Here is a 69,632-nt window from a genome sequence, read left to right on the forward strand (position 1 = left end):
TAAATTCCCATTTAGTGAAGCAACACGTTGCAAGAAAGAACTTGTCCTAGTGCTCTTCTCATCTAAGGCTTCTTGCTTTGTTATTCTATAACTTACTAGTTGTATTGATTTATCACTTCCGCATTATTTAGCAATACTCTTTTCAAGCAAGAACTTAGTTTCTATTCTACGATATTTGTATATCTTGTTCTAACCACTAATCAAGGGATCTAGTTGGGGGATAAAGTTTTAATTTTCAGGTTCCGCCTATTCACCCCCCCTCTAGGCGACTTTCAACTTCTATTAATGGAATGAAGTACTTTGTTATTTTTATTGACTGTTTTTCTCGGATGACATGGGTCTATGTGATGAAGCATAAAGATGAAGTGTTGAATTGCTTTCAAAATTTTTGTGCTTTGGTCAAGAATCAATTCAATACTCAAGTTAAAATGATCAGAACAGATAATGGAACTGAGTATGTAAATAAGGAATTTAATGCCTTTCTCTCGAGAAATGGTATCTTACATCAGACCTCATGTCCTGATACACCTCCACAAAATGGGGTGGCTGAAAGGAAGAATCCTCACATTTTGGAGGTTGCTCGTTCACTTATGTTTACAATGAATGTTCTGAAGTTTCTATGGAGTGAGGCTGTTTTGACTGCCACATATCTCATCAATCGCACTCCTTCAAAAATACTTGCAATGAAAACCCCATGTGAGGTTCTTCTCGGTGAAAATAAGTTTGTGGTTCCACCTAAAATTTTTGGATGTACATGCTTTGTAAGAGATCATAGACCTCAAGTGGGGAAGTTGGATCCTCGTGCTCTGAAATGCATTTTTGTTGGATATCCTACAGGTCAAAAAGGCTACAAGTGTTGGAATCCTAGTGAACGACGCCTATTTGTAGGCATGGATGTTACATTCAGAGAGACTATGCCTTTCTACGGTGAGAAGACATATTTAAATTTCTTTCTTGAATCTGCCTCTAATAGCATAGATGATGCTAGTCGAGAGGGGGATAATATAGAGGTTGATCCAAAGGAGCACCATTCAAATAAAATGGAAGTGGTGATCGGTGCTTCCCAACAAAAAATGCAAGTAGTAGGGCCAAATGAACCAGAGTCAAACTCCAGTCATGAGAATAATAGATCTTGTGGTGATAATTTACAATACAAGGGTGAAGTATATACAAGAAGAAAGTCTCACTTGCATTCTGAGCCTCATGAAACAAATCCATCATCTAGTACTGAGCAGTTTTCTCCTGACACATTAGAGACTACAGATGCACCATTGATCTCTCATAGAGAAATTGAAGATCCATCTTCTCATGATTTGCCCATTGCAATACGAAAAGGAGCACGTGCTAAGGCTGGAGTGCCTCCAACAAGGTATGGATATGAACATGACATTGGCAATTATGTTTCTTATGCGTCTTTGTCACCATCATATAGGGCATTTGTTGCGTCATTGCATTCTATAGCAATTCCAAGAGATTGGAAAGAAGCACAACATGATTCTAACTGGCGTGAGGCAATGTTGGAGGAGCTTAAGGCTCTTGAAAAGAATCAAACATGGGAGTTTGTGAAACTGCCTAAAGGAAAAAAAAGCAGTCAGTTGTAAGCGGGTATTCACTGTGAAGCAAAACCTAGAAGGAAAGGTAGAACGATATAAAGCAAGGTTGGTTGCAAGGGGGTACAGCCAAACATATGGAATTGATTATGATGAGACATTTGCCCCCGTGGCAAAAATGAGTACGGTAAGGACACTAATCTCTTGTGCTGCGAACTTTGGTTGGCCTTTGTATCAACTAGATGTTAAGAATGCATTCTTGCATGGTGATTTACAAGAGGAGGTCTATATGGAGATCCCACCTGGAGTGTCAGAGCCCGGGGCAGCCGAAAAGGTATGCCGATTGAAAAAATCATTATATGGTCTCAAGCAGTCACCATGAGCTTGGTTTGATAGATTTAGACGTGCACTATGTGGTATGGGATATAAACAATGCAATGGGGATCATACTGTATTTTATCGACACTTCGGGCGTCGAATTGCAATTCTAGCTGTGTATGTGGATGATATTATCATCACAGGTGACGACGAACATGAGATCGCTCATCTAAAAGAGAATCTGAGTAAGGAGTTTGAGGTTAAAGATCTTGGTCACCTTAAGTACTTTCTTGGTATTGAGGTTGACCGATCCCCACAAGGAATAGTTCTTTCTCAGAGGAAGTATGTTCTAGACTTACTTGATGAAACATGTATGCTTGGATGTCGACCTATAGCAACACCTATTGACTTGAATCACAAATTATGTGCTGAATCTGGTGATCCTGTGAACAAGGAAAGCTACCAAAGGCTTGTTGGTCGACTCATCTACTTGTGTCACACAAGGCCTGATATCACATATGCTGTCAGTGTGGTGAGCCGATACATGCATGACCCAAAAAGTGGACATCTTGATGCAGTTTATCGTATACTGCGATATTTAAAGTCTTGTCCTGGAAAGGGAATATTCTTTAAGAGTCATGGTCATCTAAAGGTGGAAGGATACTCTGATGCAGACTGGGCCAGCTGCCTTGATGATAGAAGATCGACTTCAGGTTATTGTGTGTTTGTTGGGGGAAATTTGATATTATGGAGAAGTAAGAAACAATCAGTTGTATCCCGTTCCACTGCTGAAGCAGAATATAGAGCTATGTCACTTGTGTTATGTGAGATGCTGTGGGTTAAGAATCTTCTATCAGAATTGAATGTATTGAGAAGAAGTCCCCTGAGGCTAGGGTGCGATAACAAATCAGCTATAAGTATAGCTAATAATCATGTTCAACATGACAGAACAAAACATGTGGAGATTGATCGGTTCTTCATCAAGGAGAAGTTAGATGATGGAACATTAGAGCTGAGTCATGTAAGTTCGAAGGATCAAATAGCTGATTGCTTAACTAAGGGTTTAGGAGTAAAAGAGTGTCATATATTATGTAACAAGATGGAAATGATTGATATCTATCGTCCATCTTGAGGGGGAGTGTTGGGCCGTGTCCGTCCGTGTATGTAGAGCCCAAGAGGCATGTATATTTATGTGTATTGTATCAGCTGCAATAGAGAGGGTTCTAGAGACTTCAAAACCCTACCTCAACAGAACTCGAGCATTGGAGCTCCAGCCTCTATGTGTACGGTACTGGTTGACAGGTTCTCTGTGACATGTGTCTCGAATTATTTATGCCTTGTTTATGTTTTTTCCTCTGGTGCATGTGCAGCATCCTAACAGGTCAATTCACACTCACGGTTACATTTTTATACAACTAAAGTGATAAGGAAAAACTTGCAGATTCCAATCAGGCAGCAGATGTGATAAGAAACCTAGGAAAAATAAATACTCGATCGCCCATGGCAACAGAACTCAAACTGACAATCAAAACATATATAGCTAGAAATCACAGTGCCCTACATAAAAAAACATATATCCAAAGTAATACGAATAACAAAAGAATTGGCAAGGTCAAAATTTGGTATCAGAAACCTTGCTAGGCTACGTTCGAAAATAGTGGGACAGCAAAACTGATGCAAGTAGTACTGGTAGCATGCATCTATATAACGTAGGTGGATACAGATTTGGGAGATTTCAATTTATATGCTACTGGAGTCCCTTCCAAAGATGAATCGCCTCCCCCAATCTGATACGACTAGCATCCTTGTGCGCCAACTGAATTGTTTGCTGTATTGAACAAGAGCAAACGGCAATCAAAACCAGCATTCAACTAGATATGTAAGGTAGAGCATACTGAGGGACCGGAACAAGATCATACCTTGCATAGACAGAATACCACAGCCATTGGGTGCTGTGTCCAACATGTACCCAGTCACCTGGCAATTGGTAAGCAGTTTGCTCTCCACCCAGTGGAGCGAATTGCCCAAGATGCTTGTACCTGTACATCACACGACAAAAGATTAGTAACTGCTAGGTTCAGGATGCTCAATCATAGTCATGCAAATGGAAGTATCATCCAGTTACACATATTGAGAACAGCGAAGTTACAGGTATGTTTTTTTTACAGAATTTTGTAATCTATATCAGTTACTCCCCCTACGGGCATGTTCGGTTCGGTCTGGATCGAAGGGGGTTGAGGGAGATTAAATCCTTTTATATTCAATTTTAACTAAAAATAGATTTAATCCCTTCCAACCCCCTTCGATCCAGATACAACCGAACAAGCCTTATGGAGATATACCATAGCATGGAAAACAGACCTGAAAGGTTTGAACCGATGGCGCCCTGCACCTCTGATCCTTATAGGCCCCTCAGGATATTCTTCACACATCTTCATTCTGTTGAAGCAATCCGCTAGGTAACTTCCCTCTTGTGCAGCAACCTGAACCAACAAGCAGTACAATGTTAGCACATAAATTACAGAAGTGATCTTGCCACTCTGAACTCAATGAGTCAGCTCGCCTCTAAAGCTACACGCCAATAACCTGAGCTGTTGCTGGGAGCATCTTGACTTGAGAGTCCACTTGAGCAAGGGCCCTTTTGAACTGTTCGATGTCCAGTTCTTTGAACTCCTTGGAGCTACCATCTGAGTCTTTAAGTAGATCATGGAAGCCCTTCATTTGGTTGGATTTAAGATACAATTCCACTTGTGGGTATCTCTCATAGATGTCTCCAAGAACATCTTTTATTTTCTTCACAGTTAAAGTGCCAGAGTTATCCTTGTCTGCTACTCGGAATATGGCAGCAACATCTTCCTGAAAACGTTAATATGACCCACTAAATATGTAAGCACATTTTAAACAAATGCTACTCCCTCCAGTCAGCTTCATATTACGTTTCAGACAACGATTTAGTATTGCCTACTAACGTAGTGTATTAGTCATTTAGTCCTATGTATTGTATATAATTAGAAGCTCAATACAATGCAATCTAATTTTGCGGCAAGACCTCTAAGGCCGTCTTCATCAGATCGTGCATATGGTTATACAAAACACTGTTTTACATTGTAGATTACACTTTTTACAGAATATAACTTGAAATAGAAGATGGTAGAAAGTGGAATAGTCTAATAAAAACTCAACACTAAAAGCAACAACACTTTTCTAATTGGTTCTTCCCTATGTGAATATAGCAGCTATGTTTGGTATTAGATCCAGATTCTTAAAAGAAAGTAAATACGATACACACAATTGCCACTATTAAAAACAAGCTAAATGCAGGTGTCAGTTTGAACTAAGAGAGACCATGAGTAGTAATTTTGATAAACAACTGTCATACCTATGGTGTGCTTTTTGGTATAACATGTTTTAAAATTTCAGTAGCATGAACGTACCATAACTTTTCTTTGAGCAATCGTTGCGCAATCACCAAGAGCATATACATCCTCACACCCTTGAACCCTAAGCCACTCATCAGTAGCTAGCACACGCCGGTTCTCCTGCAAAAGAAATGTGGATATTGGACTTGGTGTGTACATGGACATTTTTCACTCGTGAGTCGTGAACGGAGAACAAGGACATACAAAATATACCAAGAGCATATACAAGATATACCAAGGATATACAAGATATACCTGACCAACTTGCTTCATAAAATCCATAATGATGGGACGGGTTCCAATTCCAGTTGACCAAACTGCCATCCCATAAGGAACGGCGACCTCTCCTGTAGCAGGATTGGTCATGAGAATATCCTTATTAGACACCTTCACGACTTTAAAATTTGTCTTCAAATCTATGCCATCCCTCTTGAACTTCTCTTCAGCAAATTGGGTGATTCTTTTGTCAAACCTAAATAAACCATGAAATATTATTAAAATACTGCAACATATCGAAGACATCAGGAGGCAACAGGTGCATTAAATATATAAGATGATTCAGGAGATCTTTCACGAGCCTCTCGTATTAACTGCATAAACATAAGAAACACCACATAAAAGTAGCAAGTATGAGACAATAATTCTTCAGAAACACTTTTTGTTCCTTATGAAAAATAAAATAGAGCAAAGACACATCTAACCATTTTATTTGGTGTCTCCACAATATAGCTTTGGGTTAATTAGATTGACTGAAGTAAACATCAAAGGGGTTACAAAGCACAGAACGAACTTTACATTGTAAGGATATGACCTCCTGCTTCAATTACTGAAATGTTTACGTGCTTCTTAACATCAGGATACAACTTTGCCAAGTCTTCATTCACAAAGTCGTGCAACTCTGCAGCAAATTCTACCCCTGTTGGGCCACCACCAATAATAACAAAATGAAGGTTCTTCTTTCGTTCTTCCTCAGAAAGATTTGGAAGGGCAGCTCTTTCAAAACATTTCATGACACTCTTCCTGATCTTTTGAGCATCCTCTACTTCCTACAATAGTGACACTCTATCAAAAGGCACTCAATTTTGCACTAATTAAAAAAAACGTTAACAGCATTACATGTTACATCAAGAGCAGCAGAAAACAACAGGTCATGGAACATGCAACAAGTAAACCAAATAATAAAATTTAGCTTTGCTCTAAATCAACTTAACTAACTTTGACCAAGTTTGTAGAAAAAAGCACGGCCGTCAACAACACCAAATTAGTTTCATTAAGTTTTCCATAAATCATGTCTTGATAGTGTATTTATTTTAACTTGTAGATGTTAATGTATTTTTTTTCTAAAAACTTGATGAATATTAGAAGTTCGTAGAACAAAGCTAAAGTGACCTATAATTTAAAATGTAGGGAGTAGGACCCAATCACCCAAGGTAAACCTAACATCCATATAAAAAATAAATAAATAGCATGAAAAACCTTTGTTCATCAATTCAACTAGGGACTTCATTGCTTCACTAGGCCTTACAGTACACACCTTTAGGAAATGGCAATTCTCAGTAACACCAGGCGTGTTGAAAGTATTAGGTCTAGCCCCAACACTGACAATCAGGTAATCATAATCCACCACAAATTCACCGTTTCCATTAATGTTTGTCCCAACATCTGATCTGCAGTGGACTTTTTTGTTTGTTGGATCAATCTTGAAGCACTCCGCCTCCCAAAATCGGAATGCACCATTTCTCTACAGAAATATTAAGCGCAAATCAGTTGCAGCACTAGCACTTTATCATATATCAGTTGCACAGTCCATATAATATACAGGGTTTACAGTTTCGAAAAAGAAAAAATTTGGCCCCAGCGAAAAACAGGAAATTTCCGAAATTTCGGAAATTCTAGGTCAAAATCAAATAGATTTAATTTTTTAAAAACAAAAAAATGATATAATTTATATTAAAAAATGCCAATTTCGGAACCATATATTTTTCGGACCCCACCGAAATCAAGGAAATTTCTGAAATTTCAGTCGAAATTGTAAACCCTGATAATATATCATATATGTACTAACACAGAATCGTAGAAACAAAAATATGATCATCTCATGGCTATAAGTACTACAAATTTATAATGGATAATGCTCATTGCTTTTGAATGTTTGCATGCCATTCAACAGGATTTATATAGCCCTTTAGGGATTTACCTCTTTTTGATACAACGGGTAGATCTCATGCCGGCTCATTAAAAAAAGGATTTCTATAGAAGTAATTTCTGTGCATACAAGCTGGATCTATGTAAGGCGTATGACCGTGTCGACTGGGGTTATCTCCAAAGTGTGGGCAGTGGTTGATGGAGTGTGCAACTGTCACGACCCTTGGCCAGCGGTAGAGACCACCGCGACGTGAGACGCAAGACAAGCAGAGAAGAACAGAGATAAGTGGTTGGGTAGTTTCAACAGATTCGATTCCTTTCTGATTTTGCCTGTCTGGCTCAAAGCACCGAGTACAATATTTATACGCACACCAACAACTCCCTGGTCTATTATTTACGGCCCAAGATGGCACTAATACGGCTTAACAGCCCACAACTCCATTACAGACTCCATTAACAACGAAATAGAAATGCCTGGCTGACTGACCTCGGTCCACCAGTCTTCGCGCCACTCCATCTCCCGCAGATCCACTTCAGTCCGCGTCTTCAGTCATGACATCTCCCCGGGCCTCAGATAACGCTTGTCCCCAAGCGTTTGCCTCTGGAAACCGTGCCCTGGCCACTGCATAATCCTCCCATGTTGCAGCTTCCTTAGGTACCCCACTCCATTTCACCAGCACTTGAACAATAGCTCGATTGCCCTTTCTCACCATCCTTCGATCAAGGACCTGCTCTGGCTCTATACCCCCTTGAGACAAATCCACCGCAGGAGGTAGCTCTGAGAAAACTGGAGAATAACAGGGCAGGAATGGCTTCAGTTGTGACACATGAAAAACCGGATGTACTTGTGCATCCCCAGGTAATTCGAGCTTGTATGCCACCTCCCCAATCCTTGATATCACCTTGAAAGGACCAAAGTACTTAAATGCCAATTTAGGACAGGATCGGTTCACCACAGTCTTTTGTGCATAAGGTTGTAACTTCAGCAAAACCAGATCGCCCACTTGAAATTCCCTGGGAGTTCTGCCCTTGTCAGCATACTGCTTCATGCGAAGCTGAGCTCGTGCTAACTGCTCCTTTAGCATGACTGAAAATGCATTCCTTTCAGCAAACCAGTCAGCTATCTCCCTATCTTCCATGCCCAGCGTTTTTGGTGCAACAAGCAATGGTGCTTCATAGCCATACAACACCTTGAAGGGCGTACATCCCAGCACCGAATGATATGTAGTATTATACCAGTACTCAGCTAAAGCGAGCCAGCTCTTCCACTTGTTAGGTTGGTCATGTACAGCACACCTGAGATACATTTCCAAGCACTGATTCACTCGCTCACTCTGACCATCCGTTTGAGGGTGATATGCAGTGGACATCAGCAACTTCACTCCCATAAGTTGGAATAGATTTTTCCAAAAGGCACTGGTGAAAACCTTGTCTCTGTCAGACACTATAGATCTGGGAACCCCATGCAACTTCACCACATTCTCGAGAAATACTTGGGCAACTCCTTTAGCAGTAAAGGGGTGCTTTAGAGGAAGGAAATGACTGTATTTCGAGAATCTATCCACCACTACCAGAATGGTATCAAACCCCTCAGACTTTGGTAACCCTTCTATGAAATCCATAGTCACATCTTCCCAAATACCTTGCGGAACTGGTAAAGGCTGTAGCAGCCCTGCGGGGTGCACCCTCTCAGCCTTGGCCTTTTGACAGATTGCACATTGCTGCACATACTGTGTCACATCATTTTTTAAACCCTTCCACCAGAACACCTTCTTTACCCTCTGATATGTTGCTTGAATTCCAGAGTGCCCTCCAACTGCACTATCATGCAGTGCTGCAATTAGTTTAGTGCGCAGAGCTGAGTTGCACCCAATCCAGATCCGGTTTGCTTTTCTGATAATACCTTGCTGCAAAGAAAACCCCTGTTCATCCGGGCTCTGAATTAACAGTTGAGTGATCAATTGCTGTGCATCCTCATCTGTGGCATACGAGTTCACTACTTCTTGAATCCATATAGGCTGAATTTCAGAGAGAACAGACAACCCCATCATATGCTCCACCCTTGATAATGCATCCGCCACTACATTCTCTGTGCCCTTTTTATACACCACCTGAAACTGCAAGCCCATAAGCTTGGTCATGGCTTTCTTCTGCAGATCAGACTGTAACTGCTGATCTCCAAGATAAGTCAGAGATTTGTGATCTGTTTTAATCACAAAGGCACCCCTCTGCAAATATTGTCTCCACCTGTCCACTGCTAGGATCAGAGCCAAAAACTCCTTCTCATAAATTGAAAGGTGTTTGTTCTTCTCACCCAATGCCTTGCTGATGAAGGCTATGGGCCTGCCTTGTTGCATCAGAACAGCCCCCAATCCTATATCTGAAGCATCAGTTTCTACCGTAAATGGCAAGTCAAATCTTGGTAAAGCCAGAACTGGAGTAGAGGCCATAGCTTGTTTCAAGTTTTCAAAAGCTATCTGAGCTTCTTCTGACCATGCAAACCCTTGCTGTTTTTGCAACAGCCTTGTGAGAGGTTTAGCCAACAACCCATAGTTCTTCACAAATCTTCTATAGTAACCTGTAAGGCCAAGAAATCCCCTAAGCTCAGTGACATTCCTGGGCTGGGGCCAGTTCAACATTACTTCAGTTTTACTAGGGTCAGTTGATACCCCTTCTCTTGAAATCACATGCCCCAGATACTTCAATTCAGATTTCATAAATGTACATTTCTTCATTTTCAAATAAACTGATGTTCTCTCAACTTATCCAAAACCAGTCTAATATGTTGCAAGTGAGCCTCCAAACTGGAACTGTAAATGAGTATGTCATCTAGAAAAACCATCACAAATTTTCTGAGGAAACTCTGCAATATTGAATTCATGGCACACTGAAAGCTAGCTGGAGCATTGGTGAGCCCAAATGGCATCACCCTGAACTGATAATGACCATGGTGTGTCTTAAAAGCAGTTTTGAACTCATCCTCAGCCCCCATTCGGATCTGGTGATACCCTGAGGTCATGTCGAGACTTGTGAAAAATTTAGTTCCAGCTAATTCATCCAATATCTCCTCCACCAAAGGCATTGGAAATCTGTTCTTAATTGTCATGTCATTCAATTTTCTGTAATCCACACAAAACCTCCAACTTCCATCCTTCTTTTGCACCAATAACACAGGAGAGGCAAAAGGACTCACACTAGGAACTATCAATCCCGCAGCCAATAGTTCCGACACTTGCTTTTCAATCTCAGTTTTGTGATGTGGTGAATACCTGTAGGGTCTGGAATTCACTGGTATAGAACCTGGCAAGAGTGGGATATGATGGTCATATGGTCTAGTGGGAGGCAACTGGGTGGGCACCGCAAACACATCCGCAAACTCTTCCAGAATTCCTGTTAGTGTCTCATTTCCAGCCTCATCTTCCTCTCCTTTAACCTCCTCCAGCATCACAAACACCCATACTTCATCTCCCTTCACCCACTTTTCTAACTGCAAAACAGACACCTGTTGCACCTCTCTCTTTAGGTCTGCTTCCCCTTGAAGTTTAACCTCCACCCCTTGATCACAGAAGGTTAGCACCTTGTTGATCCAGTCACAATGCATTGGGCTATGCTGTTTCAACCAGTCATACCCTAATATCACATCATAAGCCTCCAACGCCAACACCCTCATGGCAGTTCTATAAACATGCCCCCCAGCCTTCCACTTCACCTCTCTGACATTTTTTTCACACACCATGATCTCTCCATTAGCTACCTTCACCTTCACAGGAGGACAATCTTCTGTGCTCAACCCCAGTTTAGTCACCATCCTCTGACTAATAAAAGTTGTGGAACTCCCGGAGTCAATCAGCATAACCAGCACCTGATCTTGAATCAGAGATAGCACCCTCATACAACCATCACACTCTGTCCCCTTTATGGCATTCCAGGACAGCTGATGTAATCCTTCCACTATATGCTCCTCCTCCTGTTCCAGCTTCAGCAACACTTCGTCAGTTAGAACTGTGCTCATATCCTCCACTGTCAACTGATGTATTTGAGTCACTACTCGCTTGGGACATTTGGCTTGATGCCCAGGTTCAAATTTGTCTCCACATATGTAACATAGCCCATTGGCCCTTCTATAATCTCTTAACTGCCTTTCCTTATTCAATTCAGGATTCAGAATTCCACTTCTACTCCCTATTGCTTGAGTCTTGATTCCCATAACTCCCTTCTGACTTCTCATCCTATTCTTCTCGGCAATTTCCTGATATAATTGGGCTAATCTCATGGCCTTATCCACTGTCTTGGGCGTCCGGGCCATCACTTGGGACTGAATCTCAGGCTTCAAACCCCTCACATAGTGGGTCACAAACAAAGTCTCATCCAACTCCGGATTATGCAAAGTAGCTGCATATCTGATATCATTGAAAGCCTGGGAATATTCTTCTACCCCATGCTGTTGTTTCACATTGACCAGCGCTCTCATGGCATGAGGGTACTCTTCCACCCCAAACTTCTCCCTCACCGCATGGGTGAACTGCTCCCAGTCTCCCAAACCATGTTTCAGTTTATACACCTGCAGCCACTTCGACGCATTTCCCTCCATGTGCGTCGAGGCAGTGCTTGCCCAGATCCATTCGGGCACCTGATAAACTGTGAAATATTCCACACACCTATCAAACCAGATTCCTGGATCATTCCCATGGAACTTAGGAAACGACCACTTCGGTAGAGAACTGGGCCTGAACTCCCTTCCTTCACCCCATTGCTCCCTCCGTTCTCTACCTCCTTCCCTGCCGAATCCTCCGCCCCTCTCATCCCCGCGATGGACACGGTGTTCTCGCTCAGAGTTGGATTCGTTACCTTCCAAATCCTTCGCCAGCAGCTCGAGTCGAAGACGCGAGACAGTCTGCTCGGTCTCCTGCAGTTGACGAGCCATGAGCGCCCGATCCTCCTCAGCCTTCCTCTGACCGACCTCCATCGCCTCCATCTTGCCCGTCAGGCGCTCCACCGCTGTCAACATGCGCTCCCATCGCTCTTCTCCTTTCTGCTCAGCTCCCGCCATGGCTTCCAGAATCAGCCGCGTTTGCACCGACGGCTTGGTGGATGGCGCCGTGGTGCTCTCCTCCGAAGATCGATGGCTCTGATACCACTTGTCACGACCCTTGGCCAGCGGTAGAGACCACCGCGACGTGAGACGCAAGACAAGCAGAGAAGAACAGAGATAAGTGGTTGGGTAGTTTCAACAGATTCGATTCCTTTCTGATTTTGCCTGTCTGGCTCAAAGCACCGAGTACAATATTTATACGCACACCAACAACTCCCTGGTCTATTATTTACGGCCCAAGATGGCACTAATACGGCTTAACAGCCCACAACTCCATTACAGACTCCATTAACAACGAAATAGAAATGCCTGGCTGACTGACCTCGGTCCACCAGTCTTCGCGCCACTCCATCTCCCGCAGATCCACTTCAGTCCGCGTCTTCAGTCATGACAGCAACCCCGTTTTGCTATACGTTTCAATTGTGTTCCTTCTGGACACCATCCATCCAGCCGACGCGGGGACTTCGCCAAGGTGATCCACTTTCACCTTACCTCTTTTTATCTGTTGCTGGTGCCTGGTGCCGTGGTCTTTTTAAATTGTTGCCTAAAGAGTCTGAGGAAGGTCAAAATTAAGGTCTGAGGGTATGCCGAAGAGCCCCAGCAGTATCTCACCATTTCTTTGTAGATGACATCTTATTTTTCTTTCAGGCTAATGAAACGCAGGTGCAGTCAGACAAATGTTGCAGCAGTATACTAAAGGTATTGAATGCAAACAAATGTTCTTTATTTTTCAACCAGAAATCAGAAGATGTATGAGGTATTGAAGACAGGTGCAAACCTGCCTAGAGGTGGGCACAGTTGCATTTGAAGCGAAATATCTGGGCCTCACCACACCTGAGGGACGGATGAAGGCGGAAAGGTTCCAGCTGCTGGTTGAAAGGCTAAGGAAACGATGCTCAGCCTGGGATATTGATCAGAAAGCCCAATTGCTACTCTTGTTATGGCGTACATGGTTCGTCCGCAACCAGATAGTTCACAACGAAGAGCGATCGACGATTGAGGGCTGCGTGGCATTCCTGCGGAAGTTCTGAACAGAGCTTTGACATTGAGACATGATACAGGCTTGTCTTCCATGAATGGCAAGCAGATGGCGAGGAAATCGCTGGTCTGTAGGCTGCTTTAAATTTAATGTTGATGGTGCATTAATGCTGTTTCAGGACGTGCAGGCATTGGAGTCATCATACGAGCATACAGTACGAGACTGGACCAGAAAAGTGGAGCTAGCAGTTTGGATGGCCATCTTCCATGCGCGGGATCGCATCGCATGCCGAGGAGGTCGAGGCTACGGTGTGCCATTCCAGCTGGGGACGGCGTGGTATAGGACAAGGGTCATACTTGATACTTGTTCCTTCAACAGCCGCTGAACCAGGTATCAAGTCTGGCACCAAATGATCAGAGAGGCGAAGGAAGCTGGGCTAGACTATAGATGGCCATTTGACACTAACATGATGGTCAGCCCAATCACGACACGAAAAAGCACGGTTCAGACACGACCTGGCCTGACTAGTAGTGCCGGCACGAACACGACACGATTACATTTTCTATTTTAAAAATAATAGTTTACATATATTTAGTATAAGAATTCAACATATAATACAATAAAATTGTAGTCGTAATGGCTAGATGAGTGCGTTTAAGTCTTTCATACACTAGATTGTGTGTTCAAACCCCCGCAGCTACACATTTTTTGCTGACGGGGTTGTGCCTGGGTCGCTACCGCGGCACGTGGGCTCAATTGGCACGGCACGGTTCGTTAGACGTGCTGGGTTGGACCGTGCCAGCCCGTTTAGCCATCTATCTGGGTCGCTACCGCGGCACGTGGGCTCAATTGGCACGGCACGGTTCGTTAGACGTGCCAGGTTGGACCGTGCCAGCCCGTTTAGCCATCTATAAGCGTGACTTACTGACTTTCCAAAACTTGCTGTGAAACATTCGACAAGAGAGCAGAATGGCGTGGCCCATAACCATGAGCTTGTGCAACTTGCGAAGCGAACTTCAAATGCTGCATTGTAGCATGATCGTTTCCCAGTGTGTGGAACAGTTAATCGCTCAGGAATATAATGGCTTTGCTGAGTAGTGAATAGAGCTCTCTTTTTTCTCGCAAAAAAACAAAACAAAAAAACAAGACTATATGGACATACCTTTCTCACGATATTGCGAATTGGCTCCACGATACTACGTGCTTCGACTGTGCCACATGTCACACTTGGCAACAAAGGAGTGAAGGTGAAGTAATTGCGAGGTGATACCACATGGACATCATACAAAGATGTGTCAATATTTCTCAAGAAACTTGCACCAGCCCATCCAGTTCCAAGGATAACCACCTTCTTCTTGTTTCCAGTAACATCACAAATTTGAAGAACACGATTATCTTGACAAGCATAAGTTAAGGTGCTAGCTCTACAAAAAAAAAAAAAATACTAGTGTCACTCCTGAAATATAGGTGAAGGCACTAAGTAAAAAAAAGTGAAGTATGCCTGTTGGATTGCCATAAAGTATAAAAATTAAGTTTCCTTGACACTATTTCCAGATATATTCATAAATTGCTAACCACTTCTGAGGTTCATAAGAATTCAAGATTCAAATAATAAAAGTGTTTTAATACAAGGGCTAAACACTGTTTGCCTTTCTGTATGTAACCAAGGAAACAATTCTAAACTGCTAAAAAACATTAGCTATTTTTTAGTGATCATCAAACGGCATATATAATGAACAACTACACGTTCTGCTGCGGAATTAGAAACACATTCCAGGCACAGCAACTAAAAAATTGGAAGAATTTCATCTGCTATCTCATCTCATTAACTAGATGACAAATAATAAAAAGCATACTATACACATATAGCATTGCCAATGCACATTCTCATGAGACATTGTATCAAACTTAAACACCTAGAGCACCTACGCCTGCTCCCTAAATCCCAGATTCAAAACCTACCGGGTCAACTCGCACAACAAGATGTCGCATAGCTACTGGCCATATAGAATCACATTCACAAGGCATTAGAATGAACCGAAGCATAGTTACTTATCATATAGAATCACATCTACAGGTATAGAGAGAAAATGAACAATTTCGGTTTCTATTCTATCATCTAATTTAATCTCAAACACATAGATATACAGCGTTGCAATACATGGACAATAGGACAATATAATCAATTCAAATACCTCGAGAACCCATTCTAAAATTGAGATGCGCCAAGCCGCCAAATACCAGGCCAATTCAACCACGAAACAGGATGAATCGTGAGCATGATATGATTCACATTTTTACATACATGGCTCATCTCCCAGAAAATTTGAAGTAAATTGCAAGATTTCTAATTTAAGACAACAAAATCCTTGTTGCTGACCCCATAAACAACCGCATATATCGGCTTGCCGCAGGAGAATGGTTAGATCCATTTACTAATTTATCAGACAGGTAGTTCAGCACACTTAACGAGGTTTCGAATTTTGGTAAGAACTGCACATCAACGCAGTGCTGTTTAAGAGCAACTCCAAAAGAATATGCAAAAAATTTCCCCAAAAACAAATTATAGAGGGCATACTAAAACTGATTAGGGGTGGAATAAAATGTTTACTCCAGCAGTTTCCCCAAAATAAAAAACTAAAACGAAATTTGACCAACTTTTAATGCATGTAGCTAGCCCACATACATGTCGTTGTTTTTTTTTAATTTGCATGCCACTGCCTTGTGTTCTCGCACACCAGCACAGGACACGCCCGTCGCGCCACTAGCTAGTGCGCGCACGTACACAGGCGATTGGAGAACTTTCTTGTCGCGCATATTTGAGAGACGCCGGTCCTTGTTTGTGGGTCGCGAAATAATGCGAGCAAGGAAAGGAATTCTGTTGGAGTATGGAAATCAGCGTTTCTTTTATAAAAATGGTTTTGGGAAGCTTTTACGTGTTTTCTTGGAGATGCTCTAACAAACGAAGCTGAAGGAAACGAAATAATGGACAGGGTGTTACAGGTCATCATATAGTGAAGAAATTATATTTGCAAAAGAAAAATATATCCAACCAATTTAAATTCAATTGATCGGCTGAATCACTCATGGAAAAAAACTCCTTAACGCCGTTGCTACGAGCCTGGAACTAAGAGGGAAAAGCTCACCAAAAGTCAGGAATTGAAGCTATAGTGGCAAATGTACCAAAGCACACAGGCCCAACGCAGCACGACGGCGGCGCGGTTGACGGAGATCAATCAACCAGCAACGGGGTAGAAAAAATCACATGGTCAAAAGAAAACAATGCATAGGGGTGGTGAAGCCGCTGAACGCACCCGACGGCGAAGAAGACAAGCCGCTTCTTCCAACGAGGCATGCGGCGCACCGCTGCGGCGGCTCGGCGCACCAGCGACGAGCCGTTGCTCGCCATCGCTCGCTGGCAACAGCCTGGACTCCCTCGACCGCGTCGACGTGGGATACGCGCGGCGCAATGGTAGAACAAGGATGGGGAGGAGCGGTTTGCTCGCTTCCCAAACACTCGGCGGCGGACGTACGGGGACGAGGGCGAGGAGTCTCCTTGCCTTTCGGGACGAGCCTACGCACATGCACGCCCGACTCCCCCGGCACGTACAGCATCTGACCTCGCAGGGCAGGGATTATCGGCCCGTGAACGTGGACGGCTGTGATGGTCGCGAGAGAGTAAGGGTAGGCCAGGCGTGCGCCGGGCGCTGGCGTCGTTGTCTTGTGAACCAAGAAAGAAAGAAGTAAACGCCCGTCAGAAAAGGGTCGATTTAGTTTTGATAAATAAAAATATATAAGAAAACAATAATATTTACGGTATATAATTAGTATTTATCCCGCTGAATACATTTTTACAGTAAATTTATTTATTAATATGTTGTATAAATCTAATTAAACTTAAAAAAATCTTGGCTGGTCCGAGTATATAGTCATATTTATTTTGGGACAGAGGAAAGGAAGTAGAAGGAATGGTGGAGATCTGGCTACTTCGAGATTACAGCGACATAGTTGTACGTTCGATAGGGTTTTCTTTTCCATATTACTAGACCCTATTTTGGTAGGGTTTTTCTCTTGCTCTAACTCTAGTCTTCACAAATCTCTATCAAACGGTTTAGTAGAAAGAGTCGTTTGAAAAAAACATAAGGATGTCTTGGGGAGTGAATAGACGGTTCTGAAAAATTATAATTAATATATATATATATATATATATCACTAAAAGAGACTTACCAATTTCTTAGAAATCTCAAAATTATAGTAAATCAACCCCTTTAGAAAGAAACATCAAGTATATAAAAGCTATTAAACAATACTAGAAGCCAAACACCTATAGTACAAATGATTACTGCGACAAACAACAAATACAACACGTGGGGTAAATGTCGAACAAGTCCGATATACCTACCGTATAGGTACGGTATACAGATAGAGTAGATCCTAAATAAAATTTGTTTATTTTCAATTCCAACTTTCATGCAATATGTAGTATGAGTCCAATGATGGTTATGATGCAGTAAAGATTGAGGCAACAACAAATCAAATTAATGAACAACTTAGACATAATATTTGTTCTACCTAGGTTTAGACTCCCTCTATTGGGGAGTGAAAGGATCTATATGGCTAGAATGACAATGAATAACATACAAAATTATTCTACTAATTCTCAAGGCTAGAGCAAAGTTTGATCAATACAAAAACAGTGTTAAAGCAACTACTTTGTGCTAGCACTTATTCACCATATGCAATCCTTTTAAAAACTAGTAACTTGGTATTTAGTTTATGTTGATCAAAGCAAGCATATCATACAAATGCAAGTATATCTAATTATAATCTACATAAGGCTACTTGAACAAGTAGCATACAATGAGTAAACGTAGGTGATTGCAAGAGTAAGTATAATGAGCAAACCACATAGGGCAAGAGATGACACGGAATATAACCATGAGGTAAGTTGCTTGCCAACATCTTATGTCCTCGTTGTGGCAAGTTCAAGCTAGATGGCTCTTACGCTAATTGGCATTACATGCTAAGACCATAACATAGAATGCCATAAAAACACATTAGAGAGACACTTCAACAAGCCACTATTTTCACTAGAGTTGCTCTTCGCGAATCTACCACGGGGAATGAGCAAAAGAGCCCTCACAATTGATGATCGAAACTAACAACAATCACCAAACAGGCCTATGAATACCCCCGTCTTGTAGCGGGACGGAACACGCAAAATGAGAAGCCACGGTTCCTATAATCTATCTCGTTGTGCAACTGAGCTCTCACCTGCTCCCCGAGTGTTTGGTCCACCTATCTACCCAACCGTGTGGCAGTGCCCCCAACATTTAGCGTCCATCGTTTATGCAAAGAAGACAACACCCACGATGCCTCCCAAGAAGAGCACCAGTTGTAGTATCTAGGACACCGGCAGGGGGTTAAATAGATGTTTTTAACTAAAATCAAAGACACTAAAGAAATTTGATCAATGCTACAAGAGATATAAATTATCTAGCTATGACAAGTAAGCAAACTATGATGAACAATTATGACCATGCTAGAAATGAGAGACAAAACATAAATTACTAACTACTTGCAAAGTAATAAGTAAGGAGTGAAGAGAATGACACCGAGTTTTATCCTGTGGTATCAGTGATTTTCCGCTCACCCCTAATCCATGTTGAGGTGGACTTCAAGCTCTCACTTGCTCCTCCATCAAGACACGGCTTGATCTTTGAGCCAAGTGGACAAGAAATCACTCAATACCTTGATTCCTAGTGTCGCCTTTGTCGCTCTGACAAGGTAGTCGCGAACCCCTCACAATCAATACTACGTGTCCTCCACAATCTTCACGGAAAGCTTGACGAAGACAACACCCAAGCCGTCTAGGAGGTGGAAACCTCCAAGAGTAGCAAGTAGGGATGTAAACAGTACGGATAATATCCGTCTGTATCCGAGTCCGAAGAGAGCAAATACTGATTTGGATATTTTTTCAGATATTCGAACGATTTTTCCAGATATCGGATATGGATTCAGATACTTGCTTCGGATATCGAATACAATATAGGCTATATCCATCGGATATCAGGTATTCGACAAAAATATCGAATATATCCGAATAGGTATCCGATTTAGCTCTGCAATTGGCAAACACCGAAGTACCAAACCACGGCCCACTACGGCCCACTTGGCCATTCCTACGGTCTGCATTACCCTCCCTAACCCTAACAGGCTAATACCGTGCGGTCATGCCACCTGGAGGCCGGAGCTCGCAGCCTCGCACCGCACGCCCTCGCTCGTCAAGACGCTGCTGGGTCGCGCATTCGCGCTAGCTGTTCCCGCTCGGTGGCGCCACCGCCGCCGCTTCGTGGCCCGCTCGCTGCTACGCGGCCCTGGCTCGGAGCTCGCTGCTACGCCCGCTCGCTGCTACGCCGCCGTCGCCATACGCATACGCCTATACTGAGGTAGGTCAGTAGGGTTTGGAGCGGCACGCCGATGAGCAGCGGGCGAGGGCGAGTTCCCATTCCCCAACTCCCCCAACCCGACGTAGTCTATTCCCCGGCTTCAGGGAATCAAGGTAATCCATAATCTTCTAATATTTATTTTTTCTAATGTTATGTGTACATTTCTTATCTGTAGATGTATTTTGTAAGCTTCATTATTTAAATTTATATGTATAGTTTAGGATCACGTTTGTTGCTTGCTGGACTGGTGCTCGTTCATTGTTTGCCTGTTTGGACTTTGGAGTAGTGTTTGTTCACTATTTGGTCCGAGATTGAGAGGCTGGCAAACTGACAATGGCTGCCAATCCATTAGTGCTAAGGTTTGGAAGTGGGAGTGTATGTGCAAGCACAAGAGCACCTCCTGCTTCTATATCACCCATTGGCACTAATCAGTCTGCACCTAGAACACAACAACTTGTCGGTGTTATGGTTCTAGTAGGTGGAAGTGCTGAAAATGTTGTTAATATTGAAGAAGCTCGAGATGAGTCCAATGGCACCGAGGAATTAGGACGTGGTGAAAAGAGGGAAAAAACAAACAAAAAGCCTACCTCCAAGGTTTGGGACCACTTCACCAAGTCCACAGTGATGCAAAAGGGAGATGATGGGAAGGTGGAGGAACAAGTTTGGGCGAAATGCAAGAAGTGCACGTTCAAAACTCGTTGTGAATCCTCGAGGGCCACAACCGCCTTCTGGAACCATTTGAAACTAAAGCACTACATAAAGAAAGGGCAACAAGAAAGGTGACAATGTTATTGTTCAAACTTTCAAGTATGATCCTGAAGTTAGCCTAAAAAGTTCTATAAGGCCATGATTATGCTTGAGTACCCATTTATGATGGTTGAACATGACTTCTTTGTTGATTTCATCAAGTCTCTGCGTCCACACTTTTCATTCAAGTGTCGTACAAGCACTAGGAATGAAATAATGTTAATACACTTGGATGAAAAGAAAAAATGTTTGAGCACCTTAAGTCTCTTTCTTGTCGATTTTCTGCAACTATGGATATATGTGGACATCAAACCAGAATAAAGGTTATATGTGCATCACCATTCATTGGGTTGATGATATGTGGCAAATGCAAAAACGTATAATTTGTCTCCCTCATGTTAAAGGACACCATAGAGGAGAATTACTGGCTACTGAATTTATCAAAGGTGTGATGTATTGGAATCTAGAAGAAAGTTATTTGCTCTCACCTTAGACAATGCTTCATCCAATAATAAATGTGTGATAGTAGTTGTGAAGGAGCTTAATAATCTTGCTAAGCTTCAGAAGTCTTCTCTGATCTGTGGGGGTGTTTTCTTTCATGTAAGATGTTTATGTCACATATTAAATCTAGTTGCTCAAGATGGTTTGTCAATTATTGGATCATCGGTTAAGAACATTAGAGCCATCATTGTCATTGTGAAGAACTCTACACTGCAATGGGAAGAATTTCATAAATGTGCAGAATTTTTTGATTTGAATAATAAATCTGGTCTTCCATTGGATGTTCCTACAAGATGGAATTCAACATATGAGATGTTGAGCCATGCTCTCTATTATAGAAGTGTTTTTGAAAGGCTATTATACTTACACAAGGATAGATATGGGCATTGTGCACCATTGAATGATGAATGGGACATGGCAGAATCATTTTGCAAATGCTTGAAGCAGCTCAATGATGCTACAATGTTGTTTTCAGGGTGTCAGTATCCAATAGCTAACTTGTTTTGGTGGAATTTCTGTGAAATAAAATTAACACTTGAAGAATGGTGTGAAAGTGCTGATATTACTATTGCTTCTATAGCCGAGGCTATGCAAAAGAAATATGACAAGTATTGGAGAAAGTCCAACATAGCTCTTGTTGTGGCATGCTTCCTTGATCCTAGATACAAGAAAAAGATAGTAGAATATTTTATGTTGAAGATTTACAAAGACATGGCTACTGTAGAGATTACTCGATTCATGGATGTTGTGAACCAACTGTTCCAAGAATATTTAAGTATTACAAATCAAGGCTCTTGTGCTCAGACAGACCTTGCTGCAGGTAAAGATAAAGATATTCCAATTGGTCTAAATACTGACATTGATGAGTTTTTATATGAAGATGAAGCTGCAACCAGTAGAGGTGAAGTAAGTGAATTGGATGTTTACATGAAACAGAAACCAATTAGGTGGGTTGATCCTAGTGGTAAAGGTCTGCAGTTTGACATATTATCATGGTGGAAGGCTAACCAAGTGACATATCCTGTTTTGTCATGCCTTGCTCGTGATGTATTGGCCATTCAAGTCTCTATTGTAGCCTCGGAATCTGCCTTCAGCTCTAGTGGGCGTATTGTTAGTAAAGTTCACAGTCGTCTAGAGCCTGATATTGTTGAGGCACTAGTTTGTACCAAGGACTGGTATATTGCATCTAATAGAGGTAAAATTGATATGTTATTTTCTCTACTGTAGCCTACTAATACTAATTTTCAATTCAAGTTATGTTAGTGTTACTAATTATTAAATTTGTGCACTTTTAGATTGCAAGATTAAGGTACCATCAATTATGGATGATCTCATTTTAGACAACAAGGAATGCAGCTCTGCAAATGAGGAGGTATCCCATATCGTTTTCAGTTTAAATCCTTTAGATCTCAGTTGGTTTGTACATATTTATTTTCTAAATCCATTTGATCTCCAATTCTCCACAATTTTTGTAGGCTCAAGCTGAAGGTCTGGCTAACGAGGAACTCTATGGTGATGACGATGAGGACAACGACATTGACGACATGGAGATCTAAAGCAATATGTGACTAAGGAGAAAGGTGTTAGTTTCTAACCATTTGTTTGGCTTTAATCAGTTAACAAATCTATTGGTTGTTTACAGATGATGATTTTTAGTGTTATTTGTCATCTCTGTAATAGCAACTCTCTCCATAGCATTAAGTTAACAGCATGTCTATCAACTTGTATCTTAATTGCATCTGCTAACATGATCCATCCTACAGTCTTTGGACGTAAAGGACTACTCCCTTTTGGTTGGTGTCAATAAGGAAAAAAGAGATGGTTGTACACCTGGTGGCTGGCCAGCTAGAACAAGTAGAGTAGCAGACTTCCTTTTGTTTATTTTGAATTTGGCTATTTGGGTTGGCTGGATGACCGTCTGGGACAAGCAGACTTGCTTTTGTTTCTTTTGTATTTGGCTATTTGTGACTGTCTCTGTGAGCTGTGACTATGACTATGACTATGAGATTGTGATAACTTTGAAGTTTAAACAATTATTATGATTTCAAAAATTCAAGTGCATGCATCAAGCTTCTTGAGTTGTTTAATTTATTTTAGTCTATCCGATTGCAAGTGCATGTGTCATGTGTGCAAGTGCTTGAGTGCGTATTAAATTACTTGAGTGCATGCATGCAACAAGATACTTGAGTAGTTGAGTGAGTACTTTAGTTTCTCAAACATTTACGATGTGTGTACCTGTTATCCGAATAAAATATTTGTTACCAACAGTATTCGTGTCCGACTTGTTCGTATTCGAAAGGTGAATATCTACATCCGTAACCAAGATAATCCGTATCTGTATCCAAAACTATCTGTATTTGTATTCGAATCCGACTATAATTATGAAAACGAATACAATAACATCAATATCTGTCCGTATTTGATCCGATTATATCCCTAGTAACAAGTCAACGACGCTTGCTCGGTGTACCACCTAGTGCCTCAAAGATCACCAATGAATGCAAATGCACTAGGAGCTCTTAATCTCTCACTAGAATGCAATCTCAAGAAAAGAGTGTGAGAGAATGAGTTAGAGGATCACAAATGAGCTCAATGCCTGCTAGGAATGGCAAAGACAGGCCTCACACACGAGTTCCACTTCTATTTATAATCCAATAGAGTTTGATTCACGCAAAAATAATTAAGCAGAACAATTACCGGCTGAAATATATTCCACCTCGACGATAGAAAAAGCGACCGAATATTGCTTCTTGGAGGACCATGAGACAAGAGACCTACCAAGAAATCAACAACAACATGAGGTGATCTTCCTATCAACCTTGCAACACGTATAGTCCGAATCCGAATATCCAATCAATTCAAATTGAGCACCTTTGGATATTATAGAACAATATTGGGGGTATGCTTCAAACATCTTAGAATTCTTTTTGTGACTTTCAAGTGAACCTCTCTAGGTGTTCCTTGAAACCGAGCACACATAATCACTCGTAAAATCTATGAAATGTATTAAAAAAGTTCACTTTCAGCAAATACATGAGTTATCAATTCTTGCTATAGAATGAAAAATGTTCTCCATTTTAGGCATGTAATAATAATATTTTTGAGGGAATCCAATTATAATTTGACTTAATGTAAAGGATCAGATTTTGCTTTTTTTAAGAAGCATATTTTGCTTTCGAGAAGGGAACTAAATGAGTTTAGTCCTGGTGTTGTACAAATGTACAGTATTTGTGGTCCAATAGACCAGTATATACTTGCATCCCCCAAAATATCTCATCATTGTTACTGATCAAAACAACTATATAGAGGAAACTAAGAGGATAGGACCACATTTACTTGAATTCCATGTAGCATGAAACACAACTGCAGTTGTACTCATTAAGATTTCGATCCCCTAGCTTATAGCTACTTTGTAGCTTTTGAAGCATCTCTTTTCTGTTTCTTGTTTACTGCAATGCAATGTATTTCGGCTAATGTTCACTCACTCTCATATTTGACTCCTGAGCGCCCTGACACGTCCATGTAGTTTATGACGTCGCAATAGCATACAAGCACCGACTGCCAGATTTCCTGGACAACGTGTACGGCGTCGATCCTTCTGAGGTCCACATCCACATCAGAACGGTTCAGCTCCACCACATCCCCGCATCGGAAGAGAAGATAACTGAATGGGTGATAGAGAGGTCAGGCAGAAGGACCAGCTCCTGGCAAATTTTCTCGTGAGGGGGGGGGGGGGGGCGTTTCCCTGACGAAGGAACAGAAGGAAATCTGTCCACGCCCAAGTGCCTGGCAAACTTTTTGACAGCAGTAGGCTTGACGGCCGTCTGCCTGTACGGCTGTACCTAACTCTCTTCTCGTCTGTGTGATTCTTCAAGGTCTACTCGACTACTGGCTACTGCCATCGGATGGCTCGACTGAATTACCATGGTTCAAGGAATCGGTGGACCTCTGGTTCTCTGAAGTTTGGTATAGATAGTACTTATTATTTACCATAGACATCAAGTCGTTGTAGTATAGTGGTGAGTATTCCCGCCTGTCACGCGGGTGACCCGGGTTCGATCCCCGGCAACGGCGTTTTTTTCCATTCATGTAAATTTTTGCAGTCGACATACTCCAATAGTTTTTATGCTATGTTTTGTTTTCCCACGTGCACATAGAGAAATTTGGAACCGAGCCATTATGAAACGTGGGATTCGCTAGTTTGCCATCAAGTGAGTGGGTTTCGACTGGATACCATTATGAACAATGATTTACCTGCTATAATGCCATTTGGCCATCTAACCAACACTAAAACAGGTTTTAATCTAATCACAGGAAACGATCGGACAGGTTTGCCCTCGGCGTCAAATGCACTTTCTCGTGCCTGCGCTATCCATTCTCGCGCCTGCCCTTTCCCGCCCCTTGCGCCAGTACTCACCTGTGAATAGGATTTGCCAGATCCATTTATCTAGTCGAACTGCTACCTGTCAGTCAAACTGCTACTTGCTCAAGTGTGTAGCAGCAAACCTGCAATAAGATTTGCATACAGTACATAAGGGAATTTCTCCACAATACAGAAGCAAAATTAGCTAGTCAGCCACAATACAGATGAAAACTGAAATAACATTCTCAGATACATGCTCAATTTTTCTCAGATACATAAAGGCTGAATTCACATCAAGGCAAGCATCCATCTCAATTTGAGCACAACGTTGATGTTCATAAAGGCGGAGTTCTCAGGTACATAAAGGCTAGCAGCCATATCAAATTTTCACAGATACATAAAGGCTGAGTTCACTTCTCAGATACATGCTACTAACAAATACTAGCTGATTTCACAAATCAGCATCTCAGTTTCCTAGGTGTCAACTTCTTAGGAGGTGTCATCTTGTTTGAGAATGATGCTGATGGCAGACCTTCCTGTGAAGTTGTACCATCTGCCAATAGCATTGCAAGTCGACTGCAAGTGAAACAGCAAACGTTCAGTACATGTCTTAGGAGCATAAACAACATGCTTTTGTTTTCCTTCAGTTACTAACCTTCTGGTGACCCTAATTGGGTTGTCATTTATAATTGTTTCCATTGTAGGCTTAGTTGGGTTTTGAACAACAGCAGCATCACCTTGCTCCATGACTTGAACAACAGCAACAATCTCCATTTCTTGGACAACAACACATTCCTCCCTTCCATGGGCAGTAGTACCTCCCTCACCTCCTTTTGACTTCTTTTGTGTTGGCACTTTGGCATTCTCCCCATACTTAGTTGTGTTTTTTCGAGGCTTTCTCTTCCTGCGTGTTAGAGAAATAGAGTTATTAGAAAATAATTAAATGGCAACAATTTGATTGAAACATTTCAACACTTGCCTTTTCTTCGTTCCATTTAATGGGCACTTGTAGCTGGTTTCACCATGGCCTAATTCTCCACATTTTTTGCACCTTCTCTTCCCTCTTATCATCTTCTTCTTGCTTTTTTCAGATTGGTTTTCAGCCTGCACGTCAACTTCATTAGCTGCCTCTCTGTCAGCCTCTTTTCCTTTTTCTGCAGCAACCTTTTTGCCCTTGCTATTCCCACCTTCAAGGCAACTCTTGATTCTGAGTTTTTTGTACCTTCCTCTACCTCTCTTGTCCAGTGGGGCGCCAACAACAAATGGTAGGTCCACATGTGGCCACTGGGTCTTATCTGGCAGTGGCTCAATAATTCTCTTGTATGCATTCTTGAACCTCTGAACCGAATAAAAATCATGCACAAAATCCTCCAACTCCACATCCACACTATCTTGTGCTGTAATCAACGCCAGTGCATGCTGGCAAGGCTTGCCAGTGTGCTGCCATTCAAGACATGTACATTCATGTAAATAGGATTTAACGACATGCCTATTATGAGTATTTGTGCTGTCATCCACTTGTGCAGAGAAATAACTAGCCTTTGTAACTGTCAAGTGACCTAGTCCTCTAGTCTTTACCTTCAACTGTTGTATAACTGCAGGTAAGACTTTTCCATTCAACTTGTCTGCAATCCTTCTTCTTTTCTGCCACAAAATCATTATCAGCTCTCTACACTTGTCTGCAAGCTCAACAACTGGAAGGTCCTTCCAATCTTTAACCCAGTTGTTGAAAACTTCAGCTAGGTTGTTGGTGATATAATCACACTTAATGGCGGGGTTAAACTCACTCCTTTTCCACTTTGTTAAAAGTATTGGCTGACTCCTGGCCTATAAGCTCTAGCTGCAGGGTACATATTGGAGAAGATGTCACCACCAAACCTTTTTACAAAATTTTGCATGAGATGTCTAAAGCATTCTCTTTGTTCAGCATGAGGGAAAACATGCTTAACTGCCTTTTCTAGTCCTTTACATGCATCTGTGCACACAGCAAGCAAAGGGAGATCTCATATAGCCCTTTTCATTTGGCTCATGAACCATACCCAATTGTCTTCAGTTTCACCGTCTATGATTCCAAAGGCTACTGGGTACATCCAATTGTGGCCATCTATAGCAGTTGCCGCAGCCATATGCCCATTCCACCTACCATTAAGTGCTGTAGAGTCTATACTTAGATATGGCCTACAACCCTCTAAAAAACCTTCAATGCAAGGACCCAATGCACAAAAAAACCTATGAAAATATACCTTGCCATCCACCTCTTTAATGTCTACCTCAATGATACTCCCTGGAGACCGACTCAAAACCTCTGCTCTCCAATTGAATAGCATCTGAAAGCTTTCTTCCCAACTACCATGCAACTCTTTCAGTGCCAATTGTCTTCCCTTCCAAACAGTGTCATAAGGTATTTCACACTTGTATTTTTCTTCCAACCTAATCCTCAAATCTTTAGTTCCCATGGTTGAATTCTTTAACAGATGGACAGCCTTTGATGCCACCCAGGCACTAGTAGGTGTAGTGGTCTTTCTTCTAGCACTAGAGGTACAACTGTGTTCATCAAGTAACACTGTCACCTACAACACAACCAAAAAAAAACAATTAGTAACCACATAAACGAAGGACAATTTACAACGTTACATAAACGAAGGACAATAAGTACCATAACAGTCTTCCCATCGGGTTGCCTACGACCCACGATATGCCAAGGGCAATCCTCCCCTTTGCAATCACCAATAAATCGACTCGGGTCGGTTTTCACGATTTGCAACTCAAACTCTTCATTTATAGCAAACTGGCGCATAGCCAACCTAAATTCACGCATGCTCGGGTACACAGTTCCAATATCCATACAAGGATTATCCGGATCATGCACCACCACCCTTTCCCCTGGTATGTCATCATTAACAGGGATGGCTGCACCAAGAGTGTCATTGTCGACAAAGGAGACATTGCCACTAGCAGCACGTGCACTATCTGCCTGTTCAGAAGTTTCCCTACCCTTCTCGGCAGCGTCATCCTCATCTCTTAGCCCCAATAGCACATACATTTGGTTATCATCAACTATTTCTATCCTTCCTTCTTCATCTGTACTATCAAAAATATGTAGTGTGTCCCAATCAATAGCAGCTAGTTGCTGATCATGTCGAATAGGAGCTTCTACAATTGCTAAAGGCTCATCATCAATGCTGGAAATCAATAGGTTAAAAATGACCATGGTTAGAGGTTAGCAAAACTGCACTGGTACTATGCTTGCTTGCTACTCGACAACTAACAACAAGGTGATAGCACAGCATACCCATGGAAATCATCAATTAAGAAGGACTCCATCTCAAAACTACCTTCTTTCTCCCTTTCTTCTATAACCTAGGGTTAGGATTTTAGGAAGCAGAGGATACTGATTATTTTGTACGCATACTTTGAACCAAACATAAAATCGAAAATGCAAACGCCGGTTCCCTTACAGCTGTTGCAGGAGGAGCGCCCGAGGTGGAGGGCATCGACGACGCCGGCGGTGGAGAGCTTCTGGGCGGCAGCCGAACGATGACCGACTCCAGGAGGCGGCGCGAGGACCAGAGAGTGCCAACGCAAGCGTCCTGCAGGCGTGGAGGGGGGAACGGACAGGGCGAGCGTGGGAAAGGGGCTCGGCGGCGCGCCACCGGGAGCTCGAGCTCGACGGGGAGAAGAATCTCTATCTCCCTTGTGCGCGGTCACAGGAAAAGAAACGTGTGACCTGGAAAGAACGAGAAAGTACATTTGATGCCGAGGGCAAACCTGTCCGATCGTTTCCTGTGATTAGATTAAAACCTGTTTTAGTGTTGGTTAGATGGCCAAATGGCATTATAGCAGGTAAGTAATTGTTCATAATGGTATCCAGTCGAAACCCACTCACTTGATGGCAAACTAACGAATCCCACGTTTCATAATGGCTCGGTTCCAAATTTCTCCGTGCACATACCATTCCTTGGTGGTCAGAAGACAGAGAATGTCCGCGTCTCAATTCAAGACAGAATCAGTGGTGAAGATTACACGTCTCGCACGTCCATTCACTTTGGAAAAAAAAAAACTACATGTAATTTGGTGTGGTAAACAATTCCTCGATCCTTGAAAGCAGCCGTTTCATGAGGAAAACCCTGTGTAAAACATATTTCTCTACAAAAAAAAACCCTACACATAATAGGCATTTGGCTACTTCATCCCTCACGTAGTCACATACAAAATCATACATCTTGCCCCTTAAAACTATTGAAAGTAGTTTTACCAACGTACGTGACTTCATCCCATAAAACAAGGCCCATAAAAGATGTGCACGGAAATTAGCGCGGACAAAGCGTACATGCTGCATGGAAAGGGAACTACGCACTACGCATTTCCATATGGCAGAAATATACGCGCCAAGTTTGCTGCAGTGAAAGAAATATGCGCGCCAACATGATCGTTTCTCTCATCTGTGCTGCGCATGCACCATAATCTATAAGTTTAGGACGTTGCAACCTCAACTTATGTCTTATTGTCAGTGCAGCATGATTAGTTTATCTGATTAATTCAGGACTTTCATCTTTTCTTAATTTAATAGCATATCAGTATCAAGACATTACAGTTTAATAAACGGTGCTGCAGGTGAGATCTTTTCGATTATCACCAGGCCAGCTTGTTGAGAACCCCAAAAGGGGTGGCATCGTAGACGTGGACGGCGAGGTAATTGCTAGAGGAGAAGGAACGTACGGCAAAAACCAACATCAAGATGTGATGGCTTATGGCCGTCCTATTCAGCTGACGGTGCACCAAGCATACAGTGCCACCGTTGGCCTTAGATGCATTCCAACTGCCGCCCTTTCATATCGGAATGTTGTGACCAAGAATAGAATATGACCCACACGGTCTTCGTTGTACAGCAAGCCCATGACAATAAAGAATTGCAATTAGGTAAAATGATTTTCCACCTAGGCTCACATATTACATGGTCAAGATACAGCTATTTCTTAAACTGCAACAATTCTGGAGAGCATGACCGAATGCGGTGAGACTGAAAGTGAGACGAGGGTCACAACAAAGTCTTCCCAATAATTCTAAAAATATACTCCTCCCATATTCATGAATGATGTTGCTGAGTTCAGATGAAAGTACAAGCAGCCATCATCTTCAACGATGGGTTGCAGAACTAAAGCCTTTCAAGCAAGACGATAAGAAAAGCCATCTCGAAAATAAAATTATTTTAAGAACAGCTTCAAAAGTTGAACAGCAAAGAGTACATGAAAATATCAGATTTTGACAATATGGTTCCAAGAAAATTGGTGCTTCAACAAAAATCAAAGTAATAACACAAAAAATAAACTCGAGCCATTCTAATGTCAAACAAAGCCTTAAACCAATAGGAACGGACCAGATGCAAACCAACATGTTGGTGAAGGTGCAAGGTAAATTTAAAAATGTAACAGGGGAAATGGAATGGTCGTTTTGAAAACGGATACACGGTGGGAGGGTTGTTTTGTAAAATCATCATGACGGCTTGCATGGTTTGCACCTGATCCATTCCCAAAACCAATTGTTTTGCTCAAGTTTCCAATTGTGCCAAGAGAAACAATAGAGAACACTAGCAAATACTCTATCCCAAATTAATAGACGTTCTAGCCCTTAAATTTTATGTCTATATTCAAATAAATGATAATATATATATATATATATGGTAGATCTATTTATCACCCTAGGTGATGGACTCAACGGTCCATCACCTTAACCACTCTGGCGTGCTTGCTTGCTCGCCCGCCCCAACGCATGCGCTCTGTGCGGCTCGCTCGCGCCCGGCCAGCAAGCCGACCGAGCCCGCCCTAGCTAGATCTAACGGACCAAGAGTCATGATCCATTAGATCTAGATCCAACCACATATGTAATCGTGGTTTGTTAGGGTTTTTTATAAACCTACACAAGGTGGTGGTGGCAGAGTCTAAGTGCTAAATATGACATACGATTAGATCTAGATCTAACAAACCAATAGTCATGTTTAGATCTAACGGACCAAGACTCATGTTTGCATGTTTGCACCTAATGACTATTTGCATAGTTGTCGTTGTCCAAATAATATTAAACATAAAGATTCAAAGTAAACTGATAGGCAACAGTGCCTACTTCATATTCTTACATGCAAGTCTACCAAAAAAATCATGGAACAGTTCCTAGTGGTTCCATAACATCCTAAAATAAAATAAGTTGGCTAACTGCCAGTAGCTCACAACATATAATCAGTAAAAGGGGGCATCTGTTAGGGTGGTATCAATGTTGGAACATACTGGCCTTGCAAACTGCAAGGGTTAACAATCCCAATAGCAGACATTGAATATGATTTTTCTGATAAAAGCAGGCAGGTCAGCTATTGCAAAGAACATTCAAAGATGACAGCCATACTAAAATTGAGTGCACAGGTATAGGTTCTCTGTTTTCATTACAACTGATCTGGAGAACAAAAAAGGAATCGACAAAACCAATAGCACATATCAACAATACTAACTGCATCATTCTTACAAATAGAAAGATCATGAGGCAACAGGAAACAACTATATATTTTCCACTTACTGATTTATATAACCCAACGGTAAGAAATATATCCAAATGAACAGGCCATATGCAAACATCCTACATTCCTACCATACATGGCATCATGCATAAATCATGCGGTAATGCATATAACATACAAATATTGCAGAACTCATTGACAAGAATCAGGTCAGTATAAACTCAGCACTTTTGTCATCAGCAGACAAAATAGCAGAATAAAAAAATGCACACCTAGAGCAGAGCGTTACTGATCTGCAGTCAAAAACTCAAACACAAGATTTTGCTATTATGAAGTTGTGTCAGGAACTGAAATAATAGTAATTTAAATTATATTTTCTGTTTATTATCAACAAGATCAATACAATTGAATAATAGATAAGGTGGTAGCTGTTGCACATGATTATTAGCAAGTGAAGTACAAGGTAGTGAGCATAATGTGCCCACTGTTTATGAACAGCTAATTCCCAAATCAAATGAGCTTCAACCACTCAAAGAACACCCCAAGTTGTCAACTATGTCATTCTTCTTCATTTATATTGTTTGTAACCCAAAGAAGAAAATAGATCATTCATGACTCCATCAAGTAGAAAGATAATGACATATAATGGGAGAGAACAATATATTATACAGTTATCACTTCATAAGTCCATATGTTCCACAGAGAATAGAATAAATGTATCCAAATAAACAGGTCATTTGCAAGCATTGTAATGTGAATGTATGCCATGCAATAAACATATTTACTGTATACAAAGGAAAACAAAACTTTCTTATTGACAACAAATAGCAGTACCGAAATTACAGATATCTATAGTACTATAGTAGTGGAGAGTAGTGCTCCAGTGTCAAAAGCATAATAGACCGAACCAACCAAATAAAAATCAAGCTGGTAGATCCTTACCCCGTTACAGACCAGCAGCGGGCAGCGCAGCCAAGAAGGCACTGTAGGCCGAATCGAGGTCGAAGTTGAGCTGCCTGGCCTGCTGCTCGGTGAGCTCATCCGCGGCCCCCATCTTATGCAGCTTGCCAAGCCACTCGTTAACCTTGACCTTCCCCTCAAAGTCGGGCGGCAGTAGGGAGCCGAGCCTGGCCATGGATGTAGCGACGTCCTGCAGCAGGGGGCGGACCTGGTCGTTGGCAAGCATGTTGAGCTTGACCGCGTCCATGGCGGTGATGAAGGTCTGCACGCAGTGCGCGATGGCTGCGGCGGAGGCGGAGGTGGCGGCGGGCGCGGATGAGGCGGACGCGGCGCGGAGCTCGACGGTGGCCGGGACGCCCGACTGGAGGAGGCGGTTGAGCGCGGCGGGGCAATCGAGACGGTACGCCTGGACGAAGCGCGGGACGGCGACGGTGCCGGCGAGCGAGGAGGAGAGGGAGTTGAACTGGGAGATGAGCTTGAGGCACTCCGCCTCGTAGTCGGCGGCTGAGACGAGGTCGCGGACGTAGGCCCGTTCCAGCTTCTCCGTGACCTTGATGATCGCGTACAGGTCCGCGTAGCTCTCCAGGAGCTCCCGCTCGCGCTTGTCGTTCCACAGCTTCACCTCCATGGACGCCGGCGGGGCTCCCTCCCCTCCGGCGAGCGGATCGCGGGGGCTAGGGTTGCCGCGGCGCACGCAGATTTGGGGGAAGAGGAGAGGAGAACGGGGCAGTATGGAAGTCTGAAGAAGAGCGAGGGGTTACGTGGAAACTGGACTACCGGACCGGTGAGATTTTGAAAAGGATCTGCGAGACTGCAACGACGCGTACGCGTTTGTTCTGCCTTTACGAAGCGATCGCTCATCGCAAACAAAACGCAACACCAATTGCGCGGCATCTTCTGTCGAAGTATGTGCGTGTTTGGTACGGGTTATCATAGAAAAAACCTAAAGAGGAATTGGTCAGCTTGTCAAATGCTCTAACGTCTAGTTTAGATCATTGCAATTGAATTTTATTTTAATAATAATAATTTAGTCATATATCAATTAAAATAATTCAATTTTATACAAAATATGTCTGAGATATTTATATGCTACATTTTTACTATAAAAGAGTGAGACGAAGAGTATCATATGAGTTACAAACTAGAAACAAATTCTAGTAATGCATAAAATCATTTTCTATCCTCTCCATGAATTTAAGATAGACTTATATCTGAACTTTGAAAAGTGATGGAACTGATATTTTAATATAGTAGAGATTAATCATATAATCTATCGCATTAATCTCCCATTTTACAGATACCTAAAAATCATATGCAGAAACGATCCGTGCGGTTAAAAGGCCCAACACCCGCAGTCCCGCACAACACCAAACTTCCCTTCAGGCCCTCGGCATGACGGCATCAACTCCTATCAATCTGGCTCTCGGTCCTCCACTTTCCACTCCGCCTCCTACCTCTCTCTCCCTTTCGAAACCCCATCTACGTCGGCGTAGGGCGCGGGGGTTGCAGTTGGAGAGGAAGCATTCGTGAAGACTCTGGGGCAACTTATCTAGATCGGCAGATCCGTATTTCTGGGCGATACACCTCCGAAGTAGTTGTTGGCTTGTTGCAGAAAGCAGCCGCTTTTTGCGTCGCTCCTGCGGTCCTGACTCCTCCTGTCTGGCTGTCTCACAGTGCCCCTGTTGTGCTCGTCGTTCTTGGCCACGGCCCTCGGCTCAGGAAAAAGGGGCAACTTTGCATTTATCCTTTGGCCCCTTAGAAGATTGCCCGCGTCAAGATTTGGTGGGAACCCAATTCGCTGCTATTCCCTGTGGAAAGGCGACGCTTTGGTTCCTGTTTCCCCACAGCTCCCAACTCTATATATTCCAATCTCTTCTTCACCTACTCGCCTAACTTTCGTTTACTTCGATCCGCCAGTTTGTGCTTCCCACCCCTCGGCATTCGGCTGTTTGTTACTTTGTTGCTTTGTCGCAAGTCAGATCAATCTGTGGCCGGGAGTTGTTGTGTTTTGTCCTGTTCTTGCCCGGAGACGGAGACGGGAGACATGGCCGCGGCGAACGGAGCTGCCGCTGTCGGTGCCGGTGCGGGGCTGTTCAGCGAGGAGGAGCTGCGGGAGGTGAGCGGGGTGCGCTGGGGGGAGGACTTCGTCGAGGTGACGTGCGGATGCACCAGCCACCGCTACGGCGACGCCGTAGGCCGCCTTCGCGTCTGCGCGTCTGGCGACCTGGAGATCAACTGCGAGTGTACGCCCGGCTGCCGCGAAGGTCCGTGCCAGCCACCACTTCCATCCCTTTGCTTGTATGTCTCTCTTCGCTCTTGATTTCATGTCCGCGCATCGGTGCGCGTATGGCGTATGGTGTTTGATCTCTGGCCCCGCAGATGAACATGCATGCAATGCCAGTGCGCCTCTTGTGCCTGGCATGGCCTGCTTCTAGTGCTTGGCACCATGCTACATGCCTACATCCCATGCATTTCTGCTCTGGCCTAACTTGTGTCTGTTGCCTGTTGATTTTTGTCAATGCCTTTTTTCTGCCATCTGAATGTTTGGATGTGCCAAACTTGTTCAGTTGATGCCCCCCGGGAGTAATTACTTGTGTATCATTAAATTCGACATAACACTGACCTTTCATGTGATTGTCTCGGCACATCCCTCTAGTACTAGCACATGCAAGCATTTTGTCCTTGATACCTAATGCACGTCGATTCATTCTGTGAGTCCCTTTTGCATGCTGGTGGTCGTAGGATTTGCCCCCTCTGCGTTCAGTCGTTGTGTCCATCACAACAGCACAACAAATTGTAACGTCTCTGCAGGTTATGTTCAGGCTTTCGTTTGCATGGATTAGCACATGTTCTCGTTTCGAGTTGCATGCTCCTTTCTTTCTTTTTGTAGATGAAGTGGCGGAAGTGGCCCTTTTGATCTTAACACCGAATACTTGTTTGCTATGAGTGGGTTGTAAATAAAGGCACCTTGTCTCTGCACTGAGTTAGTACCTGGTGGCCTTAATAACAGTTCATCTCTGATATTGTAGCTGGTATAATGTGCGGCGACTACTCATTGTGCGTCACATCTAATCTGCATGCAATGTCTATCTCAATGTGTCTAGAGTACCCCGTAGGCGACATACTGACATAGATAGCAAGTGTTATATCTGCGAGTTTTACTGCATACCATATACATTGGATGAATGATCTGACCATTGAGTTTTTTTTTTTTTTGTATTGAACCTAAGTTGTTTGAGAAGGCATATTTGTTTGCTTTGGAACCTAACGATTGCCTTGCTTGTTCACATGTGCAAGTCAACTCTCGTTTGATTTGGCATATCCTTCTCTTTTGTGTCTGGCAAGCATAGTGATGGTAATACGTCAATGAGATCGAAGCATCATGGGCTTAGCAACCACAGTACGGCTTGCTATGTATTCCAAAAATTCATGGTTTGTTTATGAAATCTAGATAAGTACAGTATGTTGGATTTAACAAATAATGGGGTTGGCTCTAGATTCGAAATATGCAGTTCCTAATGCCGATAACATATGACGGCAACCTGCAGCTAGCCTTCTATAAAAGCAAGTACAATAAAGAGCTGTGTAGGTGGAAAAGAGATGAGATAAAGCGGGTTGTAAGTATATACTCAAGATAGCAAGCAATCAAGAAAAAGTTTCGATGGCCTTCTAATTTATTTCTAGTGGAGCTTATGTTTGGAGAGAAACATCAGAATCTTCAAAGATCAACAGAGAACGACAGAGCAAATGGTGCAGGTGGTGAAAGAACTTGTTGATGGAGGTTTAGCTTGTCTGTAGTGGCTGGTCAGGAGGGTCGGGTCTTTGTTTAAGCGTTGATGTTCTAACTAGGACATGATTGGCAAGTTGTTTTGGTTTTTGTGCCTGTTTTTGTAAAGTTTTTTCTCTCCCTTCTAATATATTGGAATGGCTAATCTTTTGCCTTTGCCTTTCCCTTTCCAAAAAAAAAGTATATACTCAAGAGGCAAAAAAAACTTGAGAGCTAAGTGGACCCTACATTAATACTCCCTCTGACCCAAAATACTATCATGTCGCAACAGTGGGTATAACCTTTGTTTAATCATCTAGTGAGCACCACATCGTGTACTGATAGCGATAGCTCACTCTCATCACATGATGGTTAAGGATAACGATGTAATTTGTACCTTTTGGTTGGAATTGCAGACAAGCTGACACCGGCTGCCTTTGAGAAGCACTCTGGAAAGGAGACAGCCGGAAAGTGGAGGAACTCCGTCTGGGTGATGGTTGAGGGAGAAAAGGTACCCCTGTCCAAGACGGTTCTGCTCAAATACTACTACCTGGCGCGCAAATCCGGCAGCGGCGGCGGCGGCGGCTGCGGTCGTCGTAACGGACGGCCGTCTCACCGCGACGAGTTCGTCTGCTGCACGAGATGTGGCAAGGGTAGGAGGTTTCGGCTCCGGTCAAAAGAAGAGTGCCGTGCTTACCATGACGCCCTTGCCAAAGCTCACTGGACATGCACGGATTTGACAAATGATGGGTATGTTAGTTTGGCAACCCTATTTTTCCATAGCATTTCTAATTTACCAAAAAAAAATGAACTAATTTTCCTTAGAAAAACGAAAAAAACCCTTGGAAAAATAGAGTTTTGAAACTAGCTCCTAGGAGTTGTTTTTTATAGTGCTGATATGAGCTATGTTTGCTTCGCACATGAATTCATCTGGCACTTATTAATGTTCCCCTGTTTTGTTCCCCTCCAGGGTCAGCTGTGCCGACGAAGAGGAGCGCGCAAGCCGCAAGGTCCTGCGGGGCTGCTCCCGCTCACCGTCGTGCACCGGCTGCATGAAGTGCGTCTGCTTCGGGTGCGAGACCTGCCGCTTCGTGGACTGCGACTGCCAGACCTGCGTCGACTTCTACCGCAACTCAAAGGAATAGGATAGGGTTTAGGAACTGTAGGCCAGGCCGCTATTCTATTTTAAACATTTTCCATTAGCCTAGTATTTTCCGTGTCTGAGTGCTATGATCCGCTGAGTAGCGAGGGATGCCGGCCAATTTTGGTACATATACATATACTCTACAAAATCTACCAAACGGTTCAACGTTTGCTTTGATGCGCTGGTAGGTAGTAGGGCTGTAGCATGCATGGACTAGGCAGGCTCCAGCAAGGAACCCTAAAGTGTCCTCTACTCTAAATATAGAGTATCAAATGGTGATCTACGCTATACTCCTATAGAGTTTATCTAAACGGTTCTCTATTTATTTGAATATTTTAAATAACTAGTTTAGCAAAACTAAAATATGCACAATACATTTAAGAGTATGATAAATATGTATGTATAAAAAATAAAAAATATCTTTAATATAGGTATTTAAGTATAGAAGACGTAATTTAGAGTATATTGTTAGAGAGAGAAAATATAAAGGATAAAATCTTTTAGAGAAAACTGTAAATGATAAATATAAAAGATGTTGCTGGATACAGCCTGATAGGTTACGCGGTCTGTGGACAGGCGCAAAGATTAACCTTTCGTCCTTGTATACTGCGCATGTCGGTCGGATGCAGATGCGCGTCTGTGTAGTGTAGGAGCCGTTCGTTGGCGTTGGCATTGGCACTCGCACAGCGCACCTCCCGCGCCCCGTCTTGTTGATACTTAGGCAACGCGACAGGGTTTTTAGCATTGCACGGGCAGCACAGCGCGGACCACGGCAGCAGACGGCAGGCGCAGCGCAGTGTTGCCGAGTCGTCACGACAAGTGGAGGCGGAGCAGCGCGGGGCCCCGCGGGCGCATGCCCACCGAACGTTAGAATATACCAGAGGTCATGTACGACCTAGATATAGCTGCACGGTACTCTAAATATAAGACTGACTCCAGCAGCAACATGTAAAGGATTGTAGGAGACGGTCAGGTCTTTTATCCCTCCAACAAGGGACTCTAAAAGGTCCTCTAAAATTTAGAGGATGGCATGCGGACGCTATCTATAGAGGGTGCTCTATACATTGTACATGCGTGTCAGATCCTTTTTGTGTCTGTACGCTCACATGGTGCAGAGTAGTAAAAAATAATATAAAATGTCAAATCTAGTACACTGATGATATAGAGGATGGAATTTAGGGGATATTGCTGGAGATAAAGAAGATATAGAGTACAAAATCTTTTAGAGAGTGCTGTAAAGGACAAAGAATATTCCTTTAGGAGATAAAATTTAGGGGACGTTGCTGGAGACAGCCTAAGACACAACTAAAACACAACATAATACAATGGTCATGTCTAAAACATGTATCTTACCATATTCATTGTACCAATCAGAGTATTCAATAAATTAAAGTGACCAATCAGATAGTCTCCTGTCTCGAATATAGAGCTAAGACACTGTGTCTTCGTCAAGATACATGTCTTAAGATTTTTTTACATTCATCCTCCTAGACACACTATAAGACACAACTTAAGACACCCACTGTACATGCCCTTAGACGTGTGAGAGCAGAGATGGTCTGGGTACTCGAAATTCAATGGGTTTTTATCCTATTAAGGTATGGATTTGGATCAACTTTCATATTTATAGGTATGTTAATAAACATTAATATACACTCGACGGATTCATGGGTACGGGGTTGTTCCTAGAGTACCCAAACCTGTGAACCCGTGGGTTTTTTAAACCCGACCAAACCTAGTGCATATTGACATTTTTATTTTATAAACAAACAACAAACTTGTTATCTTTCTATTTACTTTCTGATTTTTATCAAATAGTGAATGTATAAGTAGTTGGTAAGAGCGTTGCTTGCTTGCTATTATAGTTATTACTAGCGTTATATATGTGGTGGATAGATAATTTAGCGCAAGGTCACTTGATTATACAACTTATTATTTGTATTTCATTCTCTCTACTAATAGTTTTTATACCAAATTATGAACTCGTTCTTCATTACATAAACTTTAGACCATGATCCCATTAATCATTACGATAATTATTTATTATGAGAAAAACAAGCATATTGGAGATAAAACCCGCGGTATAACCCGTGGGTACCCGCTAACCTGATAGTTACAGGTTTGGGCTAAATTTTAAACCCGTAATCCAATATAACCCGCGGGTAACCCGCCAACCCAATGGGTATAAGTTTGGGCTAAATTTTAAATCCGTAATCCAATATAACCAGCGGTTAACCCGTGGGTACCCGCTAACCCGATGGATACATGTTTGGACTAAATTTCAAACCCGTCATTGGTACGAGTTTTTTAACGGATATAGATATTTTCCATAGGTATGGGTTTAAAGATAGCGAAACCCAGCATGTTTATATCCCGTTGCCATCTATATGTGAGAGACTGCCGCTTGATTACTCGCTTCTACCGACTTCTTTTTTCCTCGTTCTCGTTGCCACGTCGGACAGATTTGGACATTAGCTCGTCTTGTGATCCTACTGCCACGTTGATGAGTGAGTCGCTTGGCTGGGAGAGCAAATAGGAGGGCGAAACGTGGAGTTACAGTTGTATATTTCTTTATTAGGAAACATGAGTCGCATGGTGCAAGCGACGATGTGACTGACGGTGACGGATGGATGACACACAGACACACGGTGCATCCTCCGCTGGGCGGAGGGGGAGGCGAGGCCGAGGACACAAAGCTGGGCATGCCAAGATACCAAAAGATCGTGCGCCGGGCGATCATCGGGAATTCAGCCAGCCACGCTGACGTGACGGCTGGCACGGTGCATCGGCCAGCCGATCTCCCCCACGCTGGCGGCTGACGACGTCGCAGTCGCATGACAAGACTGCAAGCCCATGAGGGTGAAGCCGGCTCCAATCCTCCAGGCGCTAGCATGCATGTGTTGCCTCATCAGTCAGGCTGCTCCTTGCATCTGCCGGGCCGTATAATGCAGATTGCACAAGGATGCGCGTTCAGTCTGGCTTCGTGTCCACATCCAACACGTCCAATGAAACACTCGTCTATATACCTGATGCACATCGCACAAGCCACGGTTGACTCGATTCTAAACAAGGCTAACCTGTATCTAGTGGCACAAATCCGGTGCCCACCGACAAGTCTAGTGTTCTCTTACATCGCCAACTCGTTTGTCTCAAAAACTTTTCGAGTTAAATTTGATCTCAAACTTCCTATGTGTTTTTATACAAATATACATCATCACTCATCAACTAGATTTGGATTTCACAAGTATGATCAACACTTATTAGACTGTCTCCAGCAATTTTATCTCCTATCACGTCCCTATTTCAAACTTCACTCTTTTGCACGACCATATATAGAAGAAAATCTTACTAGACCTAACTAAATCAAGCTACCCATACATCCCCTTTTTTATAATATGACCCAAAAAAAATGAAGGTTCTATCCCTAATCTATATGTCCATAATTCTGACACTTCAAACTAACTCTGACACTTAAAACTAGCCGACTCTTAGTATTCTTGGTCAGTTGAAGAAACAAAAGGCATATTAGCCCAATCAGTCATCGTTACTATGGCATAACTCAATTTACTTCTACAAAATATACGTTAAACACAGATGCTTTCAAAGAATGGAATTGCCAATCACCGCATGCTACATGAGCCATCCTACCACCTGGGGTGTAACCAAAATGATCCCCTTTGCGGTTGTTTCCTTTCAACTAGTCTTTTTGTTCAGGGCTGCTCACACAGCAGATGTGGCTGGCTAATTACAGACTCATTCACGGCTAGGCTCACATTTACAACAGGGGACCAGGCTGAATGCCAGCCCAATGTTAAAACACAGTTGCAAAACCCACTTGCAAAGCTATGACAAAATTACAAGCTACACAACTGTGGGCACTTTTCGCCAAAACCAATGGTATCTACTCTGTCGTATACATTGTACATCATCTTGCCTAGATCACCACCAAATCTTGCAATGAAAGACTTAGTTCTTGTGCAAGTTGTGCTGTTTGACCACCCCGCCTGTACCAAAAACAGGAACACGACATCAGGAGAGATAAACAATGTCCCATTGCAGCAACTGACACAGGATTGAGAAACGGAGCAAAAGATAGTGTTCGGAGACAGGGAGAGACTTACAGAATCAATGGATTCAGACTCTGTTGGATCTTTTGCAAATGGTTAAAGCACCGTGAACAACGTTGCAACCTGCATTAGAAAAGCAAGGTTTACTGACTTCTGTCTTCTATAGTTTGATTTAGTATTTAGTATAATCCAGCTTATAGGTGTGTAAGAAATAAGCTGGGTCCAGACAGCTTATAGTATAGGATTATATAATATGGGTGCCTGTATTATATAAGCTCGTTTAGAAGTTGGGGGTGTTTGTTGATCACTTGAGCTTGTATAAGCTGGATTATACAAGATGGAGGTAAAGAAGCAGGCCCTAAGTTTTGCAGCCAATGAGCTGACAATACCTCTGCTCAGCCTGAATGTCAACTCCAACGCCTAAATTTGCTGATAATGCTGAATGAATTACTGGTCCAAAAATCTTTATAAGATCCAACAACATTTCCAAAGAGACCATAGCATGCCTGCAAATTTAGAGGCAAAGTAATGAAATTTTGTAGGCACGGTTACCGCTCAATAATTTTTTTTTCTAATGTAGGATGCCAATATTTGCATGAGCCACAGATAATGAAGAATATTGACATGGGATGTTCTCCTTTCAAATTAGGATAGACTTGCAATAAAATAAAACATCCAAAACGTTACCTTTCAGTCTTGCTACACAGTAACCCAGCAAGAACAGGCAGAAAATTTGAGAAAAATTCCAGGTTGAAAAGATCAAGCTTTCCTTTGAGAGCACTAACAACATCTGCTTGAACCTGTATAATCTCGGCATTCAGTAAGCTAACGAAGAAACAAAGATAAGTACAGCCACCCAAAATCATCATACATCTTAATGAAACTTACAGCATTGTCAGGTAGCTTTGCCACTGCAGCAATTGCTCCTTTAATACCACTTTGTTCAAAGACATGCCGCATCATCTGAATACATACACAGATACACTAGAATTATATCGGTTCATCAAATAATAAATGTAGGAAGTTGATCAACATTACTTCAAAAGGAGCATGCACATTCTGTACATGAACCTAAAGGACGTGAAAAATAATAAACCGTGTCACAGAATAAGTTTATATGTTCACAATTTGCCACTTATGTCATACTGACATGTGGACCCATAAATCACAGATAATACATTTTGGTGTTCAACGTTCTAATTATATTGAAAAACTAACCAGAATGATTTTTTCGTTCATGAGATCTGCTTTATTTGTTGATGTAAGTTCACAGAATTTAATGAAGCACATGAAATGGTAACAAAAGTCAGCAAGTAAATAACAGGATTCACCTCTAGTTTTGTCAGCCGAAGTTTTACAGCATTTAGGAATTCATCATGGTTCCGCACTAAATTGACAGGAGCCATCGCTTCATCTACAGTTGACAGGTCCTTTTCAAATGTTGTACTTGGTTCCGCCTGCTAATCACAATCATTGTCAAATTTGAACAGCCAAAGTTTTCTCGAGAATGCTACACAGCATGAACTAATAAATGTAGAGCACAGCTCAACAAATTTGTTCGAGTTGTATTCTGTACTAGTAGTTTATGAATGTTTGAGTATCACTTTAATCTCTAATGGGAATACGAAATAACTTTTCTACAAATTAAAGCACAATCTGTCCCATGCATTCTGTATCTGGTTTGTGAAAATACTACTTTCTCATTACTTCTTTGTCTAAAGGAAGAAGTCTACTTTTGGCTATGGAACTATCACCCATGCTGATTTTGGCCATCAAACTCTAAAACTATCCATCTTTGGCCATCAAACTATAAAAAACGGACAACTTTTCAAAGGTGGTTTTGCCTATATGTGTTTTTCTAAATAAAAGTAAATCTCTAAAATTTCAAAACAAAAACAAAAAGAGCAGACCCAGTGCCGAAGGCTCACACATAAGGCATTGTTCGTTTACACCAATCCAACTCTGGATTAGCATGGATTGCAATAAAATCCATATCACAATCCATGCCCCAAAATAATCCAAGCCTACTCAATTTTTTATTAGGTTAAACCCATTGTTTTCAGATCGTCCGACTAATCGCAATTAGTCGGGCTGATCGGTACTTTGGGTTCGATTAAGGTACTCGATTTTTTATTGGATGTTCTCTTCCAATGGTATCTATTCGGCCAAATCTGCTTATGAGATAATGTTCTACGGCTCTACCTCCCTGGCGGGCTTTGAAAGAGTGTGGGGCACCTGGGCGCCGCCTAAGTGTAAGTTCTTCCTCTGGTTGGTCTTACATAACAAATGTTGGACGATTGACCGGCTCGCTAAGAAGGGTCTTCTCCATCCTAGTACTTGCCCCTTATGTGACCAGGAAGGGGAGTCTATTCATCATTTGCTTGTTTCATGTGTTCTCGCGAGGCAATTTTGGTTTCTCCTTCTCCAACATGTCGGCCTGGCCGCCCTTTCCCCGGGGATGGAAGATATAGGTTTTGAAGCTTGGTGGAGTAGATCGGCTGAGGTTGTTCCTAAGAATCTCAGAGATGGCTTTAACTCCTTGGTGGTCCTGGGGCTTGGAGTATCTGGAAACACCGAAATGATTGTGTTTTCAATGGTGCTCAGCCTTCTATAGCTAGATTGCTTACCTCAACCGGTGATGAGTTCAATATGTGGTGTTTTGTGGGGGCCAAAGGCGTGACCCGTCTTTCGGACCTAGCTTTTGTGTTCAACCCCGGCTAGGAGACGGTTATACCTCTTGTTGTTTGTGTGTGCGTGAGTGGTGTGTTAGGTCCTTGTATATATTGTTTTTCTTCTACTAATGAAATGATACGCAGCTCTCCTGTGTGTTCAAGAAAAAAAGAGTTGAAACTACGAGCAATAAAACAGAAGAACAGGAATAAGTAAGATTCAAATAACTCTAAATAGAGCATCAGTTATTTAGATTTTTTTGTACTGGCTTCATTTTTATTTTAAAATAACTTTTAGGGATTTAATCATATTCGTTATTATTATTTCGAAAAATATATAGGCAAAACCACTTTATAGCGGGGAATTGTTCTGGTTTCTTTAAATTTAAAATAAATTTGTTATGAATTTTTAGATATTTAATCATTATATTTACTAGGCAAAACCACCTTTGAAACCAGCATTATGGCCAAAGTTGTCAAGTTTCAGTAGTTCACTGGCCAAAGATAAAAATAGGCTTCTTCTCTAAATCCATGTGGCAATCAGGACCCAGAAGATTCAGAGTTCACATCATTATAACTAGTATAAAATTCTGAAAAAATAAATAAGGTCCAATGAGGCAGCAAAATTACTTTAGCAAATAAAAATACGAAAAAAAAGGATAAGATTCATTGTAGCTGCAGTAGTTTAAGAAGTTGAATTGTAATTCTTAGGCACGACCACTGACCACATAAGAGTAAAGACACCGCAATACAAGCGGTTCAATATGAGGTACAACCAATGAATCAATTATGAATAACTATACTCAAAACATATGGATACCTACCAGATGGAATGGATGGTTGTCATTTCTCGATGCCCGATCACCACAAGAACCAGTTTGTGGTGAATAATCAGTGCTAGAAGTCTCTCTTTTTTCCCATCTCTCAACAAGAGACTTTGTTTTCCCCAGTGGCACAGCAACTGAAAAGAAGTTCACACTATCATTAGAGAGCTAGTTTTAGGCCATGAAGAACCCTTGACAACATCAATTAATATCCATACGCACCTCCTCTAACATATTTGACCTTGGCAGTCTCTGTTGTTGAGCATGGTGATTCAAAGGCTGCATAAAATAGAGTTCTACTGTTACATCACCATACTAGCAAACACCGTGTCAATGTTTAAGAACAAAGAGAAATGGCTGTACATTTATCATCATTTAACTGCTGAGAATGGTCCAGCGACACTGTTCTTTCCATCTTTTCTGCTATTTGTGCAATACCTTCATTATCCACATCGCCAAATTCTTCTTTCTTGTGATATGGAGTTAGCCCAAAGGAGAATTTTAAGCTAGACAAACCCTCTGAGCAAACATCAGGTTCAGTGAACACTGATCTTGATGAGCTATCACTATCAGCAGCACTGCCACTAAGTGAGGGTTTTCTTCTGTGAACAGGGATCCGAAAATCATCTGGGACTGCAGCTGTCTCTCCAGTCCCTCGACGAACATTGCTTACTGTTTTGTCCTCTAAAATGTCTCTGGGCACAACAATAGGTGCTGAAACAGCCTGAGATGTAGTGTAAATATCTTTCACTAAAGCTGATTCTGTAAGATTGCTTTTCTTAGCAGTTGCAGAATTATTAGCCATCACTGCACGAGACGCTAATGAAATGTCTCTCTGCCCAACATTACGTTCCACATTTTTTGTGTTGGTGGAAGGACTATCAACAAGCTTCATACGCCTCATCAGGGTAGTACTCTGAACAGATGACTTTAAAGACGAATCAGGTCTTCGTGGAATAGTGCTGCTCCTATCTTTCTTGGTCTTATCTGTACTTGCTGGAGTCAAATGTGAGCCACGAACCCTGCTTTGAGCTGTTAGCACAGAAGCAAGAGAGGAGGGAAAGGTTGTCACTATGGGCGTCATGCGACCAAGTAATAAGGAAAAAGAAACATCTCAATAAATAGTAAAAAGAGAAGGAAATATATAAATGGTTCAAAATCATACCAATCCCAGACTCCTTGATTTTGTATGAACTTCTTGAATGTGCCATTGCTGAAGCAGGACGAGAATTTGCAGTGCTATCAACTGGTTTCACAGGATTATCTTCCATAGACTGCACAAGCTCAGCAAAAAAATTCGCTTTGGGCAATACACCAAGAGCATAGGGTCCAATGAGCTGGATCCATGAATGGAAGTTAGAAGAGGCAGGAAAAAAACACATGGCATAGAAAAAATGACACTCACTGATATATCAGCAGCCCATAGACCAACACGGCACTCATGGTAGGAGCATCCCAAGAGTTTCCCTTCATAAATACTAAGGTCAGCCAAATTACTCCAACCCATGTCAACAACATCATGGCACCTTACTGGTTCCCAAGAGAATACCTGGAAATATTCATGTTCTCAAGTACCAAGCAAATAAATATCAATCAAGAACCTATCAGAATCAATGATTTCAAGTCGTCCGACTAATCGCGATTAGTCGCGATTAGTCGGGCTGGTCGGCTATTTGGGCTCGATTAGCTGGACGACTCGACTAGATAGGCTGGTCGGCCGACTAATCGCCGATTAGGGCGACTAATCGCCCGATTACTGTTTCCTGGTCGTCCTGGCTAGGGTTTTGTTATTGGGCCATTTTCAACCCATCTACAGTATACTTTAGACTACCCTCTCCTCTCCTCTGTAATACCTAGCCGCCAAACAGTGCACTACGTCTCCTACTCTCCTCTCTTGCTAGCTCGACTGTTCCAGCCCTTATTCACACTTGGTCGCCGGTGGCTGCCCCTTCAGACCTACAGCTCACCGACGGCTACATCATCAGCGGCTACACCACCCTGCCCCTTCCCATGCTCGCCTGCTACAGTCTCCACATGCGGAGACTGTCTTAAGGTTCACCAGCTGCAGTCTCCACCCTGCCCCTTCCCAAGCTCCAGCAGACCTGCACCATTGAGGAGATGAGCTCGTCATCTCAAGGTTCCTCATGCTCTGCCCCATCTCCCCCTTCTCTGCAGTTCTGCCAAATTAGTGGATGGTTGCTGGCTGCCCTAATCCTAAGCCTGTGCTAAGTAGTGACTTTCTAATTTATATAATGTAGTTGCATACATGTACATTTATATATATAGCTATATAAGTATAACTACTAGACTAGGACGACCAGGGAACGACTAGGAGTCGACTAATCGCCCTAGTCGTCGCCTAATCGCGACTAGTCGCCTAATCGCGACTAGTCGCCTGGTCGGTCCCAGGGATCGACCAGGCGACCAGGCGACTTGAAATCATTGATCAGAATACGACCTACCTTTAAGCTTTGGTCTAATCCACAGAAAAGGGTTTTACCATCTGGGTGAAAGACCATAGAACGTACACCGGTACCCTGGAGAGAGGAGTCATGTAAGCTATCACAGAAGAGGAAGATGGATGTTCTCCTCATGTGCTTTTAGAGCAACGGTTAAAAAACAGGGAACAACACATACGTGAAGCTCAGGCTAGATGTCAGACCATAACTCTTATAAAACTGAATCAGCTGTAGGGAAATGCGAGCTAAATTCCTCTGAGAAAGTTCTTACAGTTACGATTTATAAGAAAGACAAAGATATTAATACAAGGCCACAGCAAGAATGTACTGTAGTTACCATGCCTATAGAACATGCATGCTAAAGAATTTGAGAAGCCATAGTTTGTGGTCTTCAAATTATCGATTTCATAACCAGATCCAGCTTGATTTAAGAAAAAAACTTGCAATACCTCAGGTCCAGAAGAACCTATCAATTCAAAAGTTTCAAGATCCCAAAATTTCACTGTCCTATCAGCAGAGCCTGAAAAAGGTCAGAATAATTCACTCAGAACACATTTCCACTTTTTTAAACTTCACTAACTTTAGTATCCAACAAAATAGTTTACTTTCTTATTTAAAAGAAGCTATTTCTAACTATTACACAAAAAAGATTGAATTCACATTTTTTTTCTTGTGATTGCATTAGGTCACACTTTGATAACAAAAGTGACGAAAAAAGTGCTGCTGTGTATAGATAGTTACCTGTTGCAAGCAAAAATTCTTGAGGGTGAAAATCAATACAGTTGATTTGTCCACTATGGAACTTGAAATCATGTAGAAGCTTTCCAGCTGTCAAATCCCACACCTTCACAATGTTATCTTCCCCACCAGTGACAACCCATCGTCCATCAGGCGTAAACCTGATTGTTTTAATTGCTCCTCTGTGACCCTTATATGTGTGTATGTATCCTTTTTTCTTTATGTCCCATATCTTCAGGTCTGTATCTGACGAACCAGATGCAAAAAACTCGCCAAATGGATGGAATTCAACAGCAGTGCAACTTGACCTGTGCCCAGTGAGAGACCGCACAACTACATTTCAATTAAAAAAACATAAATCAGATATCTATTTTCCCCAAAGCATGCCATTATCCACACAGGAAACATTGCTATACATGATTAAACTTAATGTGGTTGGACAAGTGTCTGATGCAGGACAAACTTACATAAATCCGAGAACGCTTAACAGAACTTGTTAAGACAACATTGGCAGGCAATAGTATCTGCCTTAGCTCAGCAGACCACAGTCCCCTTTTCATGGAACCACCAAAGCACATTCATTAAATGTGGCCATTCAAGACATTTTGAAATGACTTGGCGGCTTGACAAACATATAATCATGGTTCTAACCACAGTCAAACAAAAAATGAAAAGGTAATGCAACACAACATTATCCTCATAGGGCATTTTCCATCTGTATAACCGTATCACAATAAATTTATAAGGAATTTGTGATGCACTCGACATAAAATGGTCATTTTCATATTATGTAAAAGACAATAAATTAAGTAAGAAACATGTTATTAGGGTACAATCCAACTGTGAGGGGCTTATATAATTATATAACCACACCTTTAGCTTCTTCCAAGTCCCAGAGCTTGATGGAACCATTTGACGAGCCAGCAAGCACAAGCACCTCTGCTGAATCAAACTGCACAGCCTCCACCGCACTTGTGTGGCCGGACAAGGTCTGTGCAAACAATTAGACTCCCGCTCAGAGATACAGCAAGATCAAAATTTCAAGATAGCCAAAAAAAATAAATTGATTGCAGTGTCATTGACATAGGGGGCACATACCAGAAGTGGAGTTTGCTTGCCAATGGCCCACAGTTTGACCTTGCGATCATTGCCACCGGTGATGAACACACGCCTAGACTTTTTGCCAATAGACAGGGACCTAACTTCCGCATCATGCGCCACAAAATTTTCTAATTCGGGACACGGAGTTAAGGAGATATCAAGTTGCGCAAGGCATACTTCCGCGCATTTAACTAGTGGCCACAGTCTCCTCCTAGGTACTATCTTTTGCATTCGACGAGAGTGACTGAGGGATTAAGGCCATGTTCCAATCTCGCGAGATAAACTTTAGCAGCTTTTTTTTAGCTACTTTTAGCTATTTGTAATCTAAACAGGAGAGCTAATGGTGGTAATTGAAGCTAAACTTTAGCACTTCAATTTATATAGCTAAAGTTTAGCAGGAAGCTAAAGTTTATCCCGTGAGATTGAAACGGGGCCTAAGTGAAACAGGACTGGCACATGCATTTCCGTTAACACTAATGTAAATGTGGGGGGGGGGGGGGGGGGGGGGGGGTAAATCCTCGTTTAAAAAAGAAAAGAAAAATTCAGAGCCAGAAATAGCTGGGTCGTCATAAAGACATAGGCATCCAGTTAAAGCAAAACAGATTTCGGAATTGGCACTATACCCTAAATCGGGAACAGAGGGGGCCGGGGGAACTGTTCGCTGAACCAGTTCCAACCTCTTCAGGTTTAGCTCGGACGCTTCGAACGGTCCTTTCTTGACGACGATTGCCAACGAAGTACGGAGGCGGCAGGAAATTTCGAGAATCTACTACGAGAAACAGCCCAAGACTAAGGGAACACAAGAATCTGGGGAGGGCGTATATAGTACCAGCACTCTACTGGTGCCTGGTGGGAGCAAATGCCCGCCCGCGTTGCTTCGCGGGACGGCGGCTCCTTCCGCCTGCGAGCCAAATCGAATCAAGAAACGGAGCGGCGACTCGAAGACGAAGGAGTGGAAGGATACGGAGCTCGTAGCCGCGCTTCTCGGGGTCCATCCCTCCGGGCTCCCCGGTCCACGGCGATGGCTGGCTGGCTGGCTGGCTGGCTTCGCACGCGGGGCCGTCGCGTCGTCGACGACGAGTAGGGCTCGGATTGGGATCCGAGTGGGCTTGTGGCTGTGGAGCAGGGGAGTTGGCGAGAGCGAGTCCCCTTTTTTTCCTTTGGTGGTCTCTGGGCAGTGAAAACGAGAGGGGTGGAGCGGCGTGGGTGGGTGGGGGAGTGGAGATGTTGTCGTCTCCTCTCTCTCTCTCTCTCTCTCTCTCCTACGCGTCGCTCCGCTTTTGCTCCCGTCCCTTTTGCATTGCTTGTGTACCGAGAAGCAGGGGAGGGGGCCAAAAGCAAAAGGTTCCCTTCGCGTTCCTTGAATCTGGAAAAGCGAGGCTCACATGAATCAGGCGTACGAAATCAACCGTGCACCTTTCGTTCCTGCCAAAATATATCCAACGGTTGAGAGCAATCTTTAGTACAGGGGGGAAATGGAGACCACTAGTAGTGGCTTACTTACGAATGGCGGTCAAGATTGGCACGAGGTGAGCGGGCAGCCATTCGGCTGGTTCATCCCAGCGCACCGCCACAGCAATTCCCTTCAGGTTGGCCCCACTGGCCAAAGGCTACAGTTTTAACGCAAGCGCAAGTGCGCAAGCCCTCCTCGCTTTGGTTTCGTTTGGCAGGCAGGTGGTGAACGTCGTGTGGTCTGGTGGGACGTCGCTCGCGAGTCGCACAATTCACTTTCCGGTCCAGCCTCCCCTCCCGGCTCCCGCGAGCAAGCAACCATGCCCGCAATGGAAGCAAGCGATCCCGCGCCCGGCCGCGGAAGGTGAAAATAAGACGTGAGCGACGTGGCGAGCAAGGCAACATGAGCCGTGGACCGACGGCCCGTGCCCGGCCGGCAATGGGGACGGAGGCCGCTGCACTGCACACGGGCACGGCTGGTTTCGTGCGCGGGGAAGACGGGCGACGCGGGGTCCCCCTCGCGCCCAGCTTGGAGTGGAGAGAGAGAGGGACGGCTTCCACCGCGGCATGTGCCGCCAGGAGCCGACAGCCGAGCGGTGACACGTGGTCGGCACGAATGACAATGATTGTGCTCGGCGTTTGCTTAATGATGGGCTGACGGGTGGCTACGCGATGCCCATTTCTTAAATTCTCGGTATGACGCGACTGTTGTTTGTATATAACGAAAAGATTCTAGACTAGTTGGTTCACGGGGTCAATTTTAAATTATGCCCCCCCCCAGGCCCCCACCCACCCATCAGCTTTTGCATTTAGGTGTTATTTAGTTTGTAAAGAGCAATTTTTAATCTCTTTATTTTATTTCATTTTAGTCTATTGTCTGATTTAGTTTTTGTATTTGAAATTAAAAAACTAAAATTAGTCCCTATAAACCAAACACGACTCAATTAACCGTTACATATGCATGTTTTTATAGCGTGACAACGTTTTAAAAAGAGAGAGAAAGAGAAATATGCTTACGAGGATAAAAATTCTCTCGTCGTGACTATTAACCCTCTATCTACGAGAAGAAGAGGTACTACAAAAGGAGTGGCCCAACCCTATATCCAGTGTCTCGTGTGTTTCCTCTGTCGTGCTTATGGGAAGGGAGACGGGTTCTCTACATCTTCTTACGCCTCTACTGCTGACGGGAGGGAAGGGAGTGGATCTGGTGATCCGTGGTAACGTAGTTCTCAACAGTTTGTATATAACGAACAGATTCTAGACTAGTTGGTTCACGGGGTTAATTTTAAATTATGCCCCCCTCCCCACCCACCGACCCATCAGCTTTTCCATCTACGTGTTGTTTAGTTTTTAAAGAGTAATTTTTAATCCCTTTATTATATTTTATTTTAGTCATTATCTGGTTTAGTTTCTATATTTTAAATTTAAAGACTAAAATAGAATAAATAAAGTGACTAAAAATTAATCGCTAGAAACCAAACATCTCCTAAATTAACCGTTACATGTGTATGTTTTTATAGGGTGACAGCGTTTTAAAAAGAGAGAGAAAGAGAAATATGCTTACGAGGATAAAATTCTCTCGGCGTGACATGAACCCTCTATCTACGAGAATCATACTTTTTTTACTGGCAGTAGATTGTTTTCTCCATGTTTATTTAAAGTACCACTGGGTTGCGTGTTATGCGTGTTGGTATTGCAATTTACAGAGTGCAATACAGCCCAGAGAAAAAAAGAACAAACTGGCAGTGCCGCCGTGGGCCGAGCCTGCAATGGACAATGATCTTGTACTGGAGGAGCTGGAGTTCGTTTTCTCTTCTTGACAAGCGCACGGAGTCGCGGGCCCGAGTTCGGCTAAATGGACAAGGCCGACGGAACTACAGTAGAAACTACTTCCCTTGGGTCGAAAATTTTGCCTGGCCCATGCTGGAATTAGGGATGGCAATTGGACCCGTGGGTATGGATACCCACGGGTTTCGTACCCGGTGGACATGGATTCGGGTTTGAAATCTCACCCGTGGATCCTATCGGGTCGGGTACCCGAAATACGTCGGGTAGGGTACGGATAGTATATTTTACCCATGGGTATCCACTGGATACCCGAATTGTGTTTTTGGCCCATGAAACAAAGAAAAGAAGCCCAAAGGCCAAATCAGTGAACCGGCTAAGGTAGCCCTAACTCCCTAAGTTCCCTACTTCCCTTCCCTTCCCGAGTTCCCGTCCCGGCCGCCCACCCCAGCCGCCACTCCCAGGACGCCAGGACCCAGGCTCTCACCCAGCGCAGCAGCGCCCCACGCCGACACGCCCCCAGCCGCCACTCCTAGGCTCCCAGACGGCCAGAGCCCAGCCCCACCCAGTCGCCAGTGCGCTGTCCGCCTCCGCCAGGAGCCCAGGCGCTCCGAGCGACCCGAGCGGCCAAGCTGCCAAGCTGTGCCCCGAGCGGCCAAGCGGCGCGCCAAACTCCCAGGCGCCCCGAGCGGCCAAGCTGCGCGCGGCGCGCCTGCGCTCCTGCGGCGTCCCCGAGCCCGAGGCCCGACCGGCGACCGCCCGTCCCCGAGCTACGACTGCGAGCCTGCGCCTGCGTTGCTCATCAATTTATATGCAGATTTATATTTTACAGTACCATATCCACCGGATACCTGATACCCGACGGATACCCGGTGGGTACGGGTACGGGTCCATTTTTTTTACCCGGTTGACTTGGTGGGTATGGATATTTATATAAGGGTCGGGTATGATATCGGGTCGGGTATTATCAGACCCGAACACAACCCGACCCGCTGCCATCCCTAGCTGGAATCAGTCGTATGGTCACGGTCACGCACTGACTCACGGCATCTCCCATGTTCCTAGTCTATGTTCTGTCTTCTGTAGAGCCGTACCAGTACCGTGTGTCGCTTATTTCTACTTTCTACAGTCCCTCCCTCCGGAGGGGCAGTGCTGTAATGTTACTATAGCACAACAATTTAAAGTCTACTTTAAAGCATCTTCAATAATATCTTAAACTAGTGCCTCAATTTTAAAATCTTCGCAAAAATGTTGGAGATGCTCTTAGTAGGGCTTCTCCAAAAATTTATTTCAACATCTCTTTAAAAAAAATCACTAAGAACTTATTTGGTTACGTCTACCGATGGAGACTGAAAAAAATTAAATCTCTTTCTAGTTAAAATTAAATAAAACATGAATGAATTTCCCTCAATCTAGACGTAACTTAACAAACACTAAAGAGACTCTTTAAAAGGCTCTTTCCGGAAAAGGGGAGAAGCTCCTAAAAAAACAATAGGAGCCGGTAGCCATAAAAAGAAACTTCTATCGACTCATTCCTCATGTTTTCAACTAAGGGCATGTTTCGAACGATAGTATTTTTACGGTTTTAAAAGCAATATTATAATATTTTATGATACTATGGTATTAAAATTTAAAAGGTCTTTTTTCTAGATATCTTCCTAAAATAAAGAAGTAGTTGTTTTCCTAGAGAACCCAGAGCTAGAGTTAGAGCTGGCAAAAAACTACTAAAGGGAGGCCTTAGTCTGCGTCTTACATCTCAAAGCACAACTAAGTGCATGTTTGGAACGGTAGTTTTTTTACGGTTTTAAAGCAATATTATAGTATAGGTAGGTGCCCGTGCGATGCCATGGTATACAAAATATCCAGCAAAATGTTATTGCACAACAATTACATAAAAAATACCACATATATTATCGATCTCAATATCTCATAAATTCTTTGGCAACAATCAATACATAACTAAATTGATACAGATCAAATTATATTACAATACAACAATAATGTCATCTTAAAAAATGCATAGTTCAAAAAGGGTTCCATTCAGGTGCTACAAGTCCATAAAGAAATAAGAAATCATTGACGTAGTACTTGAAAGGCACATTGCTTCACCAGCTCTCTGTAGAATGTCCATGTACAACCTCACACATCAGAAAAGAGAAGCAATAATTTTCTCTCCTTCATATAAGCAATGACTCATGACTACTGCAGAAGTACCTGTTGGAGAAATATTTACTCCTAAAAGTTGGCTTAGCTCAAGGGCCTTTCATGCTCTGGAACACCTACCTAAAAAGTTGGCAAACCTTTATAACCTCAATAAGAACTTCAGCAACACAATTAGAAGGGCCACACTACATAGTGCCTTTATCTAACCCTTAACTGTGATTACTGATGGCCACGTAAAAGGTGTAACAAAAATTATAATAGGATGGACTGTTCACAGTTAATATAACAGTTATCTACAACATTAAAAAGTTGATAATAAACCTTTCCAGAATAAGATTGTCTCATAGATATTAATTTTCAGAAAACATGTTAAGTTGAATGCAGATAATGCAACATAAGTCGGAATAATCAAATACACGAGTCTAATGAACAAACACTAAAGAGAGCTCTTTAAAAGGTTCTTTCCGGAAAAGGGGAGAAGCTCCTAAAAAAACAATAGGAGCCGGTAGCCATAAAAAGAAACTTCTATCGACTCATTCCTCATGTTTTCAACCAAAACAGAGTGTGTTTTTTTTCTAGATATCTTCCTAAAATAAAGAAGTAGTTGTTTTCCTAGAGAACCCAGAGCTAGAGTTAGAGCTGGCAAAAAACTACTAAAGGGAGGCCTTAGTCTGTGTCTTACATCTCAAAGCACAACTAAGGGCATGTTTCGAATGATAGTATTTTTACGGATTTAAAAGTAATATTATAGTATTTTATGATACTATGGTATTAAAATTTAAAAGGTTTTTTTCTAGATATCTTCCTAAAATAAAGAAGTAGTTGTTTTCCTAGATAACCCAGAGCTAGAGTTAGAGCTGGCAAAAAACTACTAAAGGGATGCCTTAGTCTGCGTCTTATATCTCAAAGCACAACTAAGTGCATGTTTGGAACGGTAGTTTTTTACGGTTTTAAAGCAATATTATAGTATTTTATGATACTATGGTATTAAATTTTAAAAGGTGTTTAGGTGCTACTAATAAAACACATTTTTAAATATCATGGTATATTCAAAACTATAGTATTTTAGGAGTCTTGAAAAGTACACTCAACCCCTCATCGTAATTATATTCTACTGTATCCGTGATTGAGCGATAGATGACTAGCTATGCATATTGGTGTATTCCATTCACTTTCAAACAAACCATGGTATTCTTGAAAATTGTGGTTTTGAAAACTATAGTGCTTTTATCATGAATAAATGTAAACCATAGTATTTTTAAAAATAAATGTAAACCATATTAATTTTTAAACTATAGTATCTAAAAACTTTGCTACCAAGCACATCCTAAGGCACTCCAATGCAAACACTAGTATAGTTTTTTTCCTGTGTATTAAGGCAGTTTTCAACATCTTGCCTATCATATTACTTATCTCATCTTTTGTTTTACTTCACTACGTGAACAACGTACTATAGTGTTTTGCACGATTAGCTAGAAACAAACTAATTATTCAGCTATGTAAACCCTTTATTGTGTGACGAGCGACTTATTATTAAACGAAAACAAGAAAAAATAGAGAAGATATCCCTAGCTACATTATGAAAATGAATCCTTAGACTTGCACACCAACCCCTTCACGTCCGATGGTTTCGTTGGTGTCCCGTCCCTTTGTGTTAAAGATATTGATTGTACTAGGACTCGTGTTAAAGATAAGCCTCTCAAAATCTCAACCATAGCTATAGATATAGATCATACTTGTATTCAAAACATGGTTGAGATAGATATTATACCTAATCTTTTGTACTGCCAACACGTTTGTACCTTGTTATTATATAATATGAACGCTCGCCAGAGACAAAGGCAACGAGTTTAACCTAAAACTTCTGCGATCCTAGGGATGGTAATCGAACGGATAAGGCACGCGTATATAGTTTGTGTATACATAATAACGAAACAAAATTCAACCCATATTAAACCTATATACCCATATCTGACCCTCACTCCAAAGTCCAAATCCGAGGAGGCTCTCCCATCACTTGTCTCCGGCTATCTGGAGAGGTCTAAGCCCTTTCCTTCTTTGCATTTGGATTAGTGGTACATTTATTGTAAGTTTTTATGGTAACATGACTACATGAGGGGGTTGCCTCATGCTCGAGAACTTTATCGAGAAAAAAAACAAAAGGTTCCAAAGTATACGATCAAGATTATAAAAAAGGCATTGACGAAAATCAAAAAGAATTACACAAGGGAGTATAACCATTGATCAATGAAGACAATTCATGGTTATCTAACTAAGTATTCTTTGCTTTACTTACCAAAATATAACGAGATGTGACAGCATATTATACCACACGGTTACTTCGGTTACATCGAAATTACAAAGCCGAAGTAGAACGGAGACACACCAAAAAAAACAGAGTACGAGAAATACAAATACAATACAACCACATACCGTGCTTAATATAATGTACTACTATAAGATTCGGTAGTGAAGATTTTTTTACAAGAGGATCACCCCATTCGGTAGTGAAGATGCCTGCTGAAGCTTAACAACTTCATTAGTTTGAATATCTTTTGCTGATTTTGTAAACTGGATCTGGTATGTTAGCAAGAATTACAGTATGTACGATGAGTTGCTGACATCCATCTGATAAACACAGGTCATCACTGTTTCAATCCTGTATCAACAACAGGTACCCATGTCAGACAATAGTACTGTACCTGGCTGGCTGGTTGCCACTATTTCAAGCCAGCCATCAGCAACCTACTCCACCATAGAGTCCTCAGGCTGTGCGCACTGGGGAGCGCTAAAGCCTACTGCATAGATATGCAGTCAAGAAAATGCTGCAGTGAGGCACTCCATCCACGACTGCAAATATACAGAGGGCATGGAAAACGCCATATATAGCGTTCAACTCCAAATCTCTCTCCTATCCTTCCGTCGTGGGAGTATGCTCCACGTATACAAGGCGGCAGACACAGCCACATAGGGAGGCAGAGTGAAGTACAAAAAAAATAATATAGTATGTGAAAGTTGGTATAGAGTTGAGATATAGAGTAAACATGATAGCGGAAGATTGTGGTATAGAGTAGATAATCTTGCTGACGAGGACAGAATATTCTTTTTAGAGTACGGATTTAGAGTAGTATGAGTGCGGATAGCCTCAGGCTATCCGCAGTCGGTCGGACCGTAAAGCGTTTAGAGTCATCGCGACACTGCAGCGGACGACTGCAAACCCGGCTGCACTGTCACCGAGGCAGCCTCCTACCTCAAATATGGCGTGGACTGCACTCTGTCAACGACTGCATACCGGACGCCGGAGTGCTCCACGCATGCACAGATGAGCAAGTGAAGTGCGTACAGCGAAGCAAGTGAAGTGGAAAAAATAATATAATATATGGTATTTAGTATAGAGTTAAAATATAGAGTAAATATGATCGCAGATGATTGTGGTATAGAGTAGATAGTTTTGCTGACGATGATAAATTATTCTTTTTAGAGTACGGATAGACGAGTGCGGATAGCCTCATAGACTAGCTGGCCGTTTCCCTCCGGGCTCCCGCTGAACCTACTGCTCGACCACCAGTCCGGCAGTCCCCCACGCCAGTACGCCACGCTCCCATCGCCATCACCCAGGACCCCGTGCTGCCTGGTGCCTGGACTCCAAGAACCCGCCCTCGAGGCCCAAGCACCGCTTCTCCCCCTCTCACTGTCACTGGTCACCACACGCCACACTACAGAGTCCAGATCACGGCCACCGCGATGGCTGCTTAGTGCGTCCGCGGCAGCTGGAGCCTGGAGAATGGGCTGCTGCTTCAGCAAGAACCCGAGGACCCGCCCGGTGGCCGGAGCCTCTGACTTCCCGCGCCGGTGCGGACCCGAGGACCGCGACCCGCCGTCGCCGGAGGAGGAAACGGTCAAGGAGGTACTCTCGGAGACACCGAGCGCTAAACCCAGGGCCAATCCCAAGCTCGTCGGCAATGCCGTCGTCCCCGCCGCCGCGGACGAGCGGAAAGCGGAGAAGGCGAAGAAGCAGGACAGCGTCGATGCCGCGGCGAGCGACGTCGGCAGCTGCGTGTCGCTCTCACTCGCCACCGACGAACGGTCCGAGGCGGCGTCGGAGTCGTCGGTCGCGACCAGCTCGGTGGCCGGGCCGGAGCGCTCACCAAGGACGAAACCGGCCAGGAGGCGCCCAGCGTCCGCCGATCTGGGGCCAGCGCGGCGCGAGCGGGACCGCGCCGTCGCGGCCTCCTACGGCGTCCGCTCCCGCAGCGCGCGGGCGTCGGCGTCCCCGCCGCCGAGGCACGTGCCGCGGGACCGCTCCGTCCGGCGTTCGCCCTCGCCGGCAGCGAAGCGGCGGGCGTCGTCTGAGCCCCGCCGCGCCGCCAGCCCAACTCCGTCCGTGCAGCGCAAGCCGCCTGTCCCGGCAAGGCCGGCCGGCCGCGTCTCGCCGCGGCGGCGGGCACAAGAAGCGACTCCTCGTCCCGCCTCCCCGCCGCCGCCCTCGCAGCTGGAAGACGACGCCGTCACCGCGGCAAGTGAGCCCAGCATCCCCGACGGTAGCGACGGTGGCGATGTTCAAAGTGGCCGCGGCGGCGACGACGGCAAAGAGTCGTTGGAGAACCCGCTGGTGTCATTGGAATGTTTCATCTTTCTGTAGCGCTGTGCTGATGCAGTGATGTTGTAATCTCGCGCTATTTTCCTTCGAAAGTATTGGGCTAATGATCCACTTTAGATGCTGGTGCTGTGGTGCAGCAGTCAGTTGTTTGTACTGCCGCTGCCACCTTCCGTTAACTTTGTCAAGTCCAAGAGAAATGCCAGTAGCTTTTGGCTTTTCAGAGGCGTGCGGTGTGCCTGACAATGTTCTTTGGCTTTAAACATCTACTCTCTCCGTTTCTTTTTATTAGTCGCTGGATAGTGCAATTTTACACTATCCAGCGACTAATAAAAAGAAACGGAGGGAGTACTACCCGTGCGTTGCAACGGGAACATATAATATCATGATAACTTATATACAAAATGTGTCTTATATTGTTATAAGAAAATATTTCATAATCCATTTGTGATCCTAGCCATACATAAATTTTGTTATTTTAATTTAGTTGTTTCACTATTACATTGCAACCATCAGTATCATGCAAACTTCGATATATGTCATGATTTGCATGGTCTCATTATTGGAGAGCACGTGCCACACCTGCCGGTAGAAGTTTCGTCGTACATCGTTAGTCATCAGGCACGCACCACCATACACGCTTGCTTAAACAAAAAATGCAAGTGTGTGTTTGCGAAGAGAATTAAAGGCAGGCCGGCACAAAAGGTACCCCGACGATGGCGAGTGGTCATTATTGTCGGTCCACCTCTGCTCACCTCCGGTGTCGAGATGACGCCACAATCCTTGATATAATAGTCGTCGAACGCGCGCGATATGGTGAGTACCGATCACTCTTGGCCGGGCTGCCAAATGAAGTGCACCCCGGGCTCATCAGCGAGGTAGTACACCTGGTCGTTGCACCACCGGATGTGCTACTCATCTACATACATCTTGTTCGAGGACACTCACACAACAACAACAATGGTCATCATTCCAGCGCACAAGAATTTATGGTCGGTCAGTAGCGACTTACGTGGCAGGTTAGGCTTCAGGTGGATGATGAGCTAGACGGCGTGATGACGTCGTCGTAGGTTGCGATGCCCAGAACAACCCGAGAGTCGTCGACATTGGCGACGACCATGAGGTCCCCATGTTTGACGATGGACAGCGCGGTGCAGCCGCTCTGGACCACGTCCAAGCGGCGGCTGCGCCGGAGCTTGCCGTACACAGCGGCGCATGGGCCATGTAGGACTGCTTCCAGAGTTCGAACTGGCAGTCGCCAAGTTTCTTCTCGTCGTCGGTGAGCGACGCCAACGCGAGCGCCTCGTGCTAGTGATGTTTGTTCGGGGTTTCCAAGTAAGAAACATGGATTCATCTTTGGCATTGGTTTATGAAAATGATTTATAAGTTAGATCCATGGAAAAATATTATGGAGAATAAATGTTACACATGCAAAAAAAGTATTTAAATTGAAAACATTATTCAAACAAAAGAAATTGCATGCAAGACTCTTCTTTAAATACTACTCCCTCAATCCAAAAATATAATTTAATAATCTCAGTGATACTTATCTACTACTACACATTGTGCAAGGGTAGCAGGTGGGCTTTGGGAGAGATGTATTATATGTTTTTACTATAATAGATGTAGACATAAACACACATGTGGTGTAGTGGTAGCTACAAACACATTTATTTGAGAGGTCGCGGGTTCGAATCCCCTTGGAGCCTTTTTTTAATTTAATTTTAGCTAGGCGTGGGATGCACGTGAGAATGAGAATAGGCTTTGTGGGAGGGGGAATGATAGCCGGGAATGAGAATGGCAGAACACGGAATGAGGCAGCCTACCCCTTACCGTCTTAATAGGTAGTAGAGATTAACACTAGCTATACGTGACTGAATTTAGCAGACCTTGCTGGAGACCAAAAAGATATAAAAGATTAAGGGTATGTTTGGTTTACTATCTAACTTGCCACACTTTTCTTAACTTTTCTGCCTAAGGTTAGTTTTTTAATTCGGACGACTAACCTTAGGCAAAGTGTGACACAGTTAGCCGTGAACCAAACAGAATATTTTTTTAGAGGGTGAAATTTAAGAGAAAACAAATGAAACCTAGACGAGTGAAAAATACCGACAGGTAGCATCATGAACCATAGCGCCAAGGTCAGTCCAACCAGGTCCTTGGGTCCTGATGATTGGTAGCGCCGGCACGGATCAGCAGCCGGTTCACAGGAGGCCGGCGGCGGCTGTGTGACTGTGATCACAATTCACAAAGCTCCCAGCTAGCAAAAAGACAAAACGGCCGTCCTAGCTGAGCGCCCGAGCGTACAAGTCATCGTGCCCTGATATTTGTTGCCGTGGGAGATCGACAAATTTTTGCACCACCCGTCCCATTTTTTCCCCTCCAAAAGAGGTGCGGCGGCTTGTTTCGCGACCCTTGGATGCGATAAAATATGGTGAAATCCACGTATAGACATACCCATTTGGCTCCTTGGAGTTGAAAACACGTGGTGGTGCTGGTGCGCGTTGTTGGGCTCTATTTTACCATTTCTCTCTGATGCGAAGCCTTGTAGCCTACGAATCTTCTAGAGTTGGATCATGGCACAACAAGGTCGGCCGAATGGGCCTGTTTAGGATCGCACACTATATATTCTGATTTTTTTACGGCACTTGGTTTAGACTATCTCCAGCAACTACTCTAAATTTTATTCTCTAAATAAATATTCTCTATCCTTTACAGTATACTCTAAAAGATTTAGTCATCTATATTTTTTCTTCATCTCCAGCAGCATCCTCTAAATTTCGTTCTCTATATCTCATTTTCCACAAAACTGTGAAAGTCAACGCAACGCAACTATGGGCCCGGTCCATGAAAACTCTCGTCGCCTCCTCCTATTGGCTCTTGGTCTCACGGGTGCATGTGGGTGCTCCTCCATGTAGTATTAACAGTGCACCACAATACCCATGCTGGCCAACAATAGTACTATAGCGGTCGCACAGTAGAACGCTAGACATAGTGTGTGCAACCAATGTCCGCTACTTTAGCGGTTCATTTATCGTTTGTTGTTGGAGCACATACCGGATACTGGAACCGCTAAATTTAGAGTTCAGGAGCGTTTAGAGATCCTTGTTGGAGACAGCTTTACAGTCTAGATACTCCTACTTGGTTTACAGTACACTGGTATACTGGCACATATGTGAACGTCCGTGAAAAGACACCTTTAGATACTGCTAATTTTTGAAGAATTTTTAAATAGAATTCACACATTATCTGGCACATACTTGGTTAACAGATTTGGAGCATGTGAGATAACGCAAAGGTGACACACTTCATCTAAAGCAAAATCCAACAATATGGAGAGTTCACACATTATTAACACAAAAAAATCTATAGATCCAAACACTATAGTTAGTGAGAATTCACCGACGATATCTGGATTATTATAGTTTGGATGAAACCAAACGTTGGCTAAGTCTCATGTCTGCTAGGGCCTAGGGTCTACCGGTCTACGGTCCTACGTACCGAAGAGCCCTGGGCCCTTCGGCATTGCCTAAATCATTTCTCATGTCCTATTCTATTAATTTGAGGTACATTTATATATAAACGTTGGAGAGTAGTGGTATGCTAAATTCCAAACCAAATGAACTGTTTTATTAAATAAATTTTAATTCCTCTAAAATGAATACAGCGATATCGTGTACAGCGACAATATGAAACCGAAAAAATCTTTGCAACTCGCACGGTCCTAGCAGACAACCGTGAACAACCGGAACGAAGACTCCAAGCCGATCACGCGGGGAGACGCTTGTACCTCTTGAGAATGTCTGCGCAATGTGTCGGTGCAATGCAATCGTGCAGGCCTTTTTATTTATTTATATCCGGTCTCTCCTTGCTTGGAGAGGGGGAAATCCATAAAATAGCACCGGTCTATGAGCTAATTCAGCAAACAACACTGGTAATCTAAGTATTCACGGAATAACACTTCAGGCACTAGCAGCAGTCAGAAAACTGCACGCATCGTCCTTTCCTATCCCTTCCGATTTTTTTTCTTTCCCTTGCCCCCAAAGCCAAAAGACTGAGTTGGCCCCTCGTCTCTCCTGTGCTCCCTTGCCTTTCTTGTTCCGTTCTTCTGCCACCAAGCGCCAACATAACCCTAGATACATGGCTGATGGCGGCGGCTGATTAGCACTTCAACCACAAAATCCCCCAAACACAAGATCAGAAGTGAGCGACGATGGACATGAACAGCTTCAACAAGATGGGGGATGATCCCATCTGCAGCGGGTGGAAGGGCACAGACGGCATGAGAGGCGGCAAAATGGACGGCAATGAGATGGCCGACAGGTCACAGCTTGATGGAAATTACAGCGCATTCGTAGAGTGAGTTCCATATCCTAATCCCAACGTGAGTCTGATTTTGTAGTTCATCCGTAGAGTGATAGGTCTAATTTTTGTTAATTTTCCTTGATTGGTACGTAGGAAAGAGCATGTGTTCAGCCTGCGCGCTACGATTCCAGCCTATACGGCTATTCTTGAAGATGGCAGTAAGGTTGAGATGGAGGATAAAAACCATGTTTTGTCCGTGAATGTTGTGGGTGGCTACTTAGTCAAACATTTAATGGATGATCTTGCAAGCAGAACAATTTGGGGGAGTTGTCAAGAGCCGATATGCTGGTTTTGGGATCGAGAAAATAAGTATCTACAACAGATTATCACAAACACTGATCTTGACAACGCATTTCAGATGTATTGGACAAGTAAAGTGCTAACATTGGTTGTACAATTTGAACTGAAACCAGGTTATGTAAGGAGCATATCAGTGGAGGAGAAATTGTTGGGGAAATTGCCATGCACCAAAAATGCAAGTCAATATGTGGGGGATGTCGATCCTACTATGATGCATGATGCTGATATTTTTGTTGGTGATGAGCAATTTTATGCTGCCTTGGGATTTAGGGATGGCGCTCAGGAAGCTCCTCAGGTGGAACAGGTTACTGAGGCTGAGATCTGTGAGGCGCAAATTTTAGTTGATGATGATGCAGATTGTGAAGCTAGCATAGTGGTTGACAAGGAAAATCCCAAAATTGAGGTTGGTGAATCTTTTCCTACAATGCATGATTTTAGGATGGCTTTGAGACAACACGCAATCAAGAAAGAGTTTGAGGTACACAATGTGGTGACTAATAAGACAAGGTATCGAGCTGAATGCAAAGCAGAGGGGTGTGGTTGGAGAATCGTGGCTCGTAAACTACAGCGTCAGCCAACTGTTGTGGTATTACTCATATCTTCTTTGTTTTTTTTCTTCTTCTATTTTTTAGATCTTGTTTTCTTTATCGTAAAAAACGATTGTGTTTTCTTTTTGCAGATTTCAATGATACCTTGTAGTCATGATTGTATTTCTAGTAGTAAATTAGTAAGCTCAATGGCATCTCAAAAATGGATTGCTGAGAAGGCTATTGCATGGTTAAGGAAGAATCCAAACCTTGGAGCAAAGGATTTGCAAAATAAACTCAGTGAACTTTATAGTGTTGAGGTTACCTATGGGACTGCATGGGCAGGTAGGCAAAAAGCTCTAGATAAGATTTATGGGAGCTGGGATGACAGTTTTCAATCCTTGTTTAATTTTAGAGCTGAACTTCTTTCAAAATCTCCAATATCCATTATGGAGATTGACACCATTCACAATGGAGATGAGGTTCAGTTTGACAAGTTGTTTGTTGCTTTGCAACCATGTATAGATGGCTTCAAAAAGGGGTGTAGGCCTTACCTTGGTATTGACTCAACAACCTTAACTGGGAGGTACAATGGGCAATTAGTAGCTGCCTGTGCATTGGATGGGCATAATTGGATGTACCCTGTTGCATGGGGTATCATTGGCTCAGAATCTAAAGATAACTGGACTTGGTTCATGTGGCAGCTCAAAAAGGTAATAGGGCAACCACCAGGACTAGCAATATCTTCAGATGCATGCAAGGGCCTAGATGGTGCAGTCAAGATGGTATTTCATGGCATTGAGCACAGGGAGTGCATGAGGCATCTTTGGACAAATTTCAGGAAGAAGTATCGTGGTGAATTTTTTGACAAGAACATGTGGCCGGCTGCTAGGGCATACAGACGTGACAGGTTTGATTTCCATTTTAGTCAAGTTATGAATGCTGCTCCAGATGTTGTAGATTACTTGAACGAGCATCACAACCACTTATGGAGCAGGTCTATGTTCTCTACCAAAACAAAATGTGATTATGTGAATAATAATCTAGCCGAATGTTTTAATTCATGGATTAAGAACATAAAAGACTTGCCCATTGTTGATTTAGTTGACAGATTGAGGCAAATGACAATGGAATTATGGGAAAAGAGGAGAAAGATTGCAGATAAGCTCTCTGGCAATATTCTTCCTGCTATTATGAGTCAACTTAAAGCTAAGACTAGAGCTTTGGGGCAAATGTCAGTCTGCAAAAATAGACACAAGGCTGAGATTTTTGGCAGTTACCAGGACATGACACCTTGGCGTCATGTTGTGGACTTGCATGAACACACTTGCAGCTGTAGAGCATGGGAAGTGACTGGAAAGCCTTGTCGTCATGCTCTGGCTTTCCTACAAACGGAGAGAAATGTTGATTTGGACTCATTTGTCCATGAATATTACTCAGTGGAGAGGTTCAAGATTGCATATAGTGGTACAATTCCAACAATAACCGACAAGTCTCAATGGCCCAAATTAAACTTGGGTTTCAAGTTACTGCCACCCAAATTGAAAATTGGGCCAGGAAGAAAACGAAAGAACAGATTTAAGGCAAGCCATGAACCAGGTGCAAGGAAACTGGACAAATGCAAAACATGCGGCGAAGTTGGACAGCATGATCCCAACTGTGGTGTTCCAAAAAAAAGGCAAGTAGGAAAATCAGTTGTTCCCATTTTTCTAATGTACTGCATCTGACAATTTTTTTATGCAGGAAGGCACCTTCTAAACCAAAGAATATGGCAGCTAGACCAAATATACTACCCATTGATAATATTTTTCCAGGAAGTATTGTCCGAAGAAGGATTTCTTTGTTAAAGAGAGACCAAGAGTATGCTGCATGACCATCTACTGCCACTAACCCAGTCAAGCGCCTCTTTGTTCTATCTCAGGAAGAAGGGGTTGCATCTTCAGTTGGGAAAAAATGATGCCGTAGTACTACATCATCAGCATGGAATTTGTGTGATATTTTGTGATCCATGCAGATTAGTAGTTCTTTTGAGATGCCTCAACAACTAACATGGTTGAGATGCAGCTTACCTTTCCTTTTGTGAAGCATGTCGATGCTTCTTTGATCTGAAAGACCCTTTAGTTTTTGTTGTAAGGGCTCAGCTCATCTGAATGTTTATGGCTGCAGTAACAATATGTGTATTGTGCCTACCTGAACCTTTGGTATTCTGGAACATAGATCTCTATATAAATGCAGCAAGGGCAATTTGGTACATTTGTGTGTGAAGAAAGTACTGGAGTTAAACGTAGTGTTGTTTTCTAAATTCCCTAGGCAAAACCAGTTCTATTTTGTGAATACCCGGTTTTTTGGTGCTGTTTTCTGAATGGTGCGTGTGATGGATGCTGTTTTCTGAATTGCCCCGCTTGGAGAGAGTGAGGATGCCGGACTCTGGGTTGACGCGACGACTCCCTGAACCTATAGCCCAACTTTGTGCGACGACTCTGCGCTCTACTACTACTACGCAAAAAATCTTCAAGAAGAGATCCGCGGTGCACGCGAAACCTGGCAGGGAAGCGTGCTTGACTTGACTGCCTTCGAGTTTCCAAGAAACAGGCACCGGGTAAACTGTAAAAAGTAAAAACAACAGCAACCCAACCTCCTTTCGTTTTTTTTTTGTGTGTGTCTCGCGCAATTATCCAGCGTACAGAGGACTGGAATTTCTCGGCATCACTCCCCGTTTGTATTTATCTTAACTTTTGACCTATTATATATAAAAAAAGTCAATATTTATAGTATCCAGTAAATATTTGTTGAATCGGTTTATTTTAAGGACAAACTATAGGTATATTGTTTTTCTTTTACTGTACGAGTACCCTCGTTGATGGTGGAGCCCGATCGTTTTCCGCTGCCTGCAGGAACGCGCTGTTTCTTTGACTTTTATGTTGAGTTCACACACTCTGTGATGCGACTGACATGACAACCTGCAGGGTAAGCAGTAGGGTAAGGTACTAGCTAGCGCGGCAGTGCAAGGTGTGAAGTCTCGCATGGGCTTTTCATGTGGTGGGTAGTGCTGGTAATCTGTGACGGGTTTTTCGGGCTAGCACGGTCCAAAAATAAGATCCCAAAGCATAGTTTTTGGGTCTGGCACAAAATAATATGTGCCGAGCTAGTACGGCCCGAAGGCAGATCTGAGCTGAGCCTAAAATTCCGATCCGTCGGGCCCCGACACAGCCCGCATAGATGGACCGGGCTTGGGCTAGCACGGCCCAATTAAGACCAATTTATTTAATTTATTTAATTTAGTAAGATATCGACTTTATATTGTTGTTATAATTAGAGTTTATGTGGTTAAATGATGCTAGAATTGTTTAATATCTTTAATTAAACACTGGGAGTCGTTAGCGCCACGTCAACCCTAGCCACTGGGAGTCGTTAGCGCCACGTCAGAGCTCGGCGTCATAGGCTATGGCACCGAGCTGTGTTACCTTGGCGCTGTAGGCTATGACGCCGAGTATCGGGTCCAAAATGGAAAATAAGTTTTTCAGGGGTCTAAGTGTAAATTTTTGTCAGGAAAATGGCTAAAAAGCAAAAAAAATCGAACCCGAGGATATAGGGATCTGTAACTATAATAGTGGATTTTCTTTGTTTACCTGTGGCTTATTTGGTTATTCTTATCTCATATGTATTGTAAGGGATTCAAAAAATTTAAAAAAGATTTTGACTTCCTATATTAACTATCCAATCATGTCCAATTCACATGGATTGACACTAAAACGAACGAGTCCTTACATGTACATAAGTTGTTAAGACGCTATCTCCAGGAAACTTCTTAAACCAACGTGCACATGCGATCTAGAATCTTTATAAGGGCTATGTAGTTATACTCTGGCAGACCACCTAGAAAGTGATCAATGGGAAGTAGCACTCCTCGGGTAGAAAGGGAATCACGAATCATTGGTAAAGCGTACGACCTCTGCAGAGTAATGAAACTGATATATTAGTTGTGCTTACGGTTAAGAATGGTCTTGGGATCCTCTTTGATTAGAGTTACAGATGATGTGAGATACAATGATTATAGATGATAATGATGGTTCTATTAATGGTGATTTTGACTGTGGACTCTAGTATTTCCTCTACGAGGATGTATTATGATGGAAGGCAAGACCCAAACTTCTGTGAGATGTCGTCGACGTATCTAGCCTACTTTGCCATCACGTGTCTGCTCACAAATTTACCAAGATTTTTTTGGGCGACATTTTGGTGTACCTAGGGTTCTCATGAATAAGGTTTACCATATTAGGATTAATACAGTAAGTTACCTTAGCATTAGTCGCACGACGTCATGATCTGTTCATCTTGTACTCCCGTAGCTTCGAATCTTGTTTACTAGGGTCTTGAGCTTGTTGTACGTTTCAGTTGGCTCTTCCCCTATCTTCATTACAAACCTCCCAGCTCGCCTTCCACCTACTCCATCTTGGTGATCATGGTGATGTCGTTGCCCTCATAAGAGATCTTGAGGTGTCCCATATTTCCTTAACACTGTCCAGCCACTAACCTTGTTTATTTATCCCTGAATAAAGAGGCTAAAAGCATAATAGTAGCTTGGGTATTTTTATGAATAATTTCTTAAGCGTGAATTACATTGTAATTTTCATCATCACTATCTGC

General features: G+C 43.0%; 7 protein-coding genes and 1 non-coding gene across 16 annotated transcripts; 3 read left to right on the plus strand and 5 right to left on the minus strand.

Annotated features, from left to right (window-relative positions):
* Nucleotides 1-3,338: 3,338 nt before the first annotated feature.
* Nucleotides 3,339-17,215, minus strand: LOC103636591 (external alternative NAD(P)H-ubiquinone oxidoreductase B3, mitochondrial). 2 transcript variants are annotated; one of them, XM_008658946.3, is made up of 10 exons: nt 16,818-17,215; nt 14,666-14,927; nt 6,822-7,028; nt 6,083-6,333; nt 5,543-5,759; nt 5,303-5,407; nt 4,455-4,724; nt 4,230-4,351; nt 3,788-3,907; nt 3,339-3,696 (listed from the first exon to the last, which is right to left on the minus strand). In XM_008658946.3, the coding sequence occupies exons 1-10, from the start codon at nt 16,910-16,912 to the stop codon at nt 3,609-3,611; spliced, it is 1,737 nt and encodes a 578-aa protein (XP_008657168.1). In that variant the 5' UTR covers nt 16,913-17,215; the 3' UTR covers nt 3,339-3,608. The 2 variants fall into 2 exon arrangements, with proteins under 2 accessions (XP_008657168.1, XP_008657169.1); XM_008658947.3 differs by lacking the exons at nt 14,666-14,927; nt 16,818-17,215 and adding an exon at nt 7,920-7,997.
* A 7,987-nt stretch (nt 17,216-25,202) lies between these two features.
* TRNAD-GUC (transfer RNA aspartic acid (anticodon GUC)) lies at nt 25,203-25,274 on the plus strand. Its single transcript has one exon. It is a non-coding gene; the product is annotated as a tRNA-Asp (tRNA).
* A 550-nt stretch (nt 25,275-25,824) lies between these two features.
* On the minus strand, nt 25,825-28,128 carry LOC109939237 (uncharacterized). Its single transcript, XM_020542703.2, has 3 exons — nt 26,543-28,128; nt 26,219-26,467; nt 25,825-26,139 (listed from the first exon to the last, which is right to left on the minus strand). The coding sequence occupies exons 1-3, from the start codon at nt 27,220-27,222 to the stop codon at nt 26,022-26,024; spliced, it is 1,047 nt and encodes a 348-aa protein (XP_020398292.1). The 5' UTR covers nt 27,223-28,128; the 3' UTR covers nt 25,825-26,021.
* Nucleotide 28,129: 1 nt separating this feature from the next.
* On the minus strand, nt 28,130-31,358 carry LOC103636592 (uncharacterized). Its single transcript, XM_035962001.1, has 3 exons — nt 29,022-31,358; nt 28,856-28,923; nt 28,130-28,745 (listed from the first exon to the last, which is right to left on the minus strand). Exons 1-3 carry the CDS (start codon nt 29,055-29,057, stop codon nt 28,130-28,132), a joined length of 720 nt encoding a protein of 239 aa, XP_035817894.1. The 5' UTR covers nt 29,058-31,358.
* A 1,358-nt stretch (nt 31,359-32,716) lies between these two features.
* On the minus strand, nt 32,717-33,761 carry LOC100284642 (VPS28-like protein). Its single transcript, NM_001157537.2, has one exon. The coding sequence runs from the start codon at nt 33,654-33,656 to the stop codon at nt 33,015-33,017; it is 642 nt and encodes a 213-aa protein (NP_001151009.1). The 5' UTR covers nt 33,657-33,761; the 3' UTR covers nt 32,717-33,014.
* An 844-nt stretch (nt 33,762-34,605) lies between these two features.
* LOC100273310 (uncharacterized) lies at nt 34,606-38,003 on the plus strand. The gene is made up of 3 exons (NM_001147751.2): nt 34,606-35,292; nt 37,211-37,544; nt 37,765-38,003. The coding sequence occupies exons 1-3, from the start codon at nt 35,073-35,075 to the stop codon at nt 37,937-37,939; spliced, it is 729 nt and encodes a 242-aa protein (NP_001141223.1). The 5' UTR covers nt 34,606-35,072; the 3' UTR covers nt 37,940-38,003.
* Nucleotides 38,004-41,501: 3,498 nt separating this feature from the next.
* LOC100384397 (uncharacterized) lies at nt 41,502-51,105 on the minus strand. 8 transcript variants are annotated; one of them, XM_020542271.3, is made up of 17 exons: nt 50,761-51,105; nt 49,794-49,924; nt 49,569-49,686; nt 48,699-49,028; nt 48,407-48,477; nt 47,961-48,035; nt 46,904-47,047; nt 46,664-46,772; nt 45,862-46,530; nt 45,721-45,777; nt 45,499-45,635; nt 43,337-43,462; nt 42,894-42,968; nt 42,693-42,805; nt 42,395-42,511; nt 42,060-42,128; nt 41,502-41,942 (listed from the first exon to the last, which is right to left on the minus strand). In XM_020542271.3, the coding sequence occupies exons 1-17, from the start codon at nt 50,789-50,791 to the stop codon at nt 41,873-41,875; spliced, it is 2,442 nt and encodes an 813-aa protein (XP_020397860.1). In that variant the 5' UTR covers nt 50,792-51,105; the 3' UTR covers nt 41,502-41,872. The 8 variants fall into 8 exon arrangements, with proteins under 8 accessions (XP_020397860.1, XP_035817439.1, XP_035817438.1 ...); XM_035961546.1 differs by having other exon boundaries at nt 43,337-43,465; XM_035961545.1 differs by having other exon boundaries at nt 43,337-43,465; nt 46,664-46,835; nt 50,761-51,102.
* A 7,335-nt stretch (nt 51,106-58,440) lies between these two features.
* LOC103636593 (serine/arginine repetitive matrix protein 1) lies at nt 58,441-60,039 on the plus strand. The gene has a single exon (XM_008658950.3). It carries the CDS (start codon nt 58,981-58,983, stop codon nt 59,836-59,838), a length of 858 nt encoding a protein of 285 aa, XP_008657172.1. The 5' UTR covers nt 58,441-58,980; the 3' UTR covers nt 59,839-60,039.
* Nucleotides 60,040-69,632: the final 9,593 nt, after the last annotated feature.

The sequence above is a fragment of the Zea mays genome, chromosome 8, assembly GCF_902167145.1.
Source record: "Zea mays cultivar B73 chromosome 8, Zm-B73-REFERENCE-NAM-5.0, whole genome shotgun sequence".
In the NCBI taxonomy this organism is placed as follows: Eukaryota; Viridiplantae; Streptophyta; class Magnoliopsida; order Poales; family Poaceae; genus Zea; species Zea mays.

What these genes read in the sequence shown, in the direction of transcription:
- LOC103636591 (XM_008658946.3), bottom strand. Translation starts at nt 16,912, where the DNA reads ATGGCGAGCAACGGCTCGTCGCTGGTGCGCCGAGCCGCCGCAGCGGTG. An exon ending in AGAATTGCCATTTCCTAAAG is followed by an intron (nt 6,334 to 6,821) that starts GTGTGTACTGTA and finishes TCACTATTGTAG; the next exon opens with GAAGTAGAGGATGCTCAAAA. An exon ending in TTATGAAGCAAGTTGGTCAG is followed by an intron (nt 5,408 to 5,542) that starts GTATATCTTGTA and finishes TTTCTTTTGCAG; the next exon opens with GAGAACCGGCGTGTGCTAGC.
- LOC109939237 (XM_020542703.2), bottom strand. Translation starts at nt 27,222, where the DNA reads ATGATTTTGTGGCAGAAAAGAAGAAGGATTGCAGACAAGTTGAATGGA. An exon ending in TTAAATGGAACGAAGAAAAG is followed by an intron (nt 26,468 to 26,542) that starts GCAAGTGTTGAA and finishes TCTAACACGCAG; the next exon opens with GAAGAGAAAGCCTCGAAAAA. An exon ending in CCAATTAGGGTCACCAGAAG is followed by an intron (nt 26,140 to 26,218) that starts GTTAGTAACTGA and finishes TTTCACTTGCAG; the next exon opens with TCGACTTGCAATGCTATTGG.
- LOC103636592 (XM_035962001.1), bottom strand. Translation starts at nt 29,057, where the DNA reads ATGCCCTCCACCTCGGGCGCTCCTCCTGCAACAGCT. An exon ending in GCGCTCCTCCTGCAACAGCT is followed by an intron (nt 28,924 to 29,021) that starts GTAAGGGAACCG and finishes TCCTAACCCTAG; the next exon opens with GTTATAGAAGAAAGGGAGAA. An exon ending in TTAATTGATGATTTCCATGG is followed by an intron (nt 28,746 to 28,855) that starts GTATGCTGTGCT and finishes ATTGATTTCCAG; the next exon opens with CATTGATGATGAGCCTTTAG.
- LOC100284642 (NM_001157537.2), bottom strand. Translation starts at nt 33,656, where the DNA reads ATGGAGGTGAAGCTGTGGAACGACAAGCGCGAGCGGGAGCTCCTGGAG.
- LOC100273310 (NM_001147751.2), top strand. Translation starts at nt 35,073, where the DNA reads ATGGCCGCGGCGAACGGAGCTGCCGCTGTCGGTGCCGGTGCGGGGCTG. An exon ending in TACGCCCGGCTGCCGCGAAG is followed by an intron (nt 35,293 to 37,210) that starts GTCCGTGCCAGC and finishes TTGGAATTGCAG; the next exon opens with ACAAGCTGACACCGGCTGCC. An exon ending in ACGGATTTGACAAATGATGG is followed by an intron (nt 37,545 to 37,764) that starts GTATGTTAGTTT and finishes GTTCCCCTCCAG; the next exon opens with GGTCAGCTGTGCCGACGAAG.
- LOC100384397 (XM_008657099.4), bottom strand. Translation starts at nt 50,027, where the DNA reads ATGCAAAAGATAGTACCTAGGAGGAGACTGTGGCCACTAGTTAAATGC. An exon ending in GCAAGCAAACTCCACTTCTG is followed by an intron (nt 49,687 to 49,793) that starts GTATGTGCCCCC and finishes TTGTTTGCACAG; the next exon opens with ACCTTGTCCGGCCACACAAG. An exon ending in GCAGTTAAATGATGATAAAT is followed by an intron (nt 45,778 to 45,861) that starts GTACAGCCATTT and finishes TATTTTATGCAG; the next exon opens with CCTTTGAATCACCATGCTCA.
- LOC103636593 (XM_008658950.3), top strand. Translation starts at nt 58,981, where the DNA reads ATGGGCTGCTGCTTCAGCAAGAACCCGAGGACCCGCCCGGTGGCCGGA.